Raw genomic sequence first — 72,089 nt, forward strand, 5'->3', positions numbered from 1 at the left:
TTCATCATCAACAAAAAGTGTAAAGGTGAAACAGAACAAAACTTTTGTTATGGTCTGTAGTTAATGTCCTCAATACAAATTAATTGTCAAATGTTTATATTTCTAAAAATAGCTTCATTTAGAAAATTCTCATAAGAGATTTAGAGCCAGAAGAAAAAGAAATAGAATCCAAATTGAAAAGGAAGCAGTAAAACTTTGGCTATTTGCAAATGATACAATCTTACATGTCAAAAGTGCCCACAAATATACAACAAAGCTTATAGAGTTGATAGATGAGTTCAGCAAAGTGGAAGGATATAAGATCAACGTGCAAAAATCAGAATTTCTCTACACCAGTACTAAGCAGTCTGAGAGGAAACAATTCCACTTAAAATAATAATGAAAAGAATCAAATATCTAGCAATAAATTTAACTAAGGATGTAAATGACTTGTGCACATTTTTTTAAAAAAGGAAATCAAAGAAGACCTAAATAAATGGAAGAATATTCTCTGTTCATGGATTAGAAGACTAAATATCACTACGATGTATATCCCACCCAGACTGATTTACAGATTTATCACAATCGCAATAAAAATTACAACATGATTTTTTTATTGAACTGGAAAAGCCAATGATGAAATTTGTTTGGAAAGGCAAGTGGTCCCTAAAAGCCAAAAACATATAGAAAAAGAATGAAGCAAAATTGGAGGAATCACACTATATGACTTTAAAGTATACTACAAATCTACAGTGGTCAAAATTGCATGGTATTGGCACAAGGATATACATACTGACCACTGGAACTGAATTGAGAGTTCTGATACAGACCCACAAATGTATACCCAACCGATATTCAGCAAGGCCACCAAGCCCACCCTACTGGAACAGAATGATGCTGGGAGAAATGGATATCCATATCCAAAAGAATGAGAGAGGATCACTATGTCATGCTCTATACAAAAATTAACTCAAGATGGATGGAAGACCTAAATATAAGAGCCAAGAGCATAAAGCTCCTAGAAGACAATGTAGGGAAACAGCTACAAGATTTTGTAGTAGGAAATGGTTTCACAAACTTCACACCCAAAACCAAGCAATGAAAGAAAAATAGGAACTCCTCAAAATTAAAATTTCTGTGCTTCAGAGGAGTTCATGAAGAAAGTGAAAAGGCAGCCTACTCAATGGAAAAAAATATTTGGGAACCAGTTAGCTGATAATGATCTAATATCCAGCATATATAAACAAATCCTACATCTTGAAGATAAGAAGACAACCCATTTAAAAAATGGGCAAGAGATTTGAATAGACGCTTTACCAAGGAGGAAATACAAATGGTTAAAAGGCACATGAGAAGATGCTCAGCATCCCTCGCTATTAGGGAGATGCAAATCAAAACTACAACAAGATATGATCTTACACATATTAGACTGGCTGCTATTAAAAAAAAAGTACAGAAAACTACAATGATGGAGAGGATGTGGAGGAATGGGAATACTCATCCACTGCTGTAGGAATGTAGAATAGTGCAGGCTTTGTGAAGGACAGTTTGGCAGTTTCTCAAGAAGCTAACTATAGATTTGGTATATGATCCAGCAATCGAACTACTAGGTATATACCCAGGAGAACTGAAAGCAAGGACATGAACAGATATGTGTACAGTAATGTTTGTAGCAGCATTATTCACTATTGCCCAAACCTGGAAACAACCCAAGTGGTCCTAAATAGATGGATGAGAAAAATATGGTATATGCATACAATGGGATATTAATCAGCTGTAAGAAGGAATCACACACACAACAAGAATGAATGTTGTAGACGTTATGTTGAGTGAAGTAAACTAGTCACTAAAGGATAAATATTCCATGACCTCACTGATATGACCAAACATATTGAGCAGACTCATAGAGATAGTCTGGAAGACAGGTTACCAGGAGACATAAAGGCAGTAGAGAGTGGTGAGCCAATCCTCAACCTGGGAAGAAGCTATGATAAGGAGGAAGGTTGTGGTTTGGCAGTGGGTGGGGGTGATGGTGGTAAAGGAATTTGAGAGAGTGAGCATGACTGGAGGGGTGGGTTGGGCTATAATGGAACTTGGGGGAGGGCTTAGTAGAAGGAACAGCTGAATACTGGGGAGGTGGAGGTCTCTGGTTGAAAACACAACTGTAGGAATGTTCTGTTCCTATTTCTATGTAACTATTGCTTAAGAGTTACCTCTTGAAAACCTCTCCTTTACTCAAATGTGGCTTCTCTCTAAACCAAACTGAGCAAATAAACACACTACCCTCTCTGCCCCTAGCATGGGACATGACTCCCTTGGATGAGCCTCCGTGGCACCAAGGGATTAATACCAAGCACCAAGCAGTGATGCATTTGGAAAAAGACCTTGACAAAAAGGGAGAAACATCAAATACACAAGAGTTGTTTTTTTTGTTTGTTTGTTTTTGTTTTTTTTTTTGCTAAGGGCTTTTATATTGAGTTGGGGGTGTCCTTCCAGTGGTTACACTCATGCATGTCTCAGGCAGATCTCACTAACTGCCATTGTAAACAAAGCCTTAAAGAGGGGTGCTGCTGAGAGCTCTAGAGCCCTCTGCATAGTATGGGCAGGGACAGAATCTCTTAAAATCAATATTGTGCTATTGGGCCTTATCTTGGAATATGAGAACTTATTTCCCCAACGTAACAGAGTTAGACTCATTTATAATTGTCCTACACAAGGTTCTTCTATCCCTTTTATTTGAACCTGTAATTAGCACTATACCCATTAAATATATGTCTCAGAGACTTAACTCTTTGATCTGTTCATATTTCTGTTGAGACCTGAAATTCAGCAAAATTGTGGCCAACACCTACTCTGTGGTCCATCAGACTCACCCAGGAAAAATAATGAAATGATAATGATGAACAACCTCCATCCCAGAAAAACTGAATATCTAGAACTGAAAGCAAAACAGTTGTTTCCATCTGCCTCATAAGATCTAAGCCTCCTCTCAATCTGAGGTAGAGCCGGCATCATATCCCAAAGTCCTCAAGGTTAAGGGATGAACAAACATTAGGGGGAATGCAGCCATTAAAAAAGTCAACTTATTAATATTGTAGCAAAGGAGGAACATATAACATTGATATAAAGATAATGGTTACCAGAGGTTCTGAAGGGAGGGAGAGGGACTAGTAGGTGGAACATAGAGCATTTTGGGGGCATTGGAATTAACTGAAAACCACAGTGTAAACGATAGACTTTGGTAAGTAGCCATGTGTTATAGGCTAAGGTATCACATCAGCCAGGTAATGGTGCCGAGCTGTTTGGTCAAGCAAGTACTGGGCTAATTGTAAGAGAAGAACATTTCACGGACTTTAATCATCAGTGAGTTGATTGCACAGATGGCTGGTTATATCTTCCTTCAATGAGTAGACTGCCATCAGCAATGAGTGATGTGTCCTTCAATCAGGTGAAGACCTTGTAAGGGGAAGTGATTTAAGGGTTTAAAGACAGAATTACCATCTCTACTTCAAACAGTTAGTGTCTCCTGGGGAGCTCATCATGCACTTCCACTGGAGCCCCTGGTTTGCAGCCTGCCATGGGGAATTTGGACTTGCCCATTCCTGCAGTCATGTGAGACAATATTATAAAATTTCATACTATTTACAGATATCTCCTGTCAGTTCTGTTTCCCTAGAGAACCCTGACTAATATACAATGCTTCAATATTCATTAATTTTAACAAAACTACCACCAAATTGTAAGATATCTTAAATAGGGGAAGATGGGGAAGGGGAAAGGGTAGCGTATATAGGAATCCCTTGTATTTCTGATGTAACTTTTCTGTAATCTAAAGCCTCTTTGAAAATAAAGTTTATTACATTTTAAAAATAAGTAAATTAAAGTCTAGACTGTATTCTCTTGCAGCAATCATATTTGCTTCTGGACTTTGTTATTTTCATATTCTGAGGTGCTTTGTTCCCTAAAATATTAGGTGTCTGTGTGACACCTGAGACCCAGTGTTAAAATTATCTAGCTCTGAAGGTGCTGAAAAAGCAGCATTAATTCTCAAAGGTCTCCTCCACACAACTCTTAAAGAAGCTACAGAAAGGATCCAAGTTCAATCAAAGAGGTGAATGGGGCTGATATGGTTAAAGATTACAGTGAGTAAAACTTCAATGTAAAAGGTGATATTATCTATATATTGGAACTTTAATTTCTATATTAGACCAAGGAAGAAAAGTTATTTTATAAAAAATCTGAACTTCCTATTGCACAATATCTGATTTAACCCATCAAGTCAGTTTATTTAGACAACCTAGCAGCTTTATTTGACATAGAATCTAAAATGACAGATGAGCTCTTAGTATTCTGTACAGGTTTCTGTAATGCCATGATGCATTTCAAAGTGTTTTAGGCATAAAATGAAAAAGTATTTGTGGAATCCCTTAAGGGACTAGAAAGGGAAAGCATAGAACTATAAACTTCCCCATCTGAGGAATTCCTGCTATTCACTCAATCTTACTGAAACTGTAGGTCAAAAAAAAACACCACCACCATTACAAGATCTAAATATAATATCCACTCCTGTTAGTAAGAAGACTATCCTCATCTAAACTTATAACAGGGAATCCTATGGGAAGAATATCTAACAGCAATGAACCTGGCCTCGTAAAAGAAAATATGCTAATGAGCCAAGACCTCAGTCTTGAAGCTTGCAATTATAAACCTTATTTTTGTAAAGACAAAACTAAGTCTAGGGAGCAGGTGTAATTCAGTGGTTGAGCACTTGCTACCCAGGTTCAAATCCTGGGTTCAATCACTAGTACCACTTTAAAAGAAAATAAAAAATCTAGGCTTAATTTTAATTGATGCCTAACAGACACAGCCAGGAAACCTCCTTGTTACTCAATATGGCCTAGCCCTGAGCCAAACTCTGCAAATAAACTCACTAACTTCCCTCCTATGTGGGACATGACTCCCAGGAATAAGCCTCCCCAGCATCTTGGGATCAGAAATGCTTTCAGAGAATGATCTTGATCAAAATGGAGAAAAGAAATAAAAGAAAAATTTCTATAGCTAAAAGATTTCAAGTAGTGTCAGGAGGTCATTCTGGAGGTCTCAGTCAGATATAAATATCACAAACTGCCGCAGTATGCAAAGCCTCAAACAAAAGTGCTCCTAAGCACCCTTGGGACATCCAAACACCATAATCAAGCTACAAAATCATATGAAATCAATACCTCCTCAGACCTGGTTATATTCATTTATAAATCCCCTGATCATAACCTTTCTACTCTTTCATTTAAACCTCTATTTTTCAATTTACTTATTATTTCTCAGAGACTTAGAGCCTCTGTATTGTTCTTTTTCCAGCTGAGTCCTGAAACCCAGGGGTTCCAGTCCCTCCAAGAATGACAGCCTGCAACTCAGGAATACACCCATCTGTAAGCAAAGCTGTTTCATTCTTCCAGCCCATAATGTCCATGCCCCTTTTCAGCATGAAGAAGTTCAAGCATTCATTGCCCAGATATCCCGCAAGATTCAGGAATGGACAAAGAAAACAGGGAAATTGTAATCACGAGCTAACAAATATAATTATAGTTGCCGAATCATTCTTTAAATGCTTTCTAACTTTCTGATATATTGTAATGTAGCCAGGAGAAATGATTTGGAACTGTTGTAACTCACTGAACTTTACCCCTTATGACTTGTTTCTTTGATGATGGTTCTATGTTTTATAACTGCATAATCTTTTCCCTTTGATTAGAAAGTAACAGGATAACTTGTGACTGGCCCAGCAGGTATGACCTTATCTTTTTCTGCAATCCTGGAGACTGACATTCCTGACTCAGACTTCAATATTTATTAATGAAGAAATACGATTCAGCCCAGAACTGACCAAGTGAGTTCTGATCAAAGTTGGCCTGTGCCTAATATATACAATAGCCTAAACCTTAATAAACTTCAAATGAACTAAGTATGCAATCAATCTGCACCTACTAGAGATTAAACTATCTCTAACCTCATTATCTAAATCTACCTGCCTTTGTTTCAGTGTTATAAAACACTGAAGTTTTCTCCAGTTCAGAAAGAGAGATTTGGGGGCTGCCCTCCTGTCTTTGTTAAAGGATGTTTTTCTCTTCTCAAAAATCCCAGTGTCACTTAATGGACTCTCATTCACACCAGATAAGGACTCAATTTTGTGCAGCAACAGATAGAAACTGTAAATGCTGTTCTATGAAGAAAGGTTGGCAGGAATGCATAAGAGAGATAAAGTAATGCATACCATAATAAAAGTAGACAATAACAAATTTAAAGATTTTGAAATATTGTTTTGATTTTTTGAAAAGTCTGGAAATTGACAGGACTTATAAAATGGAAATGGAGTTGAGCTGGCTCATAACTAATTAGATGGACAAATAACCAGAACTGAAACCATAGGAGATTGTGGAGCCCACTAGATTTCAAGGTAGGTTCCACAGGAAAGCAATACTTGGCTTTTCTACTAAAGTCCTGTACTCTTCATCTTGTTATTTTCTGGTTAAAAAGCTCCTCTAGAGGAGAAGGGGAAGTAAGATGGTGGCTGACTGAGCTTGCCTTTCGGTCTCTCCTGGGAAGAGGCAGCTGGGCGCCACTGGAGGTTCTCCGAGAACAGGCTTTTTTGGGATTTTTGCCAAAAAAAAGTGTCTGGACATCGATTTGGAGGGAAGGTAATGGAGAGGATTGGTCTATAAGATATAATTTGGGTTCTATTGCCCGGAGGTGAGACCTGCACACGGGTTGCCCCCTCCTTGGGGGTGGGTGGAGCCACGGTATCGCCACTGCCACTGCATTTTTTGGTGGCTCTGTGGTGCTGGGGAATTTGCGAGTCCTGGGCAGGCTGTTGGGCTGATGGGATGGGACACCTTTGCGGATAGATTTGGGGAGACAGGCGGAGTTTTGTGGTGAAGCGGGGGAATTTTTGATTGCGGACACAAGTAATAGCGCTTCCGCCTGGAGCCCTGCCCCCACAGGCCCAGCTGCCGATCTGCAACGGAATTAGATTGTTGACAATAAAGGGACGTAATTGGGAGATTGTTATAGGGTGCGGCGAAGGAGGGGGGTACATCTGGTAGCCGATTGGGGAATATTTTGTGAAGCTTGGGAACACCGGTTTTGTCAGAGTTGCCAACTGGAGCGCCACCCACCAGCCGGACTTCTGATCTGCACCATTTATTTGGCTGCGGTGTAGAGGCGCCCTCAGGCGGCCATTGTGTAGAATCACAGGGTGGGAGCTGTCCAAAAGCTGAATTGATGATATATCCTAATATAATAAATTGAGTAAGTGAATTGCAGGGTTCAGACATAATATAGAATTTGCAGATCTGACTTCCCCCATAGGGCTGGCACCCAGCTGTGGGGATCCCTGAGGGCTGTGTTACACTGTGGGGCTCCTAGGCTTCCTGTTGACCAGATTTGAGGTGGCCAGGTCTGAATCCCCTAAACTCTGTTGGCCCACCTCTTGAGTCTTCAATATTTCAGACTTTCCACCCCTGAATCCATCACGCCCTGAGGTCCATCTGAGGTCCTTGAATGCCCTAGCCTTAAACGTTTGCATTTTTTCCTTATTGTTTCATTTTGTTTTGTTCTTATTTTCATTTAATCTTATTTTTTACTTTTTTTAATGTCCTGATTGCTAATATTGCATTATCCCCTAGTCTTTTCTCCTAGCATATCCCCCAAAGTCCTTTCTTTTATTCAGTTATTTAGGGTTTTTTTGTTGGTGTACTTCCTGTTGTAATTGTGGTTTGTGTATATCTATTTTTGTCTTTCCCCTACTTGTTCCCAATCCTTTGCCCACCCCCTTTTTCTTTCTTCCTTTCTTCTCTTCTTTCTTTTTTCTCTCTTTTTCTGTTTTCTCTCTCCCTCTTGTCCCTCATTTTCTACTTATTTTATTTTAACTCAATTATATAATAGGTGCTACAGGGAACACCTCACAGTTGCTGGGTTTTCTCATCCTCCACTCCCCCATTTCTGTGTGAACCGATTTAGACTACCTACACTCTCCCCTTTCCGCTACATCTTGATATCCACCATCATCTACTGTCTCTCCTATATTACACCTCCCACCTCCCGTTCTTTGATCCACAAAGTGTCCAACTCTTAATTTCTAATACCTTTGTTTTGTCTTCTGTCTGTTATCCACTCTTGAAACTATTACCTTTCTTTTCTCTTTCCCTCTCTCACAAAAACAATAGCTTTCTAGCTCATACCATATTCCTCCCATATTCACTCATCTACCTCATAATAGGTACTCTACCTACTGCTATAACTCTACACAGTTTACATGAATTTAACCTCCATCCTCTCAGATCTCATATTCTGGCTTTGTTAACATATATCACCAATACTACTTTACACTTTTCCCTTGCTTACACAATTTCCTTTCCCCAGCACTAATAGTTTCCTTTAAAGTGAACTTAACCAGCAACAAGAAATTAGAATAAGAAGAACAAAGGGACAAAGAGATGATATAACACTTCCTGAGAAACAACAGCTAATTAATCTCCAAGACTAGACAAAGAAGCTAAGGAACTGATTAAACCCGTCAAGATAAAATCATGACAAGACAGCAACAAAAATCTACAAACCAAACCAGTAATCAGGAAAACATGGCTGAATCCAATCAACAAACTAAAAATCAGGAAGGGGAGCAGAACTTCGCACAAGCAATGAAAGATCTCAGAACATTTATCACCGACAAATTTGATGAAGTAATGAAAGAGGTTAACAACATGAAGACAACACTTGGAGGGGAAATTGCAGACATATGCAAAAACATAACAGATATGATGGGAATGAACACCACAGTTCAAGAAATAAAAAATACACTTGCAGCAAATATCAGCAGACTAGAAGAGGCAGAGCAGAGAATTAGTGAGTGGAAGACAGTACATCAGAAATCAAACAGATAGTAGAAGGGGCCGATAAAAAGATAGAAAAAATCCAGCTAGGACTTAGGGACCTGAATGACAATGCAAAACGCTCAAACATATGTAATATAGGCATTCCAGAAGGAGAAGAGAAGGGAAAGGGGTCAGAAGGAGTGTTGCAGGAAATAATGGCCGAAAACTTCCCAAATCTACTGAGAGAGACAGATGTACATATCCAAGAAGCACAGTGCACTCCAATAGTCATAAACCCAACAGGCCCACCCCAAGACATATACTTGTCAAATTATCCAATGCTCAAGACAAAGAGAAAATCCTAAAAGCAGCAAGAGAAAAGAAAACTATCACATACAAGGGAAGCTCCATAAGATTAAGTGCTGATTTCTCATCTGAAACCATGGAAGCAAGAAGGCAGTGGTATGATATAGTCAAGGTACTAAAGGAAAAAAATTTCCAACCAAGAATACTCTATCCAGCTAAACTAGCATTCAAACATGATGGAGAGTTCAAAATATTCACAGATAAACAGAAACTGAAAGAGTATAAAAACAAGAAACCTCCTGTTCAAGAAATTCTAAAGGGAGTTCTGCAGGAAGAAAGGAAAAAACAGGACAGGCAAAGTTGGAGGAGAGTATAAGAGCAACAAAAAAAAAGACAAAAATAGAAGGGAAAAAAATACAAACAAAATATCACAAACACAAATCCAAACAAAATATGGTTAACACAAATAATTCCTTGAAAGTAATAACACTGAATGTCAATGGATTAAACTCACCTATCATAAGATTCAGACTGGGACATTGGATAAGGAAATATGACCCATCCGTATGCTATCTACAAGAGACACATCTTAGACCGTGAGACGCATGGGGATTGAAAGTGAATGTCTGGAAAGCAATCATACAAGCAAACAATAACCAAAAAAGGGCAGGAGTAACTATATTAATATCAGACAAAATAGACTTTAAATGTGAAACAAGTGTGAGAGACAAAGAAGGATACTACATTTTAGTGAAAGGGAATATCTGTCAAGAAGATCGAACAATCATAAATATTTATGCCCCTAACAAGGGTGCCACTAAATGCGTGAGGCAAACGCTAGAAAAACTAAGTGAAACAATAGATTTATCTACAATTATAGTGGGGGATTTTAATACACCTCTATCAACTCTGGACAGAACATCTCAAAAGAGAATCACTAAAGAAACAAAACATTTGAACAGTATATTAGAGGAGCTGGATCTAATAGACATACTTGGATCATTACACCCAAACACAGCAGGATACACATTTTTCTCAAGCGCACATGGATCATTCTCCAAGATAGACCATATGCTAGGCCACAAAGAAATGCTGAATGAATTCAGAAAGATTGAAATCATACAAAACAATATCTCTGACCACAGTGGAGTCAAGCTGGAAATTTGCAAGGGACAGAGGCCCAGATTTCACACCACGATTTTGAAATTAAACAGCACACTCTTAGAAAAACAGTGGGTCAAAGAGGAAATCTCAAAAGAAATCAATGACTACCTTGAAACAAATGATAATGATAACACAACATACCATAATTTATGGGATGCAGCAAAATCAGTACTGAGAGAGAAATTTATAGCCATAAATTCATAAATCAAAAAAGAAGAAAGCAAAAATTGAAGAACTAACTGCACATTTGAAGGAATTAGAAAAACAACAACAAAGTAACCCAACAGGAAGAAGAAGGAGGGAAATAACAAAGATAAGAGCAGAACTAAATGAAATAGAAAATAAGAAAGCACTTGAAAAGATAAACAAGTCCAAGAGCTGGTTCTTCGAGAAGATCAACAAAATTGACAAACCTTTAGCAAGACTAACAAAGAAAAAAAGAGAGAAGATGCAAATACACAAAATAAGAAATGAGAAAGGCGATATCACCACCGACCCCACAGAAATAAAGACTGTCATAAGAGGATACTTTGAAAACCTATATTCCAACAAAAATGACAATTTAGAGGAAATGGACAAATTCCTAGAAACACATAAGCAACCCATATTGACAAAAGAAGAAATTGATGATCTTAACAAACCAATCACAAGCAGAGAGATAGAATCAGTCATTAAAAATCTCCCAACTAAGAAGAGCCCATGGACAGATGGCTTCACAGGTGAATTCTACAAAACATCCCAGAAAGAACTAACACCAATCTTGCTGAAACTATTCAAAAAAATCGAAACAGAAGGAACATTTCCGAACTCCTTCTATGATGCCAACATTACCCTAGTACCAAAGCCAAAGACACCACAAGAAAGGAAAATTACAGACCAATTTCTCTAATGAACCTAGACGCAAAAATACTTAACAAAATACTTGCTAATCGTATTCAACAACACATTAAATGAATTATACACCACGACCAAGTGGGATTTATTCCAGGTATGCAAGGATGGTTCAACATAAAATCAATCAACGTAATACACCATATAAACAGATTGAAGGAAATAAATCACATGATTATATCTATAGATGCAGAAAAAGCATTTGACAAAATACAGCACCCTTTCTTGATAAAAACACTCCAAAAGATTGGAATACAAGGAAAATTTTTGAACATGATAGAGTATATATGAAAAACCTACAGCCAACTTTGTTTACAATGGAGAAATCCTAAAATCCTTCCCTCTAAACTCAGGAACAAGACAAGGATGCCAATTGTCGCCACTCCTATTTAACATTGTCTTAGAAGTACTTGCTCGAGCACTGAGGCAACCACCAGATATAAAAGGCATTCAAATTGGAAAGGAAGAAGCCAAAATTTGCTTATTTGCAGATGACATGATCCTATACATAGAAAACCCTGAGAGATCTACAACAAAGCTTCTAGAACTCATAAATGAGTTTAGTAAAGTCGCAGGTTATAAGATCAATGCGCAAAAATCAGTAGCATTTCTGTACATTAATAATGAGCAAGATCAGGAGGCAATCAAGAAACAAATACCATTCACAATAGTAAATAAAAAAATCAAATACTTAGGAATAAATTTAACTAAAGAGGTAAAAAACTTATACACTGAGAACTATACAAGACTGTTCAAGGAAATCAAAGAAGACCTAAATAAATGGAAGAATATTCCTTGTTTATGGATAGAATGACTGAATATTATTAAGATGTCTATCCTACCAAAACTGATCTACACATTCAATGCAATCCCAATAAAAATCAACACAGCCTTCTTTAAGGAGCTAGAAAAACTAACTATGAAATTTATTTGGAAAGGAAAGAGGCCCTGAATAGCCAAAGACATATTGAAAAAGAAAAACGAAATTGGAGGAATCACACTACCTGGCTTCAAAACATACTACAAAGCTACAGTAGTGAAAACAGCATGGTATTGGCATAAGGAGAGACACACAGACCAATGGAATCGAATTGAAAGCTCTGATATACAATCTCACATATATAGCCATATAATATTCGATAAAGCCACCAAACCCTCTCAACTGGGAGAGAGTGGCCTATTCAACAAATGGTGCCTGGAGAACTGGATAGCCATATGTAGAAGAATGAAAGAGGATTACCATCTCACACCTTATACAAAGATCAACTCAAGATGGATCAAAGACCTACATATAAGAGCCAAGACCATAAAAACCTTGGAAAGCAGTGTAGGGAAACATCTACAGGACCTTGTAATAGGAAATGGCTTCATGAATATCACACCAAAAGCACGAGCAGCAAAAGAACAAATAGATAAATGGGACTTCCTCTAAATTAAAGCCTTCTTTACCTCAAAGGAGTTTGTCAAGAAAGTAAAAAGGGAGCCCACACAGTGGGAGAAAATATTTGGCAACCATATATCTGATAAGACACTTATAACTTGCATATATAAAGAACTTCTATTTCTTGGAAATAAAAAGATAACCCATTTAAAAAATGGGAAAAAGATTTAAATAGACACTTCTCCAAAGAAGAAATACAAATGGCTAAAAAGCACATGAAAAAATGCTCCAAATCTCTAGCTATCAGGTAAATGCAAATCAAAACTACAATGAGATACCTTCTTACTCCCATAAGATTGGCAGCTATGAAAAAAACAGAAGAATACAAATGCTGGAGAGGATGTGAAGAAATGGGAACACTCATCCACTGCTGGTGGGAATGCAGAAGGATTCAACCATTCTGGAGGACAGTTTGGCGGTTTCTCAAAAAACTAACCATAGGTTTGCCATATGACCCAGCAATACCACTGCTGGGTATATACCCAGCAGAACTGAAAACAAGGACACAAACCGATATATGTACACCAATGTTCATAGCAGCACTGTTCACTATCACCAAGAGTTGGAATCAACCCAAATGCCCATCAACAGATGAGTGGATCAATAAAATGTGGTATATACACACAATGGAATACTACTCGGCTGTAAGAACAAATACACTACAAACACACGTGATAACATGGATGAATCTTGAGAATCTTATGTTGAGTGAAGCAATCCAGGCATTGAAGGACAAATACTACATGACCTCAATGATATGAAATAAGAAAGCTGCCTCAGAGAGCTAGAGACTGAAAGTTAGGGTTACAGGAAATCGGGGGGGGGGTGGAGGAAGGATGTGAGCCAACGTCTGCAGGGGTGGAATTTATGAGGAGCTGGCGGTAAGTATGAACACAAAGAAAAGATAAAATGGGGGCAAGGGGTTGCCTTTAGGTGGGGCTTTGCAGGTTTGAGGGGGGCTGGGGATGGGCGGATGGGTAATATTGCCCAAAAAGTGGGGGGAGGGAGGGGTAGCATACCAACATAGGAGAGTGTCAGGTGTTGGTTGAGAGTAAAATGCTGAGAAAATCGTATCAAAATATAATTAAGAGGGTTACTTGATTAGGATGCTCGGAGTGGATGGTCCAATGCGGGACGGGCTCCTGGGAAGGGTCTGGCTCATTTTGCCAGAGTGGGTGGTACCATTGGGTAGAGACCCAAGTAGTGAGAGTGGGGGTGGACCCACATCCTGGGGAGGACTAATGCCATCAAATAGAGGGAACCGTATCTCTTGAGAGAAAGGGTGGCTCCCAGGGCATGAGGCAATTGAGCAAGTTGGGCCCTGAACACTGTTGCAAGTGTCTCTGGACGTGGCTCCTCGGGAAATGGAGGTTGGCTGTCACTGTGGGCACCAAAGGGATGGGAAAATGGATGTTAAATGTGTGGAAGCAAAGTAAATGTGGGGTAAGAGAGGAGTTTTGCGAGAGTGCACAGGGATGGATATAAAACATGTAATATTGCACCATAAACATATAGGGGACAACAGACTAATAATGTAAGCCATAATGTAAAACATAGGATAACTAAAAATTTAGAAAACTGTATATCCTAAAGCATGGACCACAATGTAAGCGTGGATGATGCCTTGTTTGAAAGCTATTGTCTCAGAGTCTGTACATCACTTTAAGTAAATATGATATGAATAAGTTATGAGATTATCACTGTGGAAGGGAAAAGGTTCTATGGTGGATGTGTGGGAGTACTCTATATTGTATATATGAATTGCTGTGGTCTAGGGCTCTTGTGAAGAGAAGTTCAATAATTAGGGAAAAAAAGAAAAGAAAAGAATAAGAAAAGATGTAGAATTTTTCCAAGTCAACACGTATTCTGTATCTGACCTTTAAACCCATCGCCTTATCCCATTTTGCTAGTAAGGGATCCTGACATTATATTGGGCTTCAATTTTTGGGAGGTTTTGGATCACAGAGTGGTTCGGCAGTGGTGGCGGAGGTATACTGGTATAGGACACTATTGACAGGTGATATAGGGCTGACAGGGAGCTATACAGGACATATGTCCTGGGTGCATGGTAATGTTTGGATATACTCATAGTGCAACAATTAAAAACTAAAGCTGGGGGAGTACTGGGTTCCTGGCTGGGGGTGCTCTGTCGTGGCCCCTAGGGGAGCAGTGGCAGTCCCCCAGGTGCAACAGTAAGGAAAAGGAAGGAATGAGGGTCCAACAGTGAGAGCATGATACTAATGACTATGCTTGTGAGCCTATATGCCTGAAATAAGAACAAGGCCTAGAGCAGCACTGTGCCTGGGAATTTCCTCCTGACAGCCTTCATGTTACTCAAATGTGGCCAGTCTCGAAGCCAAACACAGTATGTAAATGCAATGCCTTCCCAGCGTGGGACATGACACCCGGGGATGAGCCTCCCTGGCACCGAGGGATCACTACCTCGGTGATGCAACTGGAAAATGACCTGGAATGGAAGGTTCAATGTGGATCAGCAGAATATCTCTGTCTACATAAAATAACATGACTTTAAAATGCTGTTTGACCTAATGTAAGGGGGAAATGGAAAGGAGAAATGAGTTTATATGGTTACGAGTCTCTAAAAAAGAGTCTGGAGGCTTTCAGAAGGATTGCCCTTAAGCACAACTGAGCAGAGTCTAAGAGACAGATAAAGTAGATACAACCCCAGGTATTCATTCCTTTGAGGGCTAAAGAGACCCACGGGTTCTATGGTCATGGCAGATGGGGTTTACTGCCATATCAGATGGTCCTTCTTTGAAGCTGGTGTTTCTGCATGATGGAGTTGGACTCAGATGGGATCTCTTTGCACAAGACTTTCATGCTACTTTACTGGAATTGCAGTTGGTGTTGGGGTTTATGATATATTTAGGGGATTTGAATCTCTGGACTGACAATATGATAGCCAGGCCCTGAACCCCAACAGACTTCAGCTCCTACAATCTGATTTATTGGACTCACCTCACTCAGCTAAGATGGAGTTGAAGAAGGACAACCACCACACCATGGAGTCTAGAGGGCCTACAACTGAAAGCAAGAGGATTGCATCCAGTATCCATGTGGAATCTGAGCCTCCTCTTGACATAGAGGTGCAACGGACACAACCAATCCAAGGTCCACAGAGAAAGGGTGGCATTGGAGTGGGAAAAGTGGACATGGTGGCTGATGGGTATGGGGAATGGCAGGAAGAGATGAGAGGTGGAGGTGCCTTTGGCACTTAGAGTTGCCCTGGATGGTGCTTCAGGGGCAATCACCGGCCATTGTAAATCCTCCCAGGGTCCACTGGATGGAATGTGGGAGAGTATGGGCCATGATGTGCACTATTGACCATGGGGTGCAGAGATGCCCAGAGATGTACTTACCAGGTGCAATGGATGTGTCATGATGATGGGAGTGAGGGTTTCTGGGGGGGAGGTGGTGGGGTGGGGGTGGTAGGGTTGAATGGGACCTCATATTTGTTTATGTAATATTTTTACAAAATCAATTAAAAACAAAAACAAACAAAGCTCCTCTATTTTGTCTTCCCTTTATATGAGGAAAAACAGTTCATAAACCTAATCAGAGTTACATTTCAAGGGACACCCTGATTACACAGCTGCTAAAGCTGGCCGGGCTTCATTCTGTGGGACATGCCCTGTTCACTTTGATTGAATTTATCATACAATTAAAATTTTAAAATCTCATAAAAATTTGCAAATACTTTGTATCCTTTATTAATTCAATACTTTTTGACTGAATTCTTTGTACCAGGGAATTTCTTGATCCTTGAGATTAAGTAGGGACCCAGATGCACGGGATCTCTATGGACAAAAAGGTAGAATCCTCTGGAGGAAATACATAATTTAAAAAAGAGGGGGAAATGCATGTGGCTCAATCAATTGAGCACCTGCTTCTCACAAGGGAGATTCCAGGTTTTTTTGGTACCTCCAAAAAACAAAGACAAAGAACAAGCATTGCGACTGAAGAAGATTATTTCACATTAATTGGCTACTTGTTAATACACTTTTATGGAGTATCTTTTCAAGTGTTTTCTCCATTTTTCTACTGGGTTCTTTGCCTTTCTTATTAATTTTTACCAGTTACGCATAGATTAACCCTCAGCTTTCCATTCTCTACCCTCATTCTCTTTTCTGGTGACCTATATTCTAATTATCAACTCCATGAGTATACATTTTACATTTAGTTCATAATAGCACAATCATATAGTATTTGCCTTTTTGTGTCTGGCTTGCTTCATTCAACATACTGTCCTCTAGGTTCACCCTAGGTGGTGTTATATGCTTCACAACTTCATTTCTTCTCACAGCTGCATAATATTCTATTATGCATATACACCACAGTTAGCTTATCCATTCATTCATTGATGGACACCTGAGTTGTTTCTAACTTTTGGTTATCATGAATAATGCCACTATGAACTTCAATGTCCAGATGTCTGTTGGTGTCTCTGCTCTCAGTTATTCCAGGCACATACATAGTAATGATATTGCTGGGTAACATGCTAGGTCCATATTCAACTTGCTTTGGAGCTGCCAGTCATTCCTCCTCAATGGCTGTACCATTCTGTATTCCCACTAACAGTGAATAAGTGTTTCTATATCTCCATATCCTCTCCAACATTTCGTTTTCTAACTTTAAGAGTAATAGGTGTGAAATGATAGCTCATTTAGTTTTGATTTGCATTTCCTTAATTGATAATGAAAAACATTTTTTCATGTGTTTCCTCACCATTTGTATTTCTTCTTTGTGCAATTTTCAAATTTTTAGCCCATTTTTAAATCAGGGAGTTTGTCTTTTTACTCTTGAGTTGTATAATTTCTTTGTATATCTTGGATATTAAACCCTTACTGGTTATGTGATTGACAAATATTTTCTCCCATTGAATTGGCTGCCTTTTCACTCTTTTGACAAGGTCCTTTGAGGAGTAAAAGCCTTTAATTTTGAGGAGGCCCCATTTATATATTTTATCTTTTGTTGCTCGTGCTTTGTGTGTAAGGTTTAAGAAGCTACCACTGGTCACATGCTACATTTTCTATTAGCACTTTTATGGTTGTCACTTTTATATTTAGGTCTTGACCCGTTTTGAATTAATTTTTGTGTAAGATGTGAGATAGGGGTCCTATCTCACATCTTATGGATATCCAGTTCTCCCTGTACCAAGAGAATAGGCTGTTCTGGCCCAGCTGGGAAGGCTTGACAGGCTTGTCAAAAAATACTTGACTGTAGATGTGAGGGTCTATTTCTGAATTCTTAATTTGTTTCCTTTGGCTAATCTGTCTTCATGCCAATACCATGCTGTTTTTACCACTAATTCGGTAATATCCTTTATTTTTCATTTTTTTAAAGATTTATTTATTTCTCTCCCCTTCCTCCCCCTGCTGTTGTCTGCTCTATGTGTCATTTGTTCTGTGTTCTTCTGTGTCCACTTGCATTCTTGTGAGTGGGACTGGGAATCTGTGTCTCTTTTTGTTGTGTCATCTTGCTGCAGCAGCTCTCCATGTGTGGTGCCACTTCTGGACAGGTTGTGCTTTTTTTTGTGCGGGGCAGGTCTCCTTAGGGGGCATACTCCTTGCACATGTGACTTCCCTATGTGGGGGACACCCTTGCATGGCACAGCTCTCCTTGCACATAGCAACACTGTGTGTGGGCCAGCTCACCACACAGGTCAGGAGGCCCTGGGTTTGAACCCTGGACCCCCCATATAGTAGGTGGACACTATCAGTTGAGGCAAATCTGCTTGCCTTGGTAATATCCTTTAAAGTCCAGAAGTGAGAGTCCTCCAACTTTGTTCTTTTTTTTCAGCCATTTTTGTCTATTCAAAGACCCTTTCCCTTCTAAAGAAATTTGATAATTGGTTTTTCCATTTCTGGGGAAAAAAAATGGTGGCAGGACTTTTTTTTTTATTGGGACTGCATTTAATATGTAAATCTGTTTGGGTAGAATTGACATCTTAATGATATTTAGCCTTCCAATCCAGGAACAAAGGCTCTCCATTTATTTAAGCCTTCTTTGGTCTCTTTTAACAATGTGTTGCAGTTTTCTGAATATAGGTATTTTATGTCTTTGCTTAATTTTATTCCTAAATATTTTAGTTACTATTATAAATCGAATTTTTTTCTGATTTCCTTCTCAGATTGCAGATCAGTAATGTATAGAAACACTACTCATTTTTGCACATTAATATTGTATCCTGCCACTTTGCTGAACTTGTCTATTAGGTCTGGTAGCTTTGTTATGGATTTTTCAGGAGATTCTAGGTATACAATCATATCCTCAATGAATAGTGGAATATTTATTTTTACCTTTCTTATTTGGATGCCCTTTTTTTAAAAGATTTATTTTTATTTATTTCTCTCCCTTCCTGCACCCAGTTGTCTGCTTTGTGTCCATTTGCTGCATGTTCTTGTTTTGTCTGCTTCTGTTGTCAGCAGCATAGGAATCTACATCTCTTTTTTTTTTTTGCATCATCTTGCTGTGTCAACTCTCCATGTGTGCAGTGCCATTCTTGGGGAGGCTGCCCTTTCTTTCATGCTGGGTGGCTCTCCTTACAGGGCACACTCCTTTTGCATGGGGTTCCCCTACGTTGGGGACACCCCTTTGTGACACAGCACTCCTTGAAACATCAGCACTGCACATGGGTCAGCTCCACATGGGTCAAGGAGGACCGGGGTTTGAACCACGGACCTCCCATGTGGTAGAAGGATGCCCTATCCACTGGGCCAAGCCAACTTCCCCCTCTGGATGCCTTTTATTTCTTTATCTAGCCTAATTGTTCTAGCTTGAATTTCTAGTACAATATTGAATAACAATAGTGACAGTGGACATCCTTGTCTTGTTTCTGATCTCAGCAGGAAAGCTTTCTACTGCTACAATCAGCTCACAATAGGTCTGCATGAAGGGAAGGCACCATATAACTGAAAGAAATAAAGGAGAGAGAGACACACACACAGGAGAGGAGATAGAGGTGGGACCATGGGTCTCATACCTTCTGAAACTGAGAGCCTCAAACCTAGTTTACACATCATATTTATTTGGAAACTAATGAGTGGCCATTTGCTATCAGTACTGCAATATCGTCTACAATAACAGGAAGCAACAAATAGGTAAGCCAGTTTCCCACAACATTCTACCTTTCACCATTGAGTACCAAGCTAGCTGTAGGTTTTTCATATATGCATTTTACCATATTGAGAAAGCTTCCTTCTATTCTTATCTTTTGGGTGTTTATCTAAAAAAAAAAAAAGGTGTTGTATTTTGACAAATGCCTTTTATGCATCAATCAAGAAGATCATGTGGATTTTTCCTCTTCAATTTATCTATGTGGTTTATTACACTAACTGATTTTCTTGTGTTGAACCACCCTTGCATACCTGGGATAAAACCGACTTGATTGTGGCAGATAATTCTCTTAATGTGATTTTTAATTTGCTTTGCAAATATTTTGTTGAAGATTTTTTGCATCTATATTCATTAGCGATATTGGTCTGTAATTTTCTTTTTTGTGGTATCTTTATCTGGTTTTGATATTTGGGTGCTGTTGGCTTTGTAGAATCAGTTTGGTAACATTCTTTCCTGTTCAATTTTTTTAGAAAGGCCTGAGCAAATTTTGTATGAGATCATTTTGAATGACGAAGAATTCACCTGTGAAGCCATCTGATCCTCAACTTGTCATCTTTGGGAGTTTTTTTTTTTTTTTTTTAAGATTTATTTTCTTATTTATTTCTCCCTCCTCCCACCCACCCCAGTTGTCTATTCTCTGTGTCCATTCACTGTGTGTTCTGTGTCCACTTGTATTCTTGTCAGTGGCACCAGGAATCTGTGTCTCTTTTTGTTGTGTCATCTTGCTGCGTCAGCTCTGTGTGTGTGTGGCACCACTCCTGGGCAGGCTGCACTTTTTTGCATGGGGTGCCTCTCCTTATGGGCCTGCTCCTTGCATGTGGGGCTCCTCTATGTGGGGAGCACCCCTGCATGGCACGGTACCCCTTGCACACATCAGCACTGCATGTGGGCCAGCTAATCACATGGGTCAGGAGGCCCTGGCTGTGAACCCTGGACCTCCCATGTGGTAAGCAGATGCTGTATCAGTTGAGCCAAATCTGCTTCCCTTTGGGAGGTTTTTGAAGACTGTTTTAATCTTTTTACTTTTGATTGGTTTGTTGAGGTCTCCCATTTCTTCTAGAGTCGGTGGAGGTCAGGGGTTCTTATCTTTTTTGTTCCACAGACCCGTTTGCCAGTCAGGGGAAAACAATGAATGCTTTCTCACAATGTAGAAGCAGAGATTTTGACACGCAACATTGGCATGTCTTTAAGTTAAATTTTAGGATTATTCAAAATTCATTCAAGCTTATAGGCCCCATGTAATCTTCCCATGGTCCCTTGGGGGGGGGGGGGAGTGTGGAACCCTTGTTCAGAACCCCTAGTATAAGTTTGTGTGTTTTCTAGGAATTTGTTCATCTCATCTACATTGTCTAATTTTTTGCACACAATTGTTCATAGCATCCTTTTTTGATCTCTTCTTTCTGCAGGGTAGAGGTAATATGTCCCTCTCATTTCTGACTGTATATGTTTGCATCTTTTTTCATTATTACTCTAGCTAAGGATTTGTCAAATTTGTTGAACTTCTCAAAGAACCAACATTTCATTTTTCATTTTGTTGATTCTCCCTAATTTATTCATTCATTCAATCACTCATTCATTCATTTATTCCACACACAAGCCCTTGCAGTTTACTTGCTGTCTGCTCACTATGTCCATTCACTGTGTGGTCCTCTGTGTGTGGATTTTTTATTTATTTCCTCCCCCCGTTTTGTGGTGTGCTTGTTGTCTGGTATCTGTGTCCATTCACTGCCTGCTCGTCTGTGTTTTCTTTTGCTTGTCTCCCTTTTATGTTGCATCAACTTGCTGAGTTGGCTCTCCGTGGCACTTGTAGGCAACCGCACTCCAAGGTGCTTGCAGACTGGGTGGTGCCCGGGCCGGTGGCTCTCCACAGTGTATGGGCAAGCCTGCCTTCATAAGGAGGAACCCAGGATGCAAACACAGGGCCTCCCATATGGTACACAGGAGCCCAACTGATTGAGCCACAGCTGCTTCCCATTCCCTATGGTTTTTTTGTTCTTGATTTCATTTATTTCTGCTCTGATCTTTACTATTTCTTTTCTTTAGCTTGGTTTAGGATTCGTTTGCTGTTCTTATTCTGGCTCCTCCAGATGTGCCATTAGTTCTTCAATTTTAGCTCTGATTTTTTGTTTGTTTATTTTAGGTACCAGAGCTGGATATTGACCCCTGTACCTTATATGTGGGAAGCAGGTGCACAACCACTTGAGCAACAACTGGTTCCTTATTTCTTCTTTTTAAATATAAGCATTGTGGGCTATAAATTTCTCTTTTACCAGTGTCTTTGTGATGTCCCACATGTTTTGATATGTTTTGTTCTCATTTTCATTCAACTTCCAAATTTATTCTTCCATTGTGTAGGCTGCTTTATTGACCAGGTCCTCTTTTTTTTCCAAAGTGTATAATCAATGAATTTTATTTTTTTTATTTTTTATTTTATTTTATTCTTTTTTTAAAAATATTACATTCAAAAAATATGAAGTCCCATTCAACCCCACCGCCCCCACCATCCACTCCCCCCCCCCCCAGCAACACTCTCTCCCATCATCATGACACATCCATTGCATTTGGTAAGTACATCCCTGGGCATCGCTGCACCTCATGGTCAATGGTCCACATCATAGCCCATACTCTCCCACGTTCCATCCAGTGGGCCCTGGGAGGATCTACAGTTACCGGACATTGTAGACCAGGTCCTCTTAAACACAAATGACTTGATTATGAGGAGGTTCCCTTAATTTATTTCTTTCATTGCATGTGATTTGAATGTAAATCTAAGAAACAGTTGCCTAGCACAATATCTGAAGATCCTTCCCCACATTTTCTACTGTGACTTTCATGGTCCTGGTTTGTATCTTCAGGTCTTTGTTCATTTTCAATTAATTTTTGTTTAAGGTGTTAGAGAGGGGTAATGTGTGAGAAGGTGAAAAAGAAGCCAACTTAATGGAAAAATCTTTTGGAAATCACATATTGAATAAAAGTTTAATATCCATGTTATATAAAGAGATTCTACAGCCCAACACTAAAATGACAAATGACCCAATTTAAAAATGTGCAAAAGAATTTACTCTGCTTAACAAAGTTCCTATTCACATACAAAGGGTTGATAATAGGGAAGCAATTAGTTAATATGTGAAGGATCTCATGGGATTAAGCTTACCTTTTTAACACCCAGGAGAAAGAAAAACATGTCCTTATATAAAGGACATATACATGGATGGTCATAATATCCCAAACTCAAAAGACCAAAATATCCACTAAGAGGAACATGAATAGACATTTTGTAATATAGTCATTCAAAGTCAAAGAGCACAAGGATAAAAGTGAAAGAACTGCTGATCTACCAAACATGAATGATTCTGAAACTATGTTTGGGCAAAAGATGCATGCGCCAAAAGGTAAATTCCAATTTTGTGGGAAACAAAGGCATGTTGTTTCCATGGAAGCAAGTTACTTCCTTGACCACTGAGTCAAACTGTCCCTTGTGATTATCAGTGCAGATCACAATCTTGGCTGGGAAAGCACACCTGCAGGCAGAAAAATAACATATAGAACAGAATGACCTGAGAAACAAGATTTATGAGTATAGTTACTGATTTTTATAATAATAGTTCCAGTAAAGTTTGTTGGTGTTCATCAATCACGAATTAATATAGAATGAGGTAAGGGTAATAGGTAACTTGATTTTGTGCTGAATGTCACGTATGTTAGGGATAGATATACTAGTCCCTTGACTCAAAAAAGTTGTCTGATGAGCTTGAGAAATCAATGCTCTCAGATCCCCTGAACCCAATCTCTCTTCATCTTTCATTCCCAATATCCTCGGGTCACCGACTAAGACTCCGACAGGTGGCGCCCTAACGTGGGGCCCGAGGCAGAGGATTCATCAACACATGGCAGCGTAGAATCTTCCACCTCTGGATCGGGAATGTGGAAAGCTGAAAAGCCTTTTTTAAGGTAAGGAGCATCAAAATTAATTAACCTGGGTAGATTGTTGCTTCATATTATTAAGTTTTGCTTTCTGCTAGCATCAGGGGATGGGTTATCAACCAGGACGCTTGGAAGAATATTCACAGGTTTTGAAAACACTGTTGCACAGTGTAGACATCACAGTTAAGACTGCAGATTTGTTAGAATTGTTTGCTTTGGTTCAAAAGCATTGTTATTGGTTTCAACCACAAGGAAAGAATTTGATGAATGTTAAGCAGTGGAGGCAAGTAATGAAAGCATTGCGGAGAGTATATTAGAAAGGAGAGAATATACCTGTATCAGTTTGGGCCTTAGGACAGCATATTGCTGCTACATTATATCCTTTGCAGTCTGGCAAAGAAGAGATTGTTCTTTTCTCAAGGGAGGAAATGGCTATGAATGATACAGGTAAAGACAGGAATTTGGAGGAGGATCAGGAAGAAGAGGAGTTATTTGAAGTTAAAGACACAAATCCGTTCTTAACTAAATCCATGTTGGAACTAAATATTTCTAAGGCAAACATATATCCTAATTTAACTCATGATGTTCCTTCTGCACCTCCAGAACCTGAAAAAGTACCTAGTGGACTTTTCTCTATGGGCCTGCCTTATGTTCGTAGCAGCTTTAAGCCAAATCCTGTGCCTGTTACTCCATTAATGAGATGTCTTTTACTGGGATCTAGTCAAGGTGAGCCTCTAGCTATGCAAGCTGTAGCAGCTTTTCCTGTAACTATTCAACAAATTCCTCCTGATGTTCAATACCCACAAGGGGGAATTTATGCTCATCTTGAGCCTCTTTCTTTTAAAGTATTAAAGGACCTCAAACAGGCATGTACTCAATATGGCCCTCAGAGTCATTATACTATTGGATTGGTGGAAGGACTTGCAAATTCCTACAGATCAAGCAATTATTGAAAGATGCCATCATACTCTCAAGACTATGCTTTTAAAACAAAAGGGGGAGATGATGGCATGATATCACCTAAAGATCAATTGGCTAAAGCTTTATTTACCTTAAATTTTCTTAACATTTATGATTCTATGACACCAGCTGAATGTCATTTTGGACACTCTCAAAAATCCACAGAAATTGCAGAATCTGAGAATCAACTAAGAAATTGTATCATTGACTTGGAGAAAAGTGGCCACCGTAGTTGCTGAGGACAGGGAGAGGAAAGAAGAGACATGATGAGGGGGCATTTTTGGGACTTGGGGTTGTCCTAAATGATATTGCAGGACCAGATGCTGGACATTATATATTCTTCCATAACCCACTAAATGTACTGGGGGGAGAGTGTGAATGACAGGATAAACTATTTATTACCCATGTGGTGCAGCAGTGCTCTAAAATGTGTTTGCTGAGTGCGATGAGTGTGCCACATGATGGGGGAAGTTGTTGGTGTGGGAGGAGTGGGGTGGGGGAGTAGGGAGTATACAGGTACCTCTTAAGTGTTTTATAATATAACCTTTTCTCTGATGTATGTATTTTCAAAAAATACATTTACCAAAATGGTGGGGTGTGGGTATATGGGAACTTCTTATGTTTTTTTTAATGTAATGTTCTATGTGATCTATTAACTTTAATTTAAAAAAAAAGTGTTAAAAAAAAGAATATAATGGAGGAGAGAGGCAAGACGGCATCCGACTAAGTGCACCCACATCATCTCACCTACAAAATACATGGCTGAGTGGGGACAAAATCCTGCCTGAGTGAGCTATATGGGAACCCACAATGCAGAGGCTTAAGGGCATCAAACTGGAGAGAGTCAGACAAAAATAGTGTTTGTTCAAGGTAAAAATCACTAGTTTCTTATGCTGGAGGCTGGAGCTGTGGGACAGCTAACCCCCTCCCTCAGGGCAGGAGACCATGGCGTTCCCTGACCCCTGCCAGTTATCCAGTGGGAGGACACAAACTCTGAAAGTGTGAGCGTTCTGGTGAAAGGTGGAGAGGGGTTCCCCGAGTGCATGTTCTATTGTCTGGGCACTTTTTTGAGCTTTGAGGAGCATACCAGCTGGCTTGAGGAGAAACCAGGAAGAGAGGAGAGGTGAATATGATGAGGCAGCCTGATTTACCTAAACTCCCTTGATCGGGAAAATTGGTCTGGGCAAAGGTGGAATCAGGCAATTAACTAGTCCTGTGCAATCCACCTAAGGCAGGAGGACAGTAGGAAGGGCTTAAAAGGCTTCCAAGACATATTTATGGTTCCTGGCCAGGTGTGGGTGCTCTCTCTCAAAGAGACTGAGAGTCATTTTTTCCTGTGGTGAGTTAATTCACCAGGGTCACATTTGAATTTCAAAAGGGAACTCTCACAGGCTATTGCTTCCTGCTGCCAAGGAACAAAAAGCAGTTAGAATAAAAGTGAGTGAGGGAGAGGACAGATTCCTAGTCTGCAGTTTATCCAATTGCAAAGAGTCAATCCTGCCCCAGGGAAAGGGACTCTTTCTGAAGAGCTAATGGACCCAACAAGAAAATTTAGCTCAGTGCAGGAGTTTCAGCCTTGAGGATACAAGGTCTCTAGTTTGATTTTTGGCTCCTCTTAGAGTTGTGGCCCACTGGGATATTAGACATCTAGCTGATACTTTAGGACATGGAAAACATAGACATTATCCTTGTATTAGCTTCCCTTGGGTTTCTTATTTTTCATTGCAAAAAAAGGTTGTTTTTTTTTTTTTTGTTATATACTTTAACTTAGCGTACTCACTAAAACCCACTGCAAAATCTGCTGTGAGAAGGCTGCAAGGTAATTTATTAATACCGGCAGCCTGACAAGCTCCACGTGGGCTTACGAGAGAAGTCTGTTTTTTCTTAATGATTGGTTGACTCCCTGCTTGTGGGTTTGTCTGTTGCTTTTCTTTTCTTGTCCTTCCTTCCTCTTCATCCCCCCACCACCCTTTTTAATTAGGTGCTGCCAGCTTGTTTCTTGTTTGCTGTGTTTCCTCTTCCTCCATTTCCTCCTTTCTTTTTTTTTTTTAAGATTTATTTATTTATTTAATCTCCCCCCCTCCCCTGGTTGTCTGTTCTTGCTGTCTATTTGCTGCGTCTTGTTTCTTTGTCCACTTCTGTTGTCGTCAGTGGCACGGGAAGTGTGGGCAGTGCCATTCCTGGGCAGGCTGCTCTTTCTTTTCACGCTGGGTGGCTCTCCTCACAGGCGCACTCCTTGCCCACGCGGGGGACACCCTTGCGTGGCACGGCACTCCTTGCGTGCATCAGCACTGCGCATGGGCCAGCTCCACACGGGTCAAGGAGGCCCGGGGTTTGAACCGCGGACCTCCCATATGGTAGACGGATGCCCTAACCACTGGGCCAAAGTCCGTTTCCCTCCTCCTTTCTATGTGTACTGATTTTGGCTACCAACACTATCTCTTTTCCGTCCTACATCTTTCTATCTTCCATCTTCTTTTGTTGCTCTTACATTCCACCTCACTTTGTTTAGCCCCCAATTCTTCTCACTTTTTATTTCTAACACTCATTTTTTTAGCTTTATGAACACTTTGTTTTTTCCATTCTTTTCTCTTTCCCTCTCTCCTCATCACACTGACCTTTTAATTCATACTATATTCTTCTCCATATTAAGTTTCCCATTTCATTACAGGTGCTCCTGTTTTTTAATCCTACACCTCTACACGGCTTACACAAGTTTAATATTCATTCTCCTAGGTCCTATACAGTTCTTCTGCTAAACTTTCCTATCAATATTACTATTATATTTTTTCTTTTCTTACATCTTTTACTTTCCCTGGCCCTAATCTGTTTCCTTCCAGGGAACTTAGACAACATCAAGGAAATAGAATAAGAGGAACAAAGTGTTAAAGGGAAAATTTAATACACGCACACACAAAGCAGCAACTAAATAATACCCGAGGCTACACAGAGAAGCTAATCAACTGAACAAACCCATCAAGATAAAATGATGGTCAGACAACAATAAAAAATTACAGACCATACCAAAAATTATGAAGACATGGCCCAGTCCAATAAACAAACTAAAAACCAGGAAGAGGAGCAGAACATCACACAACTACTCAAAGCTGTCCAAACTAATACCATGGACCAACTCAATGAAGTGAAGGAAGAGATTAAAGATATTAAGAAAACACTTGGAGAGCATACTGAAGAAATTGTAAACACTCAAAAAGATAACAGATATGTTGGTGATGAATGGCACAATCCAAAAAATAAAAAATACACTCAGCAGATAACGGGAGATTTGAATTGGCAGAGGAAAGTATTAGTGATGTGGAAGATGGCACATTTAAAATCAAAATCAAACAGCTAGTAAAATTGAGAGATAAGAAGATAGAAAAAGTGCAGCAGAGTTTTAGGGTTTAAAATGACAATGCAAAATGTACAAACATATGCATTATAGGCATCCCAGAAGGAAAAGAGAAGGGAAAGGGGACAGAAGGGGTATTGTAGGAAATAATGGCTGAAAATTTCCCAAACCTACTGAGGGAGTTGTATGTATATGTCCAGGAAGTACAGTGCACCCCAAACATTATAAACCCCAACAGGCTGACTTTAAGACATACACATGTCAAATTATCCAATGCTCAAGACAAAGAGAAAATACTGAAGGCGGTGAGAGATAAGAGAACCATCACATACAAGGGAAACTCAATAAGATTAAGTGCTGATTTCTCATCTGAAACCATGGAGGCAAAAAGGCAGTGCTATGACATCGTCAAGTTATGAATGGAAAAAAAAATTCTATCCAAAAGTACTATATCCAGAAAAGCTGACATTCAAATATGATGGAGATTTCAAAATATTCACAAATTAACAGAAACTAAGAGAAGACACTAAGAAGACACTAAGGGCAACCTGCCCTTCAAGAAATACTAAAGAGGAAAGTGGACATGGCTCAAGCAATTGGGCTTTCATCTACTATATAGTAGGTCCAGAGTTTGATGCCCAAGTCCTCCTGGTGAAGGCAGCCTGGCCCGTGTGACAAGGTGGCCCATGCAGAGTGCGGGATCATGTTGAGTGCAGGCTCACATGGAGTCCTGGACTGGATGAGTGCTGGCCTGCACAGAGTAATACCCTGCACAGCAGTGCTCCCATACAGAAATGTGGCACAGTGCAGGAGTACTAGTCCATGTGGAGAGCTGGTGCAGCAAGATGATGCAACAAAACAAGACACAGAGGAGACATAATAAGAGATGAGGTGATCAGGGACTTGAGGTGGTGCAAGAGAATGATTGCCACTATCCAACTCTAGAAGGACCCAGAATCAATTCCCAGGGGGATCTAATGAGAATGCAAACAGACACAGAAGAGCACACAGTGAATGGACACTGGAAGCAGGAGGGGTGAGGAAGGAGAAATAAATAAATCTTTTAAAAAAAGAAATATGAAAGGCAGTTCTTCAGGTTAAAAGAAGAATACAGAAGAGACAGAGTTGGAGGAGAATATAAAAACAACTAAAAAGACAGAAATAAAAACAACATAGAACATACATAAATCCAAAGAAAATATGGCTAATGTAATGTTATTACTCCTTTAGAGTAATAACACTAAATGTTAATAGAGTAAACTCAGCAGTCCAGAGACACAGATTGGCAGAATGGATAAGGAAATATGGCCCATCTATATGCTGTCTACAAGAAACCCACCTTACACTCAGGGATTCAAGGAGGTTGAAAGTGAATGGCTGGAAAATAATCTTATAAGCAAAAAATAACCAAAAAAGGGCAGGAGTAGCTATACTAATATTGGACAAAATAGATTTCAATTGAAAAATGATGGTGAGAGACAAAGATGGACACTAGATATTAGTAAAAGGGGTGATGTGTCAAAAATAAAAAACAAAAATATTTAAGTCCCTAACCAGGGTGCCTCAAGATATATGAGGCAATCACTGCAAAAACTAAGGGGAGGAATAGGTGCCTGTACAATTATAGTGGGGGACTTTCATACACCATTACCACCATTAGACAGAACATCTCAACAGAGAATCAATGAAGAAACGAAGACTTTGAATAATATATTAGAGGATCTGGACCTAATAGACATAGACAGAACACGACACCCAAATACAGCAGGATATACATTCTTCTCAAGCAAACATGGATCATTTTCCAAGATAGGCCACATGCTAGGCCACAGACAAAGTCTCAATGAATTCAGTAGGACTGAAATCATACAAAATAATTTCTCTGACCACAGTGGAATGAAGCTGGAAATATGCAAGGGCCACAGAACAAGCTAGGGCACAAAGACATGGAAGTTAAGCAATGCACTATTAGACAAACAGTGGGTCAGGGGGAAATCTCAAAGAAATTAGTAACTACTTCAAAACTAATGAAAATGACAACACAACATATCAAAACTTATGGGATGCAGCAAGAGCTGAACTGAGAGGCAAATTCATAGCCATAAAATTCATATATCAGAAAAGAAGAAAGAGCTAAAATCGAAGACCTAACTGCACACTTGGAGTAATTAGGAAAAAATAAAAAAACTAGCCCCACAGAAAGAAGAAAGAAAGAAAGAACAAAGATCAGAGCAGACTTGAATGAAACACATAATAAGAAAGTACTAGAAAAAATAAAGGAAACAAAGAGGTAGTTGAGATGATCAATAAGATTGATAAACCCTTAGCTAGACTAACAAAGAAAAAAGGAAGATACAAAAAAAAAAGAAGATACAAATACACAAAGTAGGAAATGAGAGGGGATATCACCATTGACCATAGAGAATTAAAGACTATCATAAAAGGATATTTGAAAAACTATATGCCAATAAGAAGGAACATTTAGAGGAAATGAACAAATTCCTAGAAACACATAAGCAGCCTACACTGATGAATGAAGAAATTGATTTTGATGATCTCATCTTACCAATCATAAGTAAAGAGATAGAATCAGCCATTAAAAACCTCCCAACCAAGAAGAGCCCAGGGCCAGAAAATTAACAGAGAATTCTTAAATGAACTGGAAAAAATAACTATGAAATTTCTTTGAAAGGGAGAGAGTGAGAGAATGGCCTTTTCAAAAAATGGTGCTTGGAGAACTGGATATTCCTATGCAAAAGAATGAAAGAGGATTCCCATCTCACACCTTACATAAAAATCAACTCAAGATGGAACAAAGATCTTAATATAAGAGCCAAGATCATAAAGACCTGGGAAGGCAATGTAGGGAAGCGTCTGCAGAACCTTGTAATAGGAAATTATTTCAGGAATTTCATACCCAAAGAATGATCAATGAAGGAAAAAATAGATAAATGAGACCCCTGAAAATTAAAATCTTTTTTACCCCAAAGGAGTTTATCAAGAAAGTGAAAAGACAGGCTAGCCAATGGGAGAAAATATTTGGTAATCCTTTATCTGATAGGAACCTAATTATCAGCATATATAAAGAAATCCCATATCTCAAAAATAAAAAGACAAACATGGGCAAGAGCTTTGAACAGATGCTTCTCCAAAGAAGAAACACAAATGGCTAAAAAGCACATGAAAAGCTGTTCAACATTATTGTCTGTTAGGGAGATGCAAATGAAAACTACAATGAGATACCATCTTACACCCATTGGACTGGTGGCTGTTAAAAAAGTGACTGCCAGTATTGGAGAGAGTGTGGAGGAATGGGAACCCTCATCCACTGCTGGTGGGAATGTAGAAGGAGCCAACCATTGTGGAGGATGGTTTGATGGTTCCTCCAAAAACTAGCTATATTTTGACCCGGCGATATTCCACTGTTGAGTATATACACAGAAGTACCAAAAACAAGGACACCAACCAATATAGGCACAACAATATTCACAGCAGCATTAGTCATTATTGTCAAAACTTGGAATTATCCCAAATGCCCATCAACAGAAGAGAGACTAAACAAAATCTGGTTTACACGCACTATGGAATACTACTCAGCTGTAAGAAGGAATACAATACTAACACATGGGATAATATGGTTGAATCTTGAGGATCTTATGTTGAGTGAAACAAGCCAGGATTCAAGGACAAATACTACATGACCTCTCTAATATGCACTGAGCAAATCAAGCTGTCTCAGAGTGATAGAGACTGGACCATAGGCTTACAGGAAATAGGGGGAGAGAGGAAGGTTGTGAGCCAACACCCACTTGGGCAAAATCTATGATAATGTGGAGGTAAGTACTTGTGCAGTGAAGGAATAAGATGGAGTATAGGGATAGTATTGGGTTGGAATTCACAAGCTTGAGGGAGGCTGGGTCAGATAGTCCATGGAATTGGGGGAAAGGTTGGTTGGAGCAGGTGAACATCAAAGTTTCTCAGGTACATGGTTGAAACTATAACGTTGATAAAACTCTTTAGAAAATTTAATAAGGAAATGGTACTGGTTTAAGATATTTGATGGGGGGCATCTGGCACAGGGTGCTCCTGGGGCAGGCTTCTAGGGAGTGTGTGTGTGCTCATTTGTCATAATGTGTTATATCAGTGGGGGGAGCCTCATACAATGAGTGGGAAGGCGTTGTGCCCCCATCCTGGGGAGGTCTGATATTCTCAGAGGCAAGGGTGTCTCTTGTGAGTATGGGTGACTCCCAATGTGGTAGGAGATACTAGTGTGTCAAGCCCTCAGCATTGATGCAAGTATCTATGAAAGTTTTTCTTTAAGCAGTACAACTTGGGTATCACTGTGGGCTCTGAAGGGAGGGAGAGTTTGGAATAGAATAGATGGAAGAGGGTGTAACTGGGAGCAGTGGAAGTGATCTGCATGAATGTGCAATGATGGATACAGGCCATGTTAAATTTCAACAAAACTTCATAAAAAATATATAGTCTAAAATGTAAACCATAATGTAAATCATAACATAACCATGGTTAGTAGCTATGTTTCCTTTTTTGTACATCAGTTGTAGCAAACGGAACATCCACATGTAAAAATATCATTGTTGGGGAATGGGGAAAACAGGGAGGATGTTGGGTATATGGGAGTCCTCTATATTCTATATGTGATTTACTGTGACTTAAAACTTTTTTTGAGAGAAGTGGATGTGGCTCAACTGATAGAGTGTCCATCTACCATACAGAGGGTCCAGGGTTTGAACCCCAGGGCCTCCTGACCTATGTGGTAAGCTGGCCCATGCACAGTGCTGCTGTGCACAAAGAATGCCATGTGATGCAGGGGTGCCCCTGTGAAGGGGTGCCCCATGCACAAGGACTGCTCCCCGCAAGAAGAGCTGTCATGCATGAAAAAAGCAGAGCCATCCCTGCAGTGGTGCCGCATACATGGAGAGCCAACGCAGCAAGATGATGTGACAGAAATGAGATGCAGTTTCCCAGTGCCACCATATAACACAAGTGGATGCAGAAGAACAGCGAATGGATGGACACAGAGAACAGAAAACAGTGGAATGGGAGATAAATAAAATAAATAACTCTTAAAAAAATTTTTTCTGAAGATATTATATAAAACTAAGATAAAAAATAAAAAGATGTATGACACTGAGGAAGAAATGGATGAGATTGCCTTGCCTCTGTACATATTGGACAACACCTATTATAGTAATGAAAGGCACGACCTCAAAAAAATTTTATGACGTTTTTCATTTTTTAATACCCCAATTTATTTTTTACTTATTTTAATTTTTCTCAGTTATTATGTATTTTACTTCTTATCTTTATACGTATCATTACTATTTCATTTTCCTATTAACACAATTAGGTAATATATTAGGCTTCATTTCTGAAGAAGTTTTGGATCACAGAGGAGGTCAACTATGGCAGGGGAGGAGCATTGGTGTGGGGTGTCATTGAAGGGGGATGCATGGGTAGGAGGGAGTTCACCTGGGTATGCACATAGGGTATATAGATATGGTTGGATTTTTGTTGGGTGTTGAAATAGTGCGGTAGAGATTCACATAACAATTGAGGGACTGCTGAGTTTCCATCCTGGGGAACACTGTCACATTCCCAATGGAACAGCAACAATCCCCCAAGTTCAAGAGCAAAGACCAGTGAAGAAGGATTGTGCAGTCATACTGATAACTACACTTATGAGCCTGTGCATTTGAAATTTCAATTTGGTCTAGAGCTGCACCGTGCCTAAAAGTTACCTCCTGGGAGCTTTCATGCTGCTCAAATGTGGCCACTCTCTAACACAAACTCAGCATTTAAATGCATTACCTTCTCCCCATTGTGCGACATGTCTTCTAGGGAGGAGCCTCCCTGGCACTGAGGGATTACTACCAAGCACCAGCTCGTGATGCAACTAGAAAAAGACCTTGAATAAAAGAGGAAAATTGTAAAGACAAACGAGTTTATATGGCTAAAAGACTCCAAAATGAGTCAGGAGGTCATCAGAGGCATCGTGCTTATGCACATCTCAGCAAGATCTCAGAAAAAGCCAAAATAGATAAACCCCAGGTAGTGGTGCCCCTGAGGGGTATGGAGACACCAGGTCCTACAGTCATGGCTGATGGCTCCGGAGTAGTTCAGCACCTTGCCAGTGGACCCTAATTCAGAATTTGTACTCCTGAGTGTAACGGAGTTGGACTCAGATGTGACTTCTCTACACATGCCTCTTCTGTTACATTTACTGAACCTGTGGTTGGCAATAGGGTTGGTGTATGCCCAGGAGACTTGAATCTCTGGACTTTCTATGTACCAGCTGGGCTCTGAGCCTTAGCAGAGTTGTAAAATCTACTCTCCAGTTTGTTGGACTTACCTAGGTCAGCTAACAAGGAGGTGAGGATGGTCAAGGAACTGAGAGAGTCTACAACTGCAATTAGGAGAATCCAATTGACCATCCATGTGGGATCTAAGCCCCCTCTCAATTTGCACATGGAGTGGGCATCGCCATCCCAGGTGCCTGAGGATGGAAGAATAAAATAGGGATTAGAGTGGACTTACTGGTATTCTACAATAGAATTATTGTGACTCTAGCAATGGGAGAAATTATATCACTGATGTGGAGGCAGTGGCCACTGTTGTTGCTGAGGGGAGGGAGAAGGTAGAAGAGGTGTGATATGGGGGCATTTTTGGGACTTGGAGTTATCCTGAATGATATTGCAGGCACAGATGCAGGACATTATATATCATGCCATAAACCACTGACTGGACTGGGAGAGAGTATAACCTACAATGTAAGCTGTAATCTATGTTTTGTTGCAGTGCTCCAAAATGTATTCTTCAAATGGGTGAATGTGCCACATCAATGAAAGAAGTTGTTGAGTTGTGAGGAGCAGGGGGAATGAGATATATAGGAACCTCTCGTAATTTTTAATGTAACATTTGTGTGATCTATGTAACTCCAAAAATAAATAAATAAAATGGTAAGAAAAAAAGAATCCACTTTGCAGCAAATATTAAAGGAAGTCTTAGAGCCTGAAAGACAAAGACAAGAGAGCGGCATGCAGCAGAGTATAGAAGAAAGAGTAGCTGCAAGAAAATCGAAAGAGTTAAAAAATAGATGAAAATATGATATGACATATGAAAACCAAAGAGTAAAATGGTGGAAATAAATAATGCATTTACATTAATATCACTGAATGTGAGTGGATTAAACTCCCCAATTAGAAGGTATTGGTTGACAGAATGGATAATAATATATGAGCCATCCATGTTCTGCTTACAAGAGACTCACCTTAGACCCTGGGACACAAACTGGCTGAAATCGAAAGGTTGGAAGAAGATAATCCATGCAAATTATAACCAAAAAAGAGCAGGGTTGGCTATACTAATATCAGACAAAACAGACTTTAAATGCAAAAGAGTTACAAAAGATACAGAAGTCCAGTAAATATTATTAACAGATATGCCTTCATATATATCTATGCACCTAACCAGGTGTCCCAAATTACATGAGAGAAACTCTGGCAACCTGAAGGGAGAAATAGATTTCTTTACAAGAATCATTGTTGGCTCAACACACCACTCACATCATTAGATAGAACAACTAGACAGAAGATCAACAAGGCAACAGAAAACTTCAACAATAAGATTATCGAGTTAGGCCTAACAGACATATACAGAATGTTGCATCCAAGCTCAGTGGGTTATACATTCTTCTTAAGGGCCAATGGATTACTTTCCAGTGTAGACCACATGTTAGGGCCAAATGCAGCTCTAAATAAGTGTAAACATATTGAAATTATACAAAGCAACTTCCCAAAGCATAATGGAATGAAACTAGAAATCAAAGACAGACAGGAATGAGGGAAATTCTCAAACATGTGGAGACTAAGTATCATGCTCCTAAATAATCGTGTGTTAAAGAAGCAATTGCAAGGAAAATCAAGAAATATACTGAGACAAATGAAAATAAGAACACAACTTAAAAAACTTATGGGATGCAGCAAAGGTGGTCTTGAGAGGGTAATTTATAGTCCTAAATGACTATATTAAAAAAGAAGGAGTTAAAATCAAAGATTTAACTGAGGGAGTGGATGTGGCTCAAGCGGTTTAGCTCCCACATCCCACATGGGAGGCCCTGAGTTCAGTTCCCAGTGACTCCTGAAAAAAACAAAACAAAACAAGCAAACAATGAAAAAAACAACTCTGGGAAGCCAATGGGGTTCAGTGACTGAGCCCTGGCTACCTATATCCAAGGTCCTGGATTCAACTCCTGGCTGTCTGTACTTCAAAAAGGAAACAGAAAAAAAAAAAAAAAAGATTTAACTGAACAACTGGGGAAACTAGGAACTGAACAACAAACCAACTCCAAAGCAAGGAAAAGGAAAGAAATAATAAAGATTAGGCAGAAATTCATAAAATTGAGAACAGAAAAAACAACAGAAAAAATCAAGAAAACTAAAAGCTTGTGGGAGCAGATGTCACTAAAGCATTTGAACACCTGCTTCCCACTTTGGAGGTCCCAGGTTCATTTCCCAGTGCCTCCTGAAAACAAAGAAACAATCAAAAAACAACAAGCAAACAAATGGAAAAGCCACCTCAGGGCAGTTGATGTGGTTCAATGGTTGAGCTCCAGCTTCCCACACACGAGGTCAATGGTTCAATCCCTGGTACCAGTACCTCAAAAAATAAAAACCTACCAAATCTGGTTCTTTGATCAATATAATTGACAAAAGCCTAGCTAGACTAACAACAACAACAACAAAAATACAGAAGATACAAGTAAGTACAATGAGAAATGAAAGGGAGGAAGTTATGACTCACTCCACAGAAATAAAAAGGATCAAAAGAGGATATTATGAGAAACTGTATGCCAACAAACTAGACAACCTAGAAAAAATGGGAAAATTCCTAGAAATTCACAGACAACTTACACTGACAGTACAAGAAATACAAGAACTTAACAAACCAATCACATTTAAAGAGACTGAATTAGTCATCAATAATCTCCCAATTAAGAAAAGTCCAAGACCAGATGGCTTCATAGGTGAATTCTACCAAACATTTCATAAAGATTTAACAGCAATCCTGTTTAAACTCTTCCAAAAAATTGAAGAGGAAGGGAAATTACCCAACACATTTTATGGAGTCATCACCTAATAGCAAAGCCATCTAAACACACTACAAGAAAAGAAAATAGAGAACAATCTCTTTAATGAACATAGATGAAAAAATTCTCAAGAAAATAGTTACAAATAGATTTCAGTAGCATGTCAAAAGACTTATACATCATGACCAAGTGGGATTTATTCTTGGTATGCAAGGCTGGTTCCACATTAAAAAGGTCAATCAATGTCATATAACACACTAACAAATTGAAGGGGAAAAAAGCACATGATCTTCTCAATTGATGCAGAAAAGGCGCTCAACAACATCCAGCATCCTATCTTGATAAAAACACTTCAAAAGATAGGCATAGAAGGGAAAATCCTCAAGATGATAAAAGGGATATTTGAAAATCCCGCAGCCATCATCGTACTCAATGAGGAAAGCTTGAAAGCTTTCTCTCTAAGATCAGGAAAACGACAAGGATGCCCACTGTCACCACTCTTATTCAACATTCTATTAGAATTTCTAGGGAGAGCAATTAGACAAGAAAAAATTGAAAGTCATCCAAACAGGAAAAGAAGAAGTAAAACTCTCACTATTTGCAGATGACACAATCCTATATGTAGAAAATTCTGAAATATCTATGAAAAGCTACTTGAGCTAATAAATGAGTTCAGCAAAGTGGCAGGATACAATATCAACATGCAAAAATCTGTAATGCTTTTGTACTCTATTATTGAAAAATCTGAGAAGGAAAAGAGGGAAAAATTCCATTCACAATACAAACAAAAACACTCAAATACCTAGGTTATCAATTTATCCAAAGTACAGGATGTATATGCAGAAAACTACAAAACAATGCTAAAAGAAATCAATGAAGACCTAAACAAATTGAAAAACATTCCATGTTCATGGATTGTAAGACTAAATATCGGGAAGCTGTCAATCTTAAACAAACTGATTAGATTCAATGCAATACCAATCAAAATTCCAACAGCCTTCTTTTCAGAAAAAGAAAATTACCAAATACATTTAGAAGGGGAAGTGCACACAGATAGCAAAAGCATGCTAACAAAGAGCAGCGACATGGGAGGAATTTCACTGCCTGACCTTAAAATGTATAGAATAGAATTGAGAGTCCAGAAATAAAACCTCACTTCTATGGACAACTGTTTTTTCACAAACTTACCAAGTCCTTGTTAATGGGACAAAACAGTCTCTTCAACAAATGGTGCTGGGAGAACTGAATAGCCATAACCAAAAGAATGAAAGAGGACCCCTATCTCACTCCCTATACAAGAATCAAGTCAAAATGGATCAAAGACCTGAATAGAAAAGCCAGGATGATAAAAGTACTAGAAGAAAATGTATGGAAACATCTTCAAGACCTTCTGGTAGGTGGTGGTTTCTTGGATCTTATACCTGAAGCATAATCAACAGCAACAAAAATAGGTAAATGGGACCTCCCCATAATTAAACACTTTTGCACCTCACAGGACTTTGTCAAAAGGGTGAAAAGGCAGCTAACTGAATGGGAGAAAATACTTGGAAATCACTATCTGATAATTGTTTAATATTCATTATATATAAAGAGATGTTACAACTCAACTATAAATAGACAAATGGCTCAATTTAAAAAATAGCAAAAGACTTGAATAGATATTTTTCCAAAAATGAAATACAAATGGCCAAAAAAAAAAAAAACTCATGAAAAATATTGAACATCACCAATGATTAGGGAATTGCCAATGAAACTATAATGAGATCTCATTTCACACTTATCAGAATGGCCAGTATTAAAAAGACAGAGCTACAAATGTTGGAGAGGATGTGGAGAGATAGTAAACACTTATTCACTGTTGGTGGGAATGTAGACTGGTACAGCCACTGCGGAGGACTGTTTTGCAGTTCCTAAAGAAGTTGTTTATAGATTTGCCATGTGATCTGGCAATAACAATATTAGGTATATACTCAGATCTGCGAGCAGTGATACAAACAGACATCTGCAAACCCACGTTCACAGCGGTGTTATTCACGATTGCCCAAAGATATAAATAATCTAGGTGTCCATCAACCAATGAATGGATAAGCAAACTGTGATGTAGTCACATGATGGACTATTATGCAGCTGTAAATAAAAATTAAGTTGTATAGCATATGACAACATGGATGAATCTGGAGGACATTCTGTTGATTGAAGGAAGCCAGGCACAAAAGGACAAATACTGTATAATTTCATTACTATGAACTAGATATACTGTGTAACATATTTTAAGATTCCCCTTAAGTAGACTGTAGTAGAGAGAAACTCATAAAGATGCAATGTGATTGGTGGTTAATTGGGGCTAGGGAAGGCATGCTAAGATGTGTGGAGTTTTTCTCTTTGGAGTAATGAAATAATTCTAAAATTTTTTATGATGATGATTGCATAATATTGTGATTGTACGAAAGTCATTGATTATACACTTTAGATATGACATGGTATGTGAATATATCTCAATAAAACTGCTTAATAAATCAATAAGTGTTGAGGAATAGCGAGAAATTGCTGTTAGGTACAGGAGGGGAAACAGAGATTGAGAGGTGAAAATTTGTCTTGTTTGTTGTATTATTATTATTATTGAAATAATGTAAAAGCGCTAATAATGATTGGAGTGATGAATGCAGAAAAAATAAGAATATGGGAAGGATTTTTACTTCAACATATGGGTGACTTACCTGCTGAGACCAGGTTTTATGTTGGATATTCCCTAGGAAACTTCTGAGTTCAGAAGGAAGGTAGTAAACCCTGGGCAGGCCCCCACTGGGCTTCTGTGCACCCACATCTCCCTGCACCCTGGGCTGGTGCACTGTTCTGGACCTGCCAAGCTTCCAGGTGGCAGTGAGCTCCTGGACCAGCAAACTGTGGCTAGCTCCTCACTGGACAGGCCAGGGGTTGGTGCCATGGAGGCAAGAGGACTCCGGCTAAGCGGAGTGATGTGGGAAGTCACATGCAGGCTTGGTGCTGCACCAGGAGCTTTCTCCTGCCATCCTCCACGGGGCGGGGATAAAAGCCTGGGTCCAGGACTACTGTGGCCCCGGGAGTGTGGGCTTGGGCTGGAGGCTCCCGGATCCTGCTCCTTCTGCTGGCCCTTTCCCCTGAAGCTTCAGGGTCACTGCGCTGAGGAGTCCACTTCACCAGGCTCCGGAGACTGACACTGAACGCTCCCAACACCGTCTTAGAGATGAAGGCGCAGGGCAGGCAGGTGAGGGGCACATTTTCACCACCCAGCTGGGCCGGCGCTTCCTGCGCTGTGGCCCGCCCGCCTGCAGGGGGCGCGCACCCGCCTTTTCTGAGGAAACCCCGGAAATGCCCCCACGTTCCTGCGGGAGCGGAACAGCCTCGGCAGGAGGTGGAAGGCCTCGTTCCGCGGGGCGCTCGGCGGTGGGCGTGAGGAGAGAGCCCCTCTCCCCGCGTGGTGGCGCAGGGCTGTGTGGCGGTGCTTCGAGGGCTTTCTTCCCTAACGTGAGCGGAGGACTTCGGGTTCCTGCGCCGCCCCCGTTAGTTCATCGTCTCCTCTCAGGGGACGTTCAGGAGACGTGTTTGCCCAGAGCCCCCGCTCACTGAGGCTGCCAGCGCTGTGGGTTCAGGACTCTTGCTGGAGACAATCCTGACGGAGCTTCAGAGAGGAAAGACGTCTACAGCCCTGAAAGGGTAGGAAAGTATTGCAGCTTCCCGTGGAGAGGTCGGGGCGGCGGGCGTGGCCGAGCCCTGGGCTGAGGGGAAGGGGCGCTCCTCGTGCGCGGCGCCCTCGGTGGTCACAGAGGGGCGCACTGTTCCTGCACCGCTGACAGAGCTGAAAGAAATGTTGACAGACTTACAAGTAGGGGCAGTGCAGCTCCCAGCATTACTTTTAAGTGTTAGTAACCCAAATTCCAACATTTATAATAATTTTATATTTCCTGGCTTAAAGCAAATGTAAATTTAAAAAAAAAAATATTCTTTTTAATTTAACTTGTTTTCTAATGGCAAAACTGCCACATTGTACAATTTATTATAACCAAGTGAGGATCTTCCATTCATTTTAAGTTTAATTTGCTGACTTGTCTTTTGTTTCAGTGTGACTGTTACTGTTTAAAAAAGATATAGAAGCATAGATGCGGTACTTGCGCAACGTGAGAATGTGCTAAATGTCCTTGAATTGTACAATTTTGATTGGTTAGTTGCTTGTTATATGAATTTTACAAGATATTTCCCCTTCAGGTTGAGAAAAGTTTGTACGAAGTAAAATTTATGCATCAACAAATATCAGATTTTGAAGTTCAAAACATGAATGTAATTTTCAGTAGCTACCTTGCATACTGCTGAAAAGTACTTCAGTTGCAATTTCTCCAGGACTTGAATTATGTTTTCTTAAGAGTTGTGTCAGCGGTTTTTTGGTAAATCATATGTATTCATTGAAAGTAAACTTCTCCTGTGAAAATTTCAAAATTGGCGGCGGACTTGGCCCACTGGTTAGGGCATCCGTCTACCACATGGGAGGTCCATGGTTCAAACCCGTGGCCTCCTTGAACCGTTTGGAGCTGGCCCATGCACAGTGCTGATGCGTGCAAGGAGTGCCCTGCCACTCAGGGGTGTCCCCGTGTAGGGGGGACGCCCCCTCGCGCAAAGAGTGTGCCCGGTAAGGAGAGCCACCCAGCGCAAAAGAAAGCGCAGCCTGCCTAAGAATGGCACCGCCCACTCAGAGCTGACACAACCAGATGACACAACAAAAAGAAACACAGAATCCCATGCCGCTGACAACAACAGAGGTGGGCAAAGAACACATAGCAAATAGACACAGAGAACAGATGGGTGGGGTGGGGTGGGGTGGGGTGGGGTGGGTGGGAGATAAATAAATCTTTTTTAAAAATTTCAAAATTGACTTCATTTTGTATATTTCCTTGGTAAGGTGAAATCCATATATCTACAGTCTCATCATTTGTATGTGCCTGTTTTCTGTAATAATATTTGAAATTGTAATGAACCTTTTTCAAATTCCTTACTTTCTCTACTTTCAATTTGAAAATTATGCATATGTCTAGTTAAATTTTATATTAATTAAATAAACTGGTATTGATAGACCTAATTACCATCCACCCTTATGAATTGTAAGGATTTTTTCTTGACATTTATTAACTAATTTTTCTTGCTTTGGTATGTTCTGTCACACTAATAAGTGGCATAAATATTTGTAATCTATTTTCAGTGAGAAACTTTTGATGTCACTATAGTTATTCCTTCAGTTGATACCATGTATACATGAAGCATTTTGATACAACATAAACAGTCCATCAATGTTAACTTGTGCATGCAGTGCCCTGGTTATATTTACTCCCCTCCCTGCTTGACCCATAAAGAAAATTCCAGCATTTCATAACCCCCAGCAATTCTCCCACCTTGCAAATCCCTGCTGTGATCAAGTCATTACCTCATGCCTCCATAATCCCTAGTATCTCCCAAGATACTCCTCAAGGTGCAAGAGCTCCTGAAACACATATGTGCAGACTAGCAATAGCCAAGTATAGAAAATCTGAACTGAGGTCTGAGCCACCTCTGAAAGCCATAGAGAGTGATCCTAAGTAATTCTGGAGTAGCATACCTTTGACTAGGGAAAGGGAATTTATATAATGTCCTACTCCATGGCTTTCAACCTGGGACAAAGGGTAGTCGGTGTCCACACCGTGCAGCAATGAAAGGAGGTCCTGTGGGAAACTGAAGCAGAGTTATCTTGCTGTTTCCACAAACACCTCAAATCACTCAGGACATCAAAGACATAGTGCTATTAATATAATAATTGCCCATCTTCTCTTTAATAACATCCAGGTACTTAAAAGGTCAATTGCTTTCTCAACTTTGGTTGAATAGCATTGAAGTAGATTTGGCCTCAATACTTTAGTTAGTAGGATGGTGGCAACATGGGTGTTTTTCAAAGTCTTTTATTTTCAAATAATATTAAAGATAGGAAAAACTGTAGTAGGAGTGGGTGTAGCTCAGTGCTTGAGCTCCTGCTTCCTAGGTACAAGGTCCTGAGTTCAATCCCCAGTACCTCTTTTAAAAAATTGCTAGAGTAGGTACAAAGAACTCCCAATCCCTTCCTTAGATTCACCAGTTGTTTTGCCAGTTATTTTAATTTTATCCCATTTGCCCACTAATAAACATTTCACAAAAATATATCTATCCGCAAAACAAGGACACTCTACTAGAACACCCCAAGTGAGGAAATCAGCTTTGCTTCAATGCTGTAATCCCATTCACAAACCCCTTCAACTTTTATCTACTGTCTCATCCTTTTAAAACTCTCAGAAATGTTTTTCTAGTCAGCTTTATCCAGTCAACTTCAATATGGAGCTCCCCCTGAGAAGTTCTTTCATTTTCTCATCTTTGAGAAATTTAAGGAGCACAAATGGCCCCAACCTTTGCCCAGTGTTTCCTCTTGAGATTTAGGCCCTACATTCAGACCATCAGGAGAGTTAGGAGTCCAGCCCGTCAGTAGAGATAGGAGATCCCCTTTTTTGTCAGCCACTGGCGATGTGAACTTGATAACCCCATGGAGTTTCTGTCAGGTTCCTTCTCATGCAAAAACATGTTTTCACTTTACAATGAGTGACATATTATGAGGACATATTCTGATATCAATACTGTAATCCCCACATCCTCCACCCACCATCCTCTCATCTGAATCAATTACCTCTGTGATGGTTGTCAGATGGTAATATTTTTCCATTTCCAGCACTGCTTCTACATTTCTTTCATAGCTTTCTACCTTAAAACGGCTTGCTTGCTTCCTGTTTATTTGTTATAGCACTACAGGTTGATGTATTCAATTTTATTCAATATGTTCTCATCTGTTATCAGTTTATTTTAATGAACAATTTTTCCCAGATCCACTAGTGAGATACCCTTCAAGTTGATTCAGTGAGACCCCAAGTATGTCATCTGTACTTAATCTAGGAAGGATTCAAGAAAAGGGGTTAAATTGTTCCTGACTTCATTGTCCAAATTGCATGCAATATCATAGGTCCTATTTCTTTCATCAGGTCTTATGGGAATCCACCATCAAATATTTAAAATTCACCCTTACCCTTCTAAATTTTCTGCTGGTGTACTCTCTTGTCCATATGTCAATGCATCCGAAACCTAAAATGCTCTCTTGGACATAACTATCTCATCCTGTCATTCTTTAAGTTTGTTGATGGCTTCCCACTGTCCTTAGGACAAGGACCATAGAGCTTACAGTGGCCTTCAGATCCTGAATACTTCAATTTCCTTCAGTTCCTTCTGCTCTTAGTTTCTGCAAAGAACAGTCTGATGTTGCTTGGGTTTTGTACATTTTTCCAGTAAACCAGTTCCTATCCCAAGCACCTTTTCTAAGACTTTGCCCAGTTAAATCTTAAGGTTTCAGCTATACATGATGTTTTCCAAGGTTTGTCCCACCTGAACTAAGGGAAGTCCTCTGATACTAAGTACGCAATTTAATATGGTCATTTTCACTTTTTTTTTAATATTTATTATTATTATTTTTTAATTACATTAAAAAATATATATGAGGTCCCATTCAACCCCACCGCCCCCGCCCCCCACTCCCCCCACAGCAACACTCTCTCCCATCATCGTGATACATCCCTTGCACCTGGTAAGTTCATCTCTGAGCATCACTGCACCCCATAGTCAATGGTCCACATCATAGCCCAGATTCTCTCATGTTCCATCCAGTGGGCCCTGGGGGGATCTACAGTGTCCCGTAATTGTCCGTGAAGCACTATCCAGGACAACTCCACGTCCCGAAAACGCCTCCACATCTCATCTCTTCCTCCCGTTCCCCACACCCAGCAGCCCCCATGGCTACCGTTCCCACACCCATTTCACATTTCCTCTGTGGACATTGGATTGGTTGTGTCCATTGCACACCTATGTCAAGTGAGGGCTTAGATTCCACATGGGTACTGGATGCACTCTTCCCGCTTCTAGTTGTAGACACTCTAGGCTCCATGCTGTGGTGGTTGACCTTCTTCAACTCCATGTTAGCTGAGTGGAGTAAGTCCAATAAGTCAAGGTGTAGGAGCTGAAGTCTGTTGAGGCTCTGGGCCTGGGTGTCATATTATCAGTCCAGAGATTCAAATCCCCTACATATATCTTAAACTCAGCACCAACTACAATTCCAATAAAGTAGCATGCAAGTCTTGTGAAAAGAGATCCCCTCTGAGTCCATTTCCATCACGCAGAAACACCAGCTCCAAAGAAGGGCCATCTGTCATGGCAGTGAACCCCTTCTGCCATGACCATAGAACCCGTGGGTCTCTTTATCCCTCAAAAGAACCAATACCTGGGGTTGTATCTACCTTATCTGTCTCTTAGACTCTGCTCAGTTGTACATAGGGGTATTCCTTCTGACAACCTCCAGACTCTTTTTTAGAGACTCACAGCCTTATAATCTCATTTCTCCTTTCCATTTCCCCCTTACATTAGGTCAAACCGCTTCCCGAAGTCATGTTATTATATGTAGACAGGTATATTCTGCTGTTCCGCATTGAATCTTTAATTCAAGGTCATTTTCTAGTTGCTTCTTCAGCTGGTATGTGGTAGTGATCCCTCGGTGCCAGGGAGGCTCATCCCCGGGTGTCGTGTCCCACGCTGGGGGGAATGCATCACATCTACACACTGAGTTTGGCTGTGAGAGTGGCCACATTTGAGTAACATGAAGGCTGTCAGGAGGAATCCCCCAGGCACAATGCTACTCTAGGCCTTGTTCTTATTGCAGGTGCATAGGCTCAAAAGTGTAGCCATTAATATCAAGGGCCCACTGTTGGGCCCTCCTTCCTTCCTGGTTCTTGCCGTTGCACCTGGAGGATTGCCGCTGCTCTCCCAGGGCCCACAACAGTGACCCCCCGGCCAGGAGCCCAGTACCCCCCCAGCTGTTGTTTTTAATTGTTTCCACTATGAGTATATATAGACATTACCATATACCCTGGGCATATGCCCTGTATAACTCCCTGTCAACCATATATATCCTGTCAATAACATCCCATATCAGTATTCCTCCGCTGCCATTGTTGAACCACTCTGTGATCCAAAACTTCCCGTAAAGTGAATCCCAACATAATGTCAGCTTCAGAAGAGTCTTAGATCACCAAAATTCATATATACAATATACAGTATTTCCCCAGATCCACCATAAAACCTTTTCCCTTCCACAGCAATAATCTTTTAATTTATTCATATCATATTTCCTGAAACTGGTGTACAGATTCCAAAACTATAGTTTTCAAACAAGGTAACATTTGTGCTTACTATGTGGTCCATACTTTAGGTTGTACAGTTTTCTAAATTTTTTAGTTATCCTATGTTTTGTCTTATGGTTTTCATTATTAGTCTGTCGTCCCCTATATGTTTTTGGTGTAATATTAGCTGTTTTATATTCATCCTCATGTACTCTCACATAACTCCTCTTTTGCCCCCTTATTTACCTTTGTTCTATCCATTGCACGTCCATTTTCCCCTCCCCTTAGGGCCCACAAAGCCTGCCAATCTAATGCCCTGGGAGCCATCCTTTCTCACGAGAGATACAGTTCTCTCTATTCGACGGCATTAGTCTTCCCCAGGATATGGGTCCACCCCACCCAATGGTAGAACCCACCTTGGCAAAATGAGCCTTCAGCTATTCCCTCCGGAGTCCGTCCCGCATCAGACCATACCCCCTGAGCGTCCTAACCAGGTGACCCTCCTACTTATACTTTGATACGTTATACTCAACATTTAGTTCTCAACAAACTTCTGGCACTCTCCCATGTTTGTATGTTGCCCCTCCCTCCCACCTATTTCTTGGACCATATTACCCCTCTTCCCATCCCCAGCCCCCCTCAAACCCAGAAAACCCCACCCAAAGGTAGCCCCTTGCCCCCATTTTGTCCCTTCTTTGTGCTCATACTTACCCCCAGCTCATCACAGATTCCACCCCTACAGACATTAACTCACATCCTTCCTCCACCCCCCGATTTCCAGTAAGCCACTTTTCCAGACTCTAGCTCTCTGAGGCAGTTAACTTATTTCATATCATTGAGGTCATATAGTATTTGTCCTTCAATGCCTGGGTTGCTTCACTTAACATAAGATTCTCAAGGTTCATCCATGTTATCATGTGCGATTGTAGTGTATTGGTTCTTACAGCTGAGTAGTATTCCATTGTGTGTATATACCACATTTTATTGATCCACTCATCTGTTGATGGACTTTTGGATTGATTCCAACTTTTGGCGATGGTGAACAATGCTGCTATGAACATTGGTGTACATATATCGGTTTGTGTCCTTGTTTTCAGATCTGATGGGTATATACCCAGCAGTGGTATTGCTGGGTCATATGGCAAATCTATGGATAATTTTTTGAGAAACTGCCAAACTGTCCTCCAGAATGGTTGGATCCTTCTGCATTCCCACCAGCAATGGATGAGTGTTCCCCTTTCTTCACATCCTCTCCAGCATTTGTATTCTACTGTTTTTTTCATGGCTGCCAATCTTATGGGAGTAAGATGGTATCTCATTGTAGTTTTGATTTGCATTTCCCTGATAGCTAGGGATTTGGAGCATTTTTTCATGTGCTTTTTAGCCATTTGTATTTCTTCTTTGGAGAAGTGTCTGTTTAAATCTTTTTCCCATTTTTTAAATGGGTTGTTTATCTTTTTGTTTTTGAGATATATGAGTTCTTTATATATGCAAGTTATAAGTCTCTTATCAGATATATGGTTGCCAAATATTTTCTCCCATTGTGTGAGTTCCCTTTTTACTTTCTTGACAAACTCCTTTGAGGTGCAGAAGGCTTTAATTTTGAGGTAGTCCCATTTATCTATTTGTTCTTTTGCTGCTTGTGCTTTTGGTGTGATATTCATGAAGCCATTTCCTATTACAAGGTCCTGTAGATGTTTCCCTACACTGCTTTCTAAGGTCTTTATGGTCTTGGCTCTTATATTTAGGTCTTTGATCCATCTAGAGTTGATCTTTGTATAAGGTGTGAGATGGTAATCCTCTTTCATTGTTCTACATATGGCTATCCAGTTCTCCAGGCACCATTTGTTGAATAGGCCATTCTCTCCCAGTTGAGAGGGTTTGGTGGCTTTATCGAATATTATATGGCTATATACATGAGGTTCTATATCTGAACTTTCAATTCGATTCCATTGGTCTGTGTGTCTCTCCTTATGCCAGTACCATGCTGTTTTCACTACTGTAGCTTTGTAGTATGTTTTGAAGTCAGGAAGTGTGATTCCTCCTATTTCGTTTTTCTTTTTCAATATGTCTTTGGCTATTCGGGGCCTCTTTTTATTCCAAATAAATTTCATAGTTAGTTTTTCTAGTTCCTTAAAGAAGGCTGTGTTGATTTTTATTGGGATTGCATTGAATGTGTAGATCAGTTTTGGTAGGATAGACATCTTAATAATATTCAGTCTTCCTATCCATGAACAGGGAATATTCTTCCATTTATTTAGGTCTTCTTTGATTTCCTTGAACAATCTTGTATAGTTCTGATGTATAAGTTTTTTACCTCTTTAGTTAAATTTATTCCTAAGTATTTGATTTTTTTATTTACTATTGTGAATGGTGTTTGTTTCTTGATTTCCTCCTGATCTTGCTCATTATTGGTGTATAGAAATGCTACTGATTTTTGCGCATTGATCTTATAACCTGCGACTTTGCTAAACTCATTTATGAGTTCTAGGAGCTTTGTTGAAGATCTCTCAGGGTTTTCTATATATAGGATCATGTCATCTGCAAATAATGAAATTTTGACTTCTTCCCTTCCAATTTGAATGCCTTTTATATCTGGTTCTTGTCTCAGTGCTCGAGCCAGTACTTCCAAGACAATGTTAAATAGGAGCGGAGACAATGGGCATCCTTGTCTTGTTCCTGATTTTAGAGGGAAGGATTTCAGGACTTCGCCATTGTAAACAATGTTGGCTTTAGGTTTTTCATATATACTCTTTATCATGTTCAAAAAGTTTCCTTGTATTCCGATCTTTTGGAGTGTTTTTATCAGGAAGGGGTGCTGTATTTTGTCAAATGCCTTTTCTGCATCTATAGATATAATCATGTGGTTTTTTTCTCTCAATCTGTTTATATGGTGTATTACATTGATTGATTTTCTTATGTTGAACCATCCTTGCATACCTGGGATAAATCCCACTTGGTCATGGTGTATAATTCGTTTAATGTGTTGTTGAATACGATTAGCAAGTATTTTGTTAAGTATTTTTGCGTCTAGGTTCATTAGAGAAATTGGTCTGTAATTTTCCTTTCTTGTGGTGTCTTTGTTTGGCTTTGGTACTAGGGTAATGTTGGCATCATAGAAGGAATTAGGCAGTGTTCCTTCTGTTTCGATTTTTTGGAATAGTTTCAACAGGATTGGTGTTAGTTCTTTCCGGAATGTTTTGTAGAATTCACCTGTGAAGCCGTCTGGCCCTGGGCTCTTCTTAGTTGGGAGATTTTTAATGACTGATTCTATCTCTTTGCTTGTGATTGGTTTGTTAAGATCATCAATTTCTTCTTTCGTCAGTATGGGCTGCTTATGTATTTCTAGGAATTTGTCCATTTCCTCTAAATTGTCATTTTTGTTAGAATATAGTTTTTCAAAGTATCCTTTTATGATAGTCTTTATTTCTGTGGGGTCAGTGGTGATATCACCTTTCTCATTTCTTATTTTGTGTATTTGCATCTTTTCTCTTTTTTTCTTTGTTAGTCTCGCTAAAGGTTTGTCAATTTTGTTGATCTTCTCAAAAAACCAGCTCTTGGTCTTGTTTATTTTTTCAAGTGCTTTCTTATTTTCTATTTCATTTAGTTCTGCTCTTATCTTTGTTATTTCCTTCCTTCTTCTTCCTGTTGGGTTACTTTGTTGTTGTTTTTCTAATTCCTTCAAATGTGCAGTTAATTCTTCAATTTCTGCTCTTTCTTCTTTTTTGATATATGAATTTATGGCTATAAATTTCCCTCTCAGTACCGCTTTTGCTGCCTCCCATAAATTTTGGTATGTTGTGTTATCATTATCATTTGTTTCAAGGTAGTCATTGACTTCTTTTGAGATTTCCTCTTTGACCCACTGTTTTTCTAAGAGTGTGCTGTTTAATTTCCAAATTGTCGTGTGAAGTCTGGGTCTCTGTCCCTTGCAAATTTCCAGCTTGACTCCACTGTGGTCAGAGATATTGTTTTGTATGATTTCGATCTTTCTGAATTCATTAAGCCTTTCTTTGTGGCCTAGCATATGGTCAATCTTGGAGAATGTTCCATGTGCGCTTGAGAAAAATGTATATCCTGCTGTGTTTGGGTGTAATGATCTATATATGTCTATTAGATCCAGCTCTTCTAATATACTGTTCAAATGTTTTTGTTTCTTTAGTGATTCTCTTTTGAGATGTTCTGTCCAGAGTTGATAGTGATGTATTAAAATCCCCCACTATAATTGTAGATGCATCTATTCTTTCACTTAGTTTTTCCAGCGTTTGCCTCACATATTTAGAGGCGCCCTTGTTAGGAGCATAAATATTTATGATTGTTCGATCTTCTTGACAAATTGTCCCTTTCACTAAAATATAGTATCCTTCTTTGTCTCTCACAATTGTTTCGCATTTAAAGTCTATTTTGTCTGATATTAATATAGCTACTCCTGCCTTTTTTTGGTTGTTGTTTGCTTGTATGATTGCTTTCCAGCCATTCACTTTCAACCTCCATGAGTCTCTGGGTCTAAGATGTGTCTCTTGTAGGCAGCATATAGATGGGTCGTATTTCCTTATCCAGTGTCCCAGTCTGAATCTTTTGATAGGTGAGTTTAATCCGTTGACATTCAGTGTTATTATGTTTAGAGAGTTATTTATGGTAGCCATATTTTGGTTGGATTTGTGTTTGTTATATTTTGTTTGTATTATTTTATTTTCCCCTTCTATTTTTGTCTTTCTTGTTGCTTTTACACTCTCCTCCATCTCTGACTGTCCTGTTTTTTCCTTTCTTCCTGCAGAATTCCCCTAAGAATTTCTTGAAGGGGAGGTTTCTTGTTGTTATACTCTTTCAGTTTCTGTTTATCTGTGAATATTTTGAACTCCATCATTTTTGAATGCTAGGTTAGCTGGATAGAGTATTCTTGGTTGGAGATTTTTTTCCTTTAGTACCTTGACTATATCATACCACTGCCTTCTTGCCTCCATCGTTTCAGATGAGAAATCAGCACTTAATCTTATGGAGTTTCCCTTGTATGTGATAGTTTTCTTTTCTCTTGCTGCTTTTAGAATTTTTTCTTTGTCTTGAGCATTGGATAATTTCACAAGTATATGTCTTGGGGTGGGCCTGTTGGGGTTTATGACCAGTGGAGTGCGCTGTGCTTCTTGGATATGTACATCTGTCTCTTTCAGTAGATTTGGGAGTTTTCATTCATTATTTCCTGCAACACTCCTTCTGACCCCTTTCCCTTCTCTTCTCCTTCTGGAATGCCTATAATACGTATGTTTGAGCGTTTTGCGTTATCATTCAGGTCCCTAAGTCCTATCTGGGTTTTTTCTACCTTTTTATTGACCACTTCTATCTGTTTGATTTCCAATACACTGTCTTCCACATCACTAATTCTCTGCTCTGCCTCTTCTAGTCTGCTGATATTTGCTGCAAGTGTATTTTTGATTTCTTGAATTGTGGTGTTCATTTCCATCATATCTGTTATTTTTTTGTGCATGTCTGCAATTTCCCCTCCAAGTGTTGTCTTCATGCTGTTAACCTCTTTCATTACTTCATCAAATTTGTCGGTGATAAATGTTCTGAGATCTTTCATTGCTTGTGCGAAGTCCTGCCCCCCTTCCTGATTTTCAGTTTGTTGATTGGATTCAGCCATGTTTTCCTGATTACTGGTTTGGTTTGTAGATTTTTGTTGCTGTCTTGTCAACATTTTTTCTTGACGGGTTTAATCAGTTCCTTAGCTTCTTTGTCTAGTCTTGGAGATTAATTAGCTGTTGTTTTTGCGTAAGTGTTATATCTTCTCTTTGTCACTTTGTTCTTCTTATTCCAATTTCTTATTGCTAGTTAAGCTCACTTTAAAGGAAAGTATTAGTGCTGGGGAAAGTCAATTGTGTAAGGAAGGAAAAAGTGTGAAGTAGTATTGGTGATATATGTTTACAAAGCAACAATATGAGTTCTGGGAGGATGGAGGTTAGATCATGTAAATTGTGTAGAGTTATAGTAGTAGGAAAGTACCTATAATGAGGTAGATGACTGAATATGGGAGGAATGTGGTACGTACTAAGAGGCTATTGTTTTCATGAGAGAGGGAAAGAGAAAAGAAAGGTAATAGTTTCAGGGACGAATACCAGATGGAAAACTAAACAAAGGTATTAGAAATTAAGAGTTAGACACTTTGTGGATCAAAGAAAGGGAGATGGAATATAGGAGAGATAGCAGATAGTGGAGGATATCAAGTTGTAGGGGAAAGGGGATAGTGTAGATAGGCTAAATCTATTCACAGAGAAATGAGGCAGTGGAGGGTGAGGAAACCCAGCAAATGTGAGGTATTTCCTGTAGGACCTATTGTATTGTTAAGGTAAAATAGTATAAGAAGAATATTGGGGACAAGAAAGAGAGGATTGAAAAAAAAAAAAAGAACAACAACAACAAAAAATAAAAATAAAAAAAAATAAAAAAACAAAACAAAACAAAGAACAGAAACCCCGCCGCCAGGCTCGGCTGGGCTCAACTGGGCTCCGGTCCCCCGCCCGCCGCCCGCCGCGGCTCGGCTGGGCTCGGCTGAGCTCGGCTTTCCTGCCCGCCGCCCTGCACGGTGTGGCTGGGCTTGGTCCCCCCGCCCGCTGTGGCTCAGCCGGGCTCGGCCGGACTCGGCCGGACTCGGCTTCCCCGCCCACCGCCCGCTGCCGCGGCGCAGCGCGGCTCGGCTCTCCCGCCTGCCGCCCGCTGCCCGCCGCGGCATGGCTAGGCTCGGCTGGGCTTGTCTCCTTTGCCCGCCGCCCGCCGCGGCACAGCGCAGCTCAGTTCTCCCGCCCGCCACCCTCCGCGGTGCTAGCTGCTTCGGCTCCGCCTACCCAAGGAGGGAGTCCTCCACACGTAGCTGGGATCTCCGTGTATATTTCACAGATGGATCCTCTCTGTTACCTTCCCTCCAAATCGATGTCCAGACACCTCCGGACCAGGAAAAATCCCGAGACAGCCGGTCCCAAAGAGTCTCCGACGCCTCCCAGCCGATTCCCCCCAGGAGCTAGTAACTGGGAAGTTCACTCAGCCGCCATCTTGCCTCCCCCTCCTGAAAAGTCCCAAATTATATCTTATAGACCAGTCCTTTCCGCTACCTTCCCACCAAATCGATGTCCAGACACTTCCTGCCCTGAAAAAATCCTGAAAAAGCCTGGTCCCGGAGAACCTCCAGCGGTGCCCAGCTGCCTCTTCCCAGGAGAGACGGCAAGGCAAGCTCACTCAGCCACCATCTTGCCGGAAGTCTCCACACCCATTTTCACTTTAAATTCACCTCTAAATCAAACTGAAACACCAGAGAGGCAGGGAGTTGATTGATTTTCCTGTATAATTCCATTCACTGACTCTAACAAATCTTTACTTCCCTTGCAAAATGGCCAGACTGGAAAAGAAAAAGGTAACCTAAAAGTATGAGTTACTTAAAAAATAGAATATACGATTACCTAAATTATTTTTATAAAAATCTGCACTGTTTTTGCTTTTTGTTTTTCAGAGCAGTGAATTTTTGTGAGTAAATATTATAAATAAGGGAAGGTATATTTCTAGGAATTGGTCCATGTTGTCAAAGGTATCTAATCCGTTGTGGCGCAATTGCTTGAAGTTTACTTTTATATCCCATTTTAGCAGTGCCGCCACTTTCATTACTAACTTTAGTGAATTGATTCTTTCCTTCATTCTTTTTTTAAAAAGATTTATTATTTCTCTCCTCTTCCTCTCCCCCCCTGGTTGTCTGCTCTGTGTCCACTCCCTGTGCATTCTTCTATGTCTGCTTGCACCCTCAGAGGCACCAGGAAACTGCATCTCTTTTTTTCTGGCATCACCTTTTTTTTTTTCTTTATTTATTTTTAATGTTACATTAAAAAAAATGAGGTCCCATATACCTCCTCCCACCCCCCACACCCACTCCTCCCATAATAACAACCTCCACCATCATCATGGGACATTCATTGCACGGTGAATACATCTCTGAGCACTGCTGTACCACATGGTCAATGGTCCACATTATAGTTTACACTCTCCCCTAGTCCACCCAGTGGGCCATGGCAGGACATACAATGTCCACTAACTGTCCCTGCAGTACCACCCCGGACAACTCAAGTCCTGAAAATGCCCCCACATCACATCTCTTCTTCCCATTCCCCATTGTTGCATCATCATGCTGCATCAGCTCTCCATGTGTGCCACTCCTGGGTGGGCTATGCTTTTGTTGTGTGGGGTGGCTCTCCTTGCAACCCGCATTCCTTGAACATGGGCACCCCCTTGTGGGGGACACCCCTGCATGGCACAGCACTCTTTGCAGGTGGCAGCAGTGTGCATGGTCCAGCTTACCACATGGGCCAGGAGGCCCTGGCTATCGAAACCTGGACCCTCCCATATGGTAGGCAGATGCTCTATCAGTTCAACCGTGTCTGCTTCCCATTCCTTTATTCTTAATCAGTCTACCTATAGGATTTTCAGTTCTATTGACTTTTCAAATAACCAGGTTTTAATCATAATAGCTGTGTTGATTCTATTGATTTTCTGTTGTCTCATTCATTTCTGCTCTAATCTTTCTTTCCTTCCTTCTGACAGTTTTGGGTTTAGTTTGCTCTTCTTTTTGTATTTCCTTAAGGTGTAAAATTATGTTATTAACTTGAGATGGTTATTTTTTAAATTAAGGTATTTTGGGCAACAAGTTTCTCTCTTAGTAATGTTTTCCGTGCATCCTATAATCCTATAAGTTTTGATATGTTCTGCATTCATTTCTGTTGATCACAAAGTGTCTTCTAATTCCCCTCAAGATTTCATCTGTGATCCGTAGGTTGAATTGCATGTGTAATTCACTTTTCACATATTTGTGGAACTTTCTAATTTCCCTTCTGTTATTAATTTCCAGTTCCATGCCCTTCTCTTATTAATTTCCAGTTTCATGCCACTTTGGTTAAAGAAGTTCCTCATAATCTCAGGGTTTCTATGTATGTCGTGGGGAACATATGGTCAATTTTAGGAATGTTCCATGTGCACTTGAGAAGAATATATTCTACTGGGTCCTGTTGGCTTATAGTGTTCAAGTTCTCAATATTCTTTTTAGCCATCTGTATAGTTTTTCTATCCATTTGTGAAAGTGTGAAATTAAGTTTTCCAAATATTATGGTAGAACTATTTCTCCCTTTAAATCTCTTATTTTTTCTCTCTATATATTTAAGTGCTCTGTTGTTTCTTGCATATATGTTTATAGTTATTATATGTTCTTGATATATGGACCCTTTTATGGATATATAAATACTTTTTTTGTCTTTGTAACCACATTTGTTTAAATTTTTTTCTGATAACATCTCAAGTGAGTCTAACTCTCTTTTCATTATTATTTGGATGCAGTGTCTCTCAGTATTGTCCATTCTTTTATTTTCAACCTCTCTGGGCATTTGGATCCAAAGTAGGTCTGGGGCCAGGATACTTCAGTGGTTGAGCACCTGCATCCCATGTACAAGGTCCTGGCTTCATTCCCTGGTACCTCCTAAAAAGAAAAAAATATAAAAAAGTACATCTCTTACAGGCTATAATTTGTTGCATTATCATTTATTTATGCTAAAGTCTTTTTAATGAAGTGATTACTTTAAATTAAAAAGTATTAAACTGGATAATTAGAGCAGATACTGGTATAATGTATAAAATTACTTACAAATAAAGAATTAAAATTTCCACTTTACTTGTTTTTTATATGTACTTTTGGTTAATATTTTTAATTGAAACTTTACAGTGTATGATTTAAATTCTCTTCTCAATTCCTTTTTTGGCTATTTTTTAACATTATCAAAATAATTTTTAGCTTACAGGACAATTGCAAATATAAAAATACCTACGTACATCCCTGCTTCTCATACCCAGATCCACCATTTTTAACATTTTTCCACATTTGCAGTTCTTTTCTTCTCCCATTCTTCCTTCTCCCTTCCTCTCTCCTAAACATTGAAGTCGGTGGATACACCATGCTCCTTGAACACAGTACTTTCCACATACATTTCCTCAGAACCAAGATCTTCACTAATGTAACTGCCTTGTGTACAGTTAAAAATATTTAATATTACTATAAAGCAGAGTCTATATTCCAATTTTTAAATATGTCCCCAATAAAGTCTCTTTGAGTCTTTTCTCCTCCATTATTAGATCCCACCTAGTATTTTCTATTGTATTTTTTTTTTGGTGTTGTTTTTTTTAGTTGTATTGATAAGGAAACATTCATAAACAATACAATCCATCTAAATTGTACAATCAGTGACAATTAGTGTAACCTCAGACTTGTGCATGCATCACTTTTATCCTGATTAGAGCATTTACATTACAGCACAAATAAACAGAAAGAAGAAAAATAACAGAACAAAAACAAATGGAAAGCCTAAGTCGATACACCTGAGTAGTCATCTCTCAATCTCTCTCTCCTTCTCCTGCCATATGTCACTTCTAATCTATTCCTTTGGTTTTACATTTTATATAAATAGAGGCAAACAGCATGTAGTATTTTTAACCAGTATCTTTCACTTAGCATAATTCCTTTTCTGTCTGTCTTGCTTCACTCAACATAATATCTTCAAGTTCATGCATGGAGTCTTATGATTGACTTCATTTCTATTAAATCAAAGCTGTAGTAAAACATATTTTCACACCTACTAGAATGACCACTATTACAAGCAAACAAACAAACAACCCCCCCAAAAAAAAAAAAAAAACTACAAGTGTTGGAGAGGATATGGAGAGAGGAATTTTTAGTCAATGTTGAGAATGGAGACTTGCACATATACAGTAGAAAGCTGTTTGATGGTTCTTAAGGAAGATAAATTTAGATCTGCAATTTGAACGAACATCACCACTGCTAGATACATATACAGAATAATTGAAAGAAGGACACAGACATCGCCACACCAATGTTCATAGCAACCTTATGCATAATTTCCAAAAGATGGGAAAAACTCAGTGTCCATCAATACATGAAGGGATGAACAAATTGTGTTGTATTGCATTTAATTGTCATTGACTTCACTTGCTCCTTTTCTATTTTGCAGAAACATATATAACACATATGCTTTACCATCTCCATCCCTCCCAACCATACCATTCAGTAGGATTAATTACATTACTGAATTAAGGTCACCACCATTCATTACACAAACTTTCCTATCACCCTAAACAGAAACCCTGATTCCGTTATGCTTTCACTTCTCCTTGACCCTCTCACCTGCACCCGATAGCTGTAATCTACTTTCTGTGTCTGGACTTGCCTATTCCAATTATTTCAAAGGAGTAAGGTCATGCAATATGTCTCTGTGTCTGACATTTCACTCAATGTCATTTTTTCTAGGTCATCCATACAGTGTTGCATGTATCAGGATTTCCTTCCTTTCACAACTGAATAATATTCTCTTGTATATATATGTAGCACATTGTTTATTGACTTAATTGTGAATGGATACTTGGGTTGCTTCCATCTTTTGTCTATTATGAAAAGGCTGCTGTGAGCAGTGGTTTACAAAACTATTGTTCGAGTTCTTGCTCTTCCATTCTTTGGCTCTATACCTAGAAAGAGAATGGCAGGTCATATGAAAATTGTGTGTCCTCCAAAATATTTTCCACGTCGTTGCATCATTTTTTATTTCCCACCAAAAATGCAATAGGGTATCTGATTTTCTGCCCGTTTGCCAATATTCTTTTTTTTTTCTCTTTTATCAGTAGGCTTTTAGCATTGTGGAACCATATATAAAAATATTGCTCTCTTTTTACATTATGATCTTTTTTCTGATTACATCTCATTTCCCTCACAGTGATAGTTAAATCTCATTACAGTTAATGGTATATCCATTTTCTGCTGTGACCATTTCATCAGTAACGCCTTGTTTTATAATCTCATTGCTTGGCAAAATTATATCTATTTGTTAAGAATAGTAACTGTTACCATGATTTCATGTTCCTCAGTGCTTTTTTTCAACAAATCAGTATTATTTTGACATATTAATAAAAGCATACACTTCATCCAACGTGTATATTCAATGGTATATGGTGTAATCACATGCTTGTGCATTTACCACTTCAATCAATATTAGAGCTTTTTCATTTAAATAATAATAATACACACACACAAACCTAGAAAATTCTTCACCTCTTAATCTCTTTCTGTTTCCCCTGCTGTATATAGCTGCTATTTCTGGCTTTTCTTGCACAATTATTTTTTTATCAAACAGTTTTATTGAGATATCATCTCATGCCATATGATCTAACTAAACTGTGGAATCAGTGGCTTAATACAATCACAATGCTGTGCTTTCATTGTCACCAAAAAATGTAGAACTATTTCATTACTCGAGAAAGAGAAACTCCACACCGCTTAACACATGTTCCATAGCCCTATATAACTACTGATCAAATTTGAAAAATTAACTCAAAATGGATCAAGGACCTAAATATAAAAGTGACTACCATAAAACCCCTCAAAGAAAATGTAGAAAAACATCTTCAAGATCTTGTAGTAGGTGGTAGATTCTTAAACCTTAAACCCAAAGCATGAGCAACAAAAGAAAAAATACATAAATGGTACCTCCTCGAAGTTAAACTCTTGCACCTCGAAGGCCTTAGTCAAAAACATCATTCTCTTTTATGGGTGAATAATATTCCATTGTGTGCATAACACTTTTTGTTTATTCATTCATTTGTTAATGGACACTTAGGTTGCTTCCGCGTTTTGTCTACTTTGAACAATGCTGCGGTAAGCATTGTTGTTCCAATATCTGAGTTCCCTGCCTTCAGTTCTTTTGAGTATATTCCAAGAAGTGGGATTGCTGGTTTAATGATAATTCTGTTTTTAACTCTCTGTGGCACTTCCTAGCTGGTTTCTGAAGAGTCCGCACTATTTTACAATGCTGCTAGCAATGTATTAGGAGTTCTATTTCTTTGTAGCTTCACCAACATTTTTTAATTTTTGTTTGTTAGTGATCGCCATCTAGTGGATGTGAATTGGTATCTCATTGTGGTTTGGATCTGCATTTCTCTGATAACCAATGATTTTGAGTATCTTTTCATGTACCATTGACTATTTGTATATCTTCTTTGGAGAAATTCTACTTAAATCACTAGTGAAGCCTTATTGTCCTTGACTTCACTACATTGGGAGGTTTTTGTTTTTCTTTAAGCAATTTTATTAAGATATGCTCACATACTACACAACTGAATAATATTCTCTTGTATATATATGTACCACAGTTTTTATTCACTTAATTGTGAATTACAAAACTATTGTTTGACTTGTTGCTCTTCCATTCTTTGGCTTTATACCTAGAAAGAGAATGACAGGTCATATGAGAGGTGTGTGTCCTCCAAAATATTTTCCATGTGGTTGCATCATTTTTATTTCCCACCAAAATATGTAGAAGGGTATCTGATTTTCTGCCCATTCACCAATATTCTTTCTTCTCTCTTTTATCACTAGATTTTTAGCATTGTGGAACCATGTATAAACATATTGCTCTTTTTACATTATGACCGTTTTTCTAATTACATCTCATTTCTCTCACAGTGATAGTGATAGCTATTTGTTAAGAATAATTACTGTTACCATGATTTCATGTTCCTGAGTGCTTTTCTCAACAAATCAATATTATTTTGACATATTAATAAAAGCATACAGTTCATCCAAAGTATATATTCAGTGGTGTATGGTATAATCACATGGTGTAATCACATGGTTGTGCACTTATCACTTCAATCAATACTAGAGCTTTTTCATTTAAATAATAATAATAACACACACACACACAAACCTAGAAAACTCTTCACCTCTTAATCTCTGATTTTGAGTATCTTTTCCTGTACCAATGACTATTTGTATATCTTCTTTGGAGAAATTCTACTTAAATCACTAGTGAAGCCTTGTTGTCCTTGACTTCACTACATTGGGAGGTTTTTGTTTTTCTTTAAGCAATTTTATTTTTTTATTTTTTATTTTTTGTCTTTATTCATTTTTTAAATATTACATTAAAAAAATATGAGGTCCCCATATACCCTCCACCCCCCTCACCCCACTACTCCCCCCATAGCAACATTCTTCTCCATCGTCATGACACGTTCATTGCATTTGGTGAATACACCTCTGAGCATTGCTGCACCTCATGGTCAATGGTCCACATCATAGCCCACACTCTCCCATGTTCCATCCAGTGGGCCATGGGAGGGCCTACAATGTCTGGTAATTATCCCAGGACAACTCCAAGTCCTGAAAAGGCCTCCACATCTCATCTCTTCTTCCCATTCCCCACACCCAGCAGCCACCATGGCCACTTTCCCCACACCAATGCCTCATTGTCTTCAATTACTAACCACAATAGTTCATGGATAGAATGTCAGTAAGTCCACTCTAATCCATATTCTATTCCTCCATCCTGTGGACCTTGGATTGGTTGTGTTCATTCCACATCAATGTCAGGAGGGAGCTTAGATTCCACATGGATGCTGGATGCAATCCTCTTGCTTTCAGTTGTAGGCACTCTTGGCTCCATGGTGTGGTGGTTGACATTCTTCAACTCCATGTTAGCTGAGTGGGGTAAGTCCAATAAACCAGAGTGTAGGAGCTGTAGTCTGTCGAGGCTCAGGGCCTGGCTATCACATGGTCAGTCCAGAGATTCAGATCCCCTGGGTATATATTAAACCCCAGCACCAGCTACAATTCTGGTAAAGTAACAGGAAAGGCTTGTGAAAAGAGATCACATCTGAGTCCAGCTCCATCACACAGAAACACCAACTCCAAAGAAGTGCCAACCGACATGGCACTGAACTCCATCTGCCATGACCATAAAAGCTGTGGGTCTCTGTAGCCCTCAGAAGAACCATTACCTGGGGTTGTATCTACTTTATCTGTCTCTGGGACTCTGCTCAGGTGTGCATAAGAGCAACTCCTCTGATAACCTCAAGCAATTTTATTAAGATATACTCATATACTATACAATCCAACTAAATTATACATTAAATGGCTTTTGTAAAAATGAATGCCTAGCACGTTCATCTCTGCACTCAATTTTAGAGCAATTTCATTACTCCAAAAAGAAAAACCTTATCGATTAGCAGTCAACACTCCCTCTGTCCTTCCTCTGCCATTCATAACCACTAACATAATCCCATCTGTACAAATGTATTTATATTTACATTTTATATAAATGGAGTCTAACAATATGTCAAATTTTTTTTTACCATTGATGTAAAAATATTAATATTTTATTATTCTGTAGAGTCCATTGATTGCTTTAGGTGCATTTTCACCCAAATGCCACCCTATTTTTTAATATCATGCGATATTAACATACATTTGTTCTGATTCAGGGAAGAATATGCTTAAATTTCTACTGTTTTTTAAATTTTCTTAAAAAAGAAAAGTAGATTGCATAAATGTTACATAAAAAATTTAGGGGACTCCCATATGTCCCGATCCCTAGCCCTCATTTTCCTGCATCAACAATACCCTTAATTAGTGTGGTACATTTGCCACAAATGATGAACACATCTTAGAGCATGCCACTAAGGGTTGATTATAGTTTACATTGTAGTTTACACTCCCACACATTTTTGTGAGTTATTACAAGATATATGATGGCCTATACCTGTCATTGCAATGTCATTCATGACAATTCCCAAGTCCAAAAAAATCTCCAAATTATACCTATTTTTCTTTCTGCTTCCCCTCAGAACCTCCAGTGACCACTGCCTCCACATCGATGAGAGTTCTTCCATTGCTAGGATCACAATAAGTCTATAGTAGAATAACAGTAGGCCTACTCTAGTCCATCACTCATTCCCCAATCCTGAGGATTCTAGGATGGTGATGCCCACTCTGCCTCTAGTTGAGAGGAAGTTTAGATCCCACAGTGCTGATGAATGGGACTGTGTTACATGTAGTTGCACACTCTCTCTGTTTCTTGAGCTGGTAGTTGTCAATTATCATCTGGTTAGTTGTCCTAAGTAAGTCCAATGAACTGGAGAGTAGCTGTTGCAGATCTGTTGTGATTCAGGACTCTCCTGGTACATGGACAGCCCAGAGACTTGAGTCTCTAGTACCAACTACAGGTTCAAATGGGAGGGGCAAAAGAGCCATATTAGGCAAACCACCACTGAACCCAACTCTGTTGCATGGAGCATATATTCTAAGTAAGGCCTGCTGGCAGGGTCCCATACTCCTGAGCTGTCTGCCCTGCCTATAGTGTCCATTTGGCAAGAAACGGAAAAGACAGCCTATTCAATGGAAGGAAATATTTGATAACCATATATCTGATAGGGACCTAATATCTAGATATATAAAGAAATCCTACACCTCAAAAATTAAAAAAAAACATAACAACCCATTTTTTAAAAATGGGCAAGAGATCTGAGTAGACACTTCTCTAAAGAAGAAATACAGGAAAGTGGACTTGGCCCAGTGGTTAGGGAGTCTGTCTACCACAGGCGAGGTCCACAGTTCAAACCCTGGGCCTCCTTGACCTATGTGCAGCTGGCCCATGTGCAGTGCTGATGCACTCAAGGAGTGCCCTGCCACACAGGGGTGTCCCCCGCATAGGGGAACCCCATGTGCAAGGAGTGTACCCGTGAGGACAGCTGCCCAGTGTGAAAGAAAGTTCAGCCTGCCTAGGAATGGTGCCACACACACGGAGAGGTGACACAACAAATTGATGCAACAAAAAGAAACACAGATTCCTGTGCTGCTGACAACAGAAGTGGACAAAGAAAAACACACAGCAAATAGACACAGAGAACAGAAAACTGAGGAGGGGGATGGAGGAAAAGGGGAGAGAAACAAATAAATGAATAAATCTTTAAAAAAAAAGAAATACAAATGTCTGAAAAGTACATGAAAACATACTGAACATCACTAGCTATTAGGGAAATGCAAATCAAAACTACAAGAGGTATCATATTACACCCATTAGGCTGGCAGGTATTTGAAAAAGAGGACTACAAGATTTGGAGAGGATGTGAAGAAATGGGAACCCTTACCCACTGCTTGTGGAAATATAGAATTGTGCAGCCATTGTGGACAGTTTGATGGTTCCTCAGGAATCTAACTATAGAACTACCATATGATCCAGTAATTCTTCTGCTGGGAATATACACAGAATTGGAAGCAGGGCCACAAACAGATATATGCACACCAATGTTCATAGTGGCATTATTCACTATTGCCAAAAGTTAGAAACAACCCAAATGTCCATCAAGAGGTCAATGGGAGAGAGAGGGGCCAAGATGGTGGCTGAGTGAACTTGCCTTGCGGTCTCTCCTGGGAAAAGGAGGCTGGGCGCCACTGGAGATTCTCTGAGGCCAGGCTTTTTCAGGATTTTTGCAGGGCAGGAAGTGTCTGGACATCGATTTGGTGGAAAGGTAACGGAGAGGATTGGTCTATAAGATATAATTTGGCTTCTATTGCCCGGAGGTGAGAAAGGCAGACGGGTTGCTCACTCCGTGGGGGCGTGGGGGAACCGCGGTATCGGCACTCTGGCTGTGCTTTTGGCAGCTCTGTGGTGCTAGGAAATTCGCAAATCCTGGGCGGACTGTTGGGAGGTTGAGGGAACGGACGCCTTTGCGAATCGATTTGGGGAGACAGACGGTGTTTGTGAAGTGGGGGAATTTTTGATTGCGGACACAAATAATAGCACTTCCACCTGGAGCCCCACCCCCCAGGCCCGGCTGCCGATATGCAAAGAAATTAGATTCTTAGTAATAAAGGGACGTAATTGGGAAGTAGTTTCAGGGTGCGGTGAGGGAGGGGGACACATCAGGAAGCCGATTGGGGAATATTTCTTGAAGCTTGGGAATTCCAGTTTTGGAATCCGTTTTTGGCATTTCCAACCGGAACCTAACCCACGGTGGGCTTCGGATCTGCTTCAGTAAATTGACTGCGGTGTAGAGGTGCCCTCAGCTGGCCGTTTTTTGGAATCACAGCGTGGGAGCTGTCCAAAAGCTGAATTGTCAATTTACCTACTTTAAAAAACCCTACTGAGTAAGTGAATTGCAGGGTTCAGACATAATATAGAGTTTGTGGATCTGACTTCCCCTATAGGGCTGACACCCAGCTGCAGGGATCCCCGAGGGCTGTGTTACACTGTGGGGCTCCTAGGCTTCCTGTTGACCAGATTTGACGTTGCCAGGTCTGAATCCCCTAAACTCTGGTGGCTCATACCTGAGACACACCTCTTGAGTTTTCAATAACTCAGACTTTCCACCCCTGAATCCATCATGCCCTGAGGTCCATCTGAGATTCTTGAATGCCCTAGCCTTCAACGTTTGCATTTTTTCTTTATCGTTTCATTTTGTTTTGTTTTTATTTTCATTTTACCTTATTTTTTTAATTTTTTTTAATGTCCTGATTGCTACTATTGCATTATCCCCTAGTCTTTTCTCCCAGTGTATCCCCTAAAGTCTTTTTTAATTCAGTTATTTAGGGTTTTTTAAAAAACTTTTTTTCTACTTATTTCATTTTAACTCAATTATACAATAAGTGCAGCAGGGAACACCTCACATTTGCTGGGTTTTCACATCCTCCGCTGCCTAATTTCTGTGTGAACTGACTTAGGCTACCAACACTATCCCCTTTCCCCTACATCTTGATATCCACCATCATCTACTGTCTCTCCTATATTCCACCTCCCACCTCCCTTTCTTTGATCGACAAAGTGTCTAACTCTTCATTTCTAATACCTCTGTTTTGTGTTCTGTCTGTTATCCACTCTTGAAACTATTACCTTTCTTTTCTCTTTCCCTCTCTCATGAAAACAATAGCTTTTTAGCGCATACCATATTCCTCCCATATTCAGTCATCTACCTGATAATAGGTACTCTACCTACTGCTATAACTCTACACAATTTACATGAATCTAACCTCCACCCTCCCAGATCTCATATTCTTGCTTTGTTAACATATATCACCAATACTACTTTACAGGTTTTCATTGCTTACACAATTGCCTTTCCCCGGCACTAACACTTTCCTCTAAAGTGAACCTAACCAGCAACAAGAAATTAGAATAAGAAGAACAAAGTGACAAAGAGAAGATATAACACTTATGCAAAAACAACAGCTAACTAATCTCCAAGAGTAGACAAAGAAGCTAAGGTACTGAATAAACCTGTCAAGATAAAATGATGATGAGACAGCAACAGAAAACTACAAATCAAACCAGTAATCAGGAAAACATGGCTGAATCCAATCAACAAACTAAAAATCAGGAAGGGGAGCAGAACTTCGCACAAGCAATGAAAGATCTCAGAACATTTATGACCAACAAATTTGATGAACTAATGAAAGAGGTTAACAACATGAAGACAACACTTGGAGGGGAAATTGCAGACATACGCAAAAACATAACAGATATGATGGGAATGAACACCACAGTTCAAGAAATAAAAAATACACTTGCAGCAAATATCAGCAGACTAGAAGAGGCAGAGCAGAGAATAAGTGACGTGGAAGACAGTACATCAGAAATCAAACAGATAGTGGAAGGGGTCGATAAAAAGATAGAAAAAATCCAACTAGGACTCAGGGACCTGAATGACCATGCAAACGCTCAAACGTACGTATTATAGGCATTCCAGAAGGAGAAGAGAAGGGAAAGGGGTCAGAAGGAGTGTTGCAGGAAATAATGGCTGAAAACTTCCCAAATCTACTGAAAGAGACAGATGTACATATCCAAGAAGCACAGCGCACTCCACTAGTCATAAACCCCAACAGGCCCACCCCAAGACATATACTTGTCAAATTATCCAATGCTCAAGACAAAGAGAAAAATCTAAAAGCAGCAAGAGAAAAGAAAACCATCACATACAAGGGAAGCTCCATAAGATTAAGTGCTGATTTCTCATCTGAAAGCATGGAGGCAAGAAGGCAGTGGTATGATATAGTCAAGGTACTAAAGGAAAAAAATTTCCAACCAAGAATACTCTATCCAGCTAAACTAGCATTCAAACATGATGGAGAGTTCAAAATATTCACAGATAAACAGAAACTGAAAGAATATACGAACAAGAATCCTCCCCTTCAAGAAATTCTAAAGGGAGTTCTGCAGGAAGAAGGGAAAAAACAGGACAGGCAGAGTTGGAGGAGAGTATAAGAGCAACAAAAAAAGACAAAAATAGAAGGGAAAAAATACAAAATATGACAAACACAAATACAATCAAAATATGGCTAACACAAACAATTCCTTGAAAGTAATAACACTAAATGCCAACGGATTAAACTCACCTATCAAAAGATTCAGACTGGGACATTGGATAAGGAAATATGACCCATCCGTATGCTGTCTACAAGAGACACATCTTAGACCGAGAGACTCATGGAGATTGAAAGTGAATGGCTGGAAAACAATCATACAAGCAAACAATAACCAAAAAAAGGCAGGAGTAGCTATATTAATATCAGGCAAAATAGAACTTTAAATGTAAAACAATTGTGAGAGACAAAGAAGGATACTACATTTTAGTGAAAGGGACAATCTGTCAAGAAGATTGAACAATCATAAATATTTATGCTCCTAACAAGGGTGCCTCCAAATATGTGAGGGAAACACTGGAAAAACTAAGTGAAACAATAGATGCATCTACAATTATAGTGGGGGATTTTAATACACCACTATCAACTCTGGACAGAACAACTCAAAAGAGAATCACTAGAGAAAAAAAAACATTTGACCAGTATAGTAGAGGAGCTGGATCTAATATACATATATAGATCATTACACCCAAACCCAGCAGGATATACATTTTTCTCAAGCACACATGGATCATTCTCCAAGATAGGCCATATGCTAGGCCACAAAGAAAGGCTGAATGAATTCAGAAAGATTGAACTCATACAAAACAATATCTCTGACCACAGTGGAGTCAGGCTGGCAATTAGCAAGGGATAGAGGCCCAGAATTCACACCATTATTTTGAAATTAAACAGCACACTCTTAGAAAAACAGTGGGTCAAAGAGGAAATCTCAAAAGAAACCAATGACTACCTTGAAACAAGTGATAATGATAACAGAACATACCAAAATTTATGGGATGCAGCAAAAGCAGTACTGAGAGGGAAATTTATAGCCATAAACTCATATATCAAAAAAGAAGAAAGAGCAAAAATTGAAGAACTAACTGCACATTTGAAGGAATTAGAAAAATAATAAAGTAACCCAACAGGAAGAAGAAGGAGGGAAATAACAAAGATAAGAGCAGAACTAAATGAAATAGAAAATAAGAAAGCACTTGAAAAGATAAACAAGACAAAGAGCTGGTTTTTTTGAGAAGATCAACAAAATTGACAAACCTTTAGTGAGACTAACAAAGAAAAAAAGAGAGAAGATGCAAATACACAAAATAAGAAATGAGAAAGACGATATCACCACTGACCCTACAGAAATAAAGACTATCATAAGAGGATACTTTGAAAAACTATATTCCAACAAAAATGACAATTTAGAGGAAATGGACAAATTCCTAGAAACACATAAGCAGCCCATATTGATGAAAGAAGAAATTGATGATCTTAACAAAACAATCACAAGCAGAGAGATAGAATCAGTCATTAAAAATCTCCCAACTAAGAAAAGCCTGGGGCCAGACGGCTTCACAGGTGAATTCCACAAAACATTCCAGAAAGAACTAACACCAATCCTGCTGAAACTATTCCAACATTGCTGGGAACATTGCTGAACTCCTTCTATGATGCCAACATTACCCTAGTAGCAAAGCCAAACAAAGACACCACAAGAAAGGAAAATTACAGACCAATTTCTCTAATGAACCTAGATGCAAAAATACTTAACAAAGTACTTGCTAATCGTATTCAACAACACTTTAAATGAATTATACACCACGACCAAGTGGGATTTATTCCAGGTATGCAAGGATGGTTCAACATAAAAAAATCAATCAATGTACTACACCATATAAACAGACTAAAGGAAAAAAATCACATGATTATATCTATAGGTGCAGAAAAAGCATTTGACAAAATATAGCACAGTTTCTTGATAAAAACACTTCAAAAGATTGGAATACAAGGAAACTTTTTGAACATGATAAAGAGTATATATGAAAAACCTACAGCCAACATTGTTTACAATGGAGAAATCCTAAAATCCTTCCCTCTAAACTCAGGAACAAGACAAGGATGCTCATTGTCTCCGCTTCTATTTAACATTGTCTTAGAAGTACTTGCTCGAGCACTGAGGAAAGAACCAGATACAAAACGCATTCAGATTGGAAAGGAAGAAGTCAAAATTTCATTATTTGCAGATGACATGATCCTATACATAGAAAACCCTGAGAGATCTACAAGAAAGCTTCTAGAACTCATAAATGAGTTTATTAAAGTCGAAGGTTATAAGATCAATGCGCAAAAATCAGTAGCATTTCTGTACACCAATAATGAGCAAGATCAGGAGGAAATCAAGAAACAAATACCATTCACAATAGTAAGTAAAAAAATCAAATACTTAGGAATAAATTTAACTAAAGAGGTAAAAAACTTATACACCAAGAACTATACAAGATTGTTCAAGGAAATAAAAGAAGACCTAAATAAATGGAAGAATATTCCTTGTTCATGGATAGGAAGACTGAATATTATTAAGATGTCTATCCTACAAAAACTGATCTACACATTCAATGCAATCCCAATAAAAATCAACACAGCCTTCTTTAAGGAGCTAGAGAAACTAACTATGAAATTTATTTGGAAAGGAAAGAGACCCCGAATAGCCAAAGACATACTGAAAAAGAAAAACGAAATTGGAGGAATCACACTACCTGACTTCAAAACATACTACAAAGCTATGGTGGTGAAAACAGCATGGTATTAGCATGAGGACAGACACACAGACCAATGGAATTGAATTGAAAGCACTGATATAGAACCTCACATATATAGCCACATAATATTCAATAAAGCCACCAAACCCTCTCAACTGGGAGAGAGTGGCCTATTCAACAAATGGTGTCTGGAGAACTGTATAGCCATATGTTGAAGAATGAAAGAGGATTACCATCTCATACCTTATACAAGATGGATCAAAGACCTAAATATGAGAGCCAAGACCATAAAAACCTTAGAAAGCAGTGTAGGGAAACATCTACAGGACCTTGTAATAGGAAATGGATTGATGAATATCACACCAAAAGCACGAGCAGCAAAAGAACTAATAGATAAATGGGACTTCCTCAAAATTAAAGCCTTCTGCACCTCAAAGGAGTTTGTCAAGAAAGTGGAAAGGGAGCCCACACAGTGGGAGAAAATATTTGGCAACCATATATCTGATAAGAAACTTATAACTTGCATATATAAAGAACTCCTATATCTTGAAAATAAAAAGATAAACAACCCATTTAAAAAATGGGAAAAAGATTTAAACAGACACTTCTCCAAAGAAGAAATACAAATGGCTAAAAAGCACATGAAAAAATGCTCCAAATCTCTAGCTATCAGGGAAATGCAAATCAAAACTACAATGAGATACCTTCTTACACCCCTAAGATTGGCAGCTATTAAAAAAAACATAAGAATACAAATGCTGGAGAGGATGTGAAGAAAGGGGAACACTCATCCACTGCTGGTGGGAATGCAGAAGGATCCAACCATTCTGGAGGACAGTATGGTGGTTTCTCAAAAAACTAGCCATAGATTTGCCATATGACCCAGAATACCACTGCTGGGTATATACCCAGCAGAACTGAAAACAAGGACACAAACCGATATATGTACACCAATGTTCATAGCAGCATTGTTCACTATCGCCAAAAGTTGGAATCAACCCAAATGCCCATCAACAGATGAGTGGATCAATAAAATGTGGTATATACACACAATGGGATACTACTCGGCTATAAGAACAAATACACTACAAACACACGTGATAACATGGATGAATCTTGAGAACCTTATGTTGAGTGAAGCAACCCAGGCAAAGGACAAATACTACATGACCCTCAATGATATGAAATAAGCAAGCTGCCTCAGAGAGCAAGAGACTGAACGGTAGGCTTACAGGAAATCGGGGGGTGGAGGAAGGAAGTGAGCCAAGGTCTGCAGGGGTGGAATTTATGACGAGCTGGTGGTAAGTATGAACACAAAGAAGAGATAAAATGGGGACAGGGGGTTGCCTTTGGGAGGGGCTTTGTGGGTGTGAGGGTGCCCGGGGATGGGTGGATGGCTAATATTGCCCAAAAGTGGGGGGAGGGAGGGGTAGCATACGAACATAGGAGAGTGTCAGGTGTTGGTGGAGAGTAAAATGCCAAGAAAATCATATCAAAATATAATTAAGAAGGTTACCTGTTTAGAATGCTTGGAAGGGATGGTCCAATGCGGGACGGGCTCCTGGGGAGTGTCTGAATGCTCATTTTGCCAGAGTGGGTGGCACCATTGGGTAGAGACCCAAGTAGTGAGAGTGGGGGTGGATCCAATTCCTGGGGAGGACTAATGCCATCAAATAGAGGGAACTGTATCTCTCAAGAGAAAGGGTGGCTCCCAGAGCATTGGGGCAGTTGAGCAAGTTAGGCCCTGAACACTATTCCAACTATCTCTGGACATGGCTCCTCGGGAAACGGAGGTTGGCTGTCACTGTGGGCACCAAGGTGGATGCGAAAATGGATGTTAAATGTGTGGAACCAAGGTAAGTGGGGGGTAAGAGAGGAGTTTCACAAGAGTACACAAGGATGTATATAAAACATGTACTATTACACCCATATAGGAGACGACAGATACCATAATGTAAAACATAGGATAACTAAAAAATTAGAAAACTGTATCCTAAAGTATGCACCACAATGTAAGTACAGATGTCACCTTGTTTGAAAGCTATTGTCTCAGACTCTGTACATCACTTTAAGTAAATATGATGTGAATAGGGTGTAAGAGTATCGCTGTGGAAGGGAAAAGGTTTTGTGATGGATGTGTGGGGTGCTGTATATTATATATATGAATTGCTGTGGTCTAGGGCTCTTGTGAAGAGAAGTTCAATAATTATGGGGAAAAAAAAAGAAAAGAAAAAGATAGGATGTAGAATTTTTTCCAAGTCAACACGTATTCTATATCTAACCTTTAAACCCATCACTATATGCCATTTTGCTAGTAAGGGATCCTGACATTATATTGGGCTTCAATTTTCAGGAAGTTCTGGATCACAGAGTCGTTCAAACTGGCAATGGAGGAATACTGGAATAGGATACTATTGACAGGTGATATATGGCTGGCAGGGAGCTATACAGGACATATGTCCAGGGTGCATGGTAATGTTTGGATATACTCATAGTGGCAACAATTAAAAACTACAGCTGGGGGGGGTACTGGGTTCCTGGCTGGTGGTGCTCTGTCATGGTCCCTAGGGGAGCAGCGACAGTCTCCCGGGTGCAGCGGCAAGGACCGGGAAGGAATGAGGGTCCAACAGTGAGCCCCTGACGCTAATGACTATGCTTGTGAGCTGATATGCCTGAAATAAGAACAAGCCCTAGAGCAGCATTGTGCCTGGGAATTTCCTCCTGACAGCCTTCATGTTACTCAAATGTGGCCAGTCTCAAAGCCAAACTCAGCATGTAAATGCAATGCCTTCCCCCCAGCGTGGGACATGACACCCAGGGATGAGCCTCCCTGGCACTGAGGGATCACTATCAACTACCAACTGATGATGCAACTGGTAAATGACCTGGAATGGAAGGTTCAATGCAGATCAGCAGAATATCC

The sequence above is a fragment of the Dasypus novemcinctus genome, chromosome Y, assembly GCF_030445035.2.
Source record: "Dasypus novemcinctus isolate mDasNov1 chromosome Y, mDasNov1.1.hap2, whole genome shotgun sequence".
Taxonomy (NCBI): Eukaryota; Metazoa; Chordata; class Mammalia; order Cingulata; family Dasypodidae; genus Dasypus; species Dasypus novemcinctus.